Below are 72,089 nucleotides of genomic sequence, written 5' to 3'. Positions count from 1 at the left end.
GGTAGCTACCGGGTTTAAGACCCCCACCCAGAATGTTCACTAGACGGAAGGGCTAGTGGGTGTGGTGTTTAGTACTTCGAAGTTTATATGATTATTATACAGACGAGATGTTCTGTTTTGGGGATATTATTTTGCGCATTATATGTTAAGGTCGGTTACCAAGACAAGCTATGAAAGAAATGAAAAGTGAATGTTATGTATCGAGAGAATGATTTTATACACAAGTTATGTGTATGTTATTTTTGTGCAAAAGATATGTGTTCGGTTACTAAGATTTATGAAAGATGATTTCGTACACGAGAAAGGTGTACTGTATTTAAAAGATATTGCATGTACATTACAGGTGGGTATAGGATTCGGGCCCATTTGTACCATGCAGGATTTAAATCTTGTGGTCTATCAAAATGATAAATTTTTATTGTTTATGATAAACTTATGAACTCACCAACCTTTTGGTTGACACTTTAAAGCATGTTTATTCTCAGGTATAAAAGAAATCTTCCACTGTGCATTTGCTCATTTTAAAGATATTACTTGGAGTCATTCATGACATATTTCAAAAGACGTTGCATTCGAGTCATTGAGTTCATCAAGATTATTATTAAGTCAATTATAGTTGGATATATTATGAAGTGGTATGCATGCCGACAACTTTCGATATAAATGAAAGTTGTCTTTTAAAAACGAATGTAATGTTTGTAAAATGTATCATATAGAGGTCAAGAACCTCGCGATGTAATCATATGTTATTGTATTCGTTCTTATGGATTAGGACGGGTCTTTACATGTGGTATCAGAGCGGTGGTATTAGCGAACCAGGTCTTGCATTAGTGTGTCTAACTGATAGTTGTTTAGATTGATTAGTGAGTCTGGACTTCGACTGTGTCTGCATGTCAAAAGTTTTGCTGATCATTTCTAGTCGGAAATCATCTACTTATCATCCGTAGAAAATTACCTGCTTATCATTCTTAGTCTAGACACGTCTTACTGCCTCTATTTCATAGACCATGTATAGATAAATTCATATCTTAGTGTATCTGTTATTGTTACCTTTGCCTGATAGCTTCCGTAGATTCCTCTGTAACTTATGGGATTTTAGTATTATATATGCATATGTAAATTATGTATTGCAGGGTACTAATCTACATCCTATAATCTATTTCTTATCGAAAATCCTTTATTTGATCGTACGATATGAATCCCTCAACCAGTTCGAATTCCTCGGATTTCGACAGCTATTTCGATATGGAGTTTCACCTAAGCTCCGAAAGCAGTGTCACCAGAATGAATCAACCAATTATCCATCCCCAATTTATCTGATGGGTTCGTAGTCGACTAAATCAATGGAGACGAGAAGAAGGCGATCCTTTCCATCAACCTAATTCATCTCTTGGTGAAGAACCTGAAGCACTTACCGGTGAACTTATCTACAACACCATATTCACCCTCATTTCCAGGATACCACGCAATGATTATATGATATCAAAAATTCTAAAACTTTATTTATTCGCTCATTCCTACCGACAATCATTTCGGAGTAATAAGTCAACGAGCTTCGCCCCCGAGTTGTAGCCTTGGAAGATATGGTGCAAAATTTACCAGCTTCAACAACATCACTGTCATCAACAGCGACATTCGCATCCTATGTCTCAACATCTCATTCTGTACCTCGAGTATAATCATCGTTCTACGTGATGTTCTACATTATTTATCTTCGTTCGACATGATGATTATGTAATCTCTAATGTTTTAGAGATTATGTAATCTAATTCTAACCGAAAAGCAAATGAGTTTAATGTTATATTAACTTATTAAATCCATAATTACATCTGAAGAAAATATATATGTATATATGTTTTCATAAAGATTGTAATTAAAAATTCTTTTGTACAAACTGTTAATGGTGAAAATATTTTAACGGGTAGGTAATACCCGAGGAATATTTAGATTTCACATTAATAAATTACACTGTACATTATTCGAAGCTGATTCAACAGTCATTCACTATCCTACTTACAACCACCGATATATGTATCCGTTCATCGCGAAATAACCATTTTCATTCAATTTCATATTTAGATTTTGATCTATCAGAATCCAACAAGTGGCATAATGAAGAAAACATTGGACAAAATAAAATTTGTTAGAAACAAACAAATTAACTATGAGAAAAATTTTGTTAAGAATCCACGCTAACTGTTCCTAGCTAACTGTTCCTAGCTAACTGATTACATTTTATTTATCGCAATTTATTTATCGTAATTTAATTCTCGCAATTTTATTTATCGTCATTTAATTTCTGTTATTTATTTTACGCACTTTATTTATAGTCATTTAAATACTGTTATTTACGCATTTAAATATCGAGACACGTATACAAGGTTTTGACATATCATATCGACGCATCTATATATATTATTTGGAATAACCATAGACACTCTATATGTAGTAATGCTGGAGTTAGCTATACAGGGTTGAGGTTGATTCTACAATAATATATATACTTTGAGTTGTGATCGAGTCTGAGACATATACACGGGTCACGACACGTATTAATTAATTCGAATATTATATATTGCTAACTATGGACTATCAAATGAGGACTACCAATATTGGACAATTAAAATGAATTAAAATATTGATTATAACATATGAAACTAAACAATTCTTCAAGTTTGCCACTTGAGTTCATCTTAAACCTCAATTGTATCTTGACAATTATGATCTGCATTTAAACCTTTCATGATCCTTGAAAACACCTCAATCGAGAGGAGGAACCAACCGCACTTCATCTACGGAAGAAAAGATTGATGCATATTGTTATGCACCTGAAAAACAAAAACTCTTGGAACTCGAGAAAACGCTTAGCACGTATCTGTGCTAGCTCCTTTGGCATTGTTATTACCGAAAATAACTTTGCAATTTCTTTTTAAATTAGCCAATTTTGTCACAGCTCCAGCAAATCAACTTCGACTTTCATTCGAATTAGCCTTATTATAACCTCGATATATAAGTTTGCCTTTCGTCATCGTTACCGGGGAATTTTTTATATTCCACCACATTAGCAGTAAACTTACCAGCAATCTCATTGCTCCTTGGCTTAAACCTCTCCGATAAATCACTATATTTATCCATTGAAACCCTATCATATACTCATCCGCATCTTGTAACGAGAACAACCATACCAATTACCGGGAATCAGCAAATCTGTATTGTGAGTCTCGCAACATTTCCACATCAACAGTTATATGTATCCATATAACATTTCTCTCTTAGAACTATGATCTTCCATTCTGAAATTCTGAAAAGCACCCAGTCTGCGAATTAATGCTCTAAATTTTGAAAAGTTGAATGAAGCAACAAAAACTGTAAACGACCTCAACAGCCAAAAGTTGATGATAAAGAATTGTATGTTGGCAAAGCTCAGAAAAAGTTTGAAACTGAAAAATTGATTGAGCAAACTACGAAGGAGTCTCTGAACAAATCACAAGGACTAAACTTATACATTAAGAATCCTGATGATTCTGTTTCTGATGAAATCTTTAGCGAATACCTTACTTCTGACTCCAAACTCTTGCAGACAAATTTTCTTCACCATCCTTCGATATTAGAAATTCTAAGATATCATCGTATCTTTCATTATAAATATCCTCCATATTTCTGAAGATATTTCTATAACTATTCTTATCTGAAATCATTAATCTCTTCGTGCTATCAGTGTTACATCATATAGAAACTGTTAGTTTCTATATTCTGTAAACTTTCGAGCTTAAAATATGAATGTTATTGAAGTAATGTTAGGAATTGATGCATGAGTTAGTATAATATAATGACACTTGATCAACGTGATTATATTACAGTAAGTCATGCTGATTTTCTAAATGGAACATGATAATTCACAGATTATAACATCATCATGTGTCATGTTACATAACTCTTTCATTCTGTTTAACTTCTGAACATATCAAGAAAATATGTTCTTGATAGTTCTATTCTCAGTGATTCTGGTAAATTGACAAATCAAATCGTGCGATCACGTTCTTTCTTGCTTAGAACATGGAGTTTATTCGAAACTCCATATTTACGAATTCTGGACCATTATTCGCTTTATTAGAGGTCGAGAAGAGAATAAAAAGGCAAACAGCTCCAAAAATATAAAAGAAAATATAAAGCCCAATAACAACACAGAGATTACAAACCGTGGATATTAATACGGATAACAATATAAAGACACGGTATAATTAAGAATAGTATCACCCCATGGTAATAGTAGAAGTAAACAGATTCTTCTGGTGGAAGATTAAAAAGAAGGATGATAGAAATGATAATTAAGAAAATATCAAGGATTAGAACTGGATAAAGCATTTTTACAATCTTTTGGATGTACGAACTAAGAAAGAAAGGATAGGAATGGTGAGAATAATGGAACGGAAGAGCTTAATTTATAATGGAAATATCTGACAAAGCAATCAAGGCAGATGATCGCATTTAATTAAATAGATCCTAATTTCCTTATTCACCAAAGAATCAAATCTTATAGATTTCGAAGATTTTCTTTTAGATCCCCTGAATTCCGGAATTCAACCAAAAACAACGTCAAAAGATAAGACGCACCTTATTTTCTAAATTCAACCATGACTAATCAAAAGTTTGGTGAAACTTGTCTTTCTCATCTCACTATTTAGTGATAGCTTCATTCATACTCTTCGAGTAATCGAATTATCTTATTCATATTACTCAATGGTGATAAGACTTTATTTATCAACTCATATTCGTCATGAAAACATTTCTATTGTTAACCATGATGACCACCTTCAAATTTCGGGACGAAATTTCTTTAACGGGTAGGTACTGTGACGACCCGGGAATTTCCGACCAAATTTAAACTTAATCTTTATAGGTTTCCGACATGATAAGCAAAGTTGGTAATGTAGAAGTCTCATAAACTTTGAACTGTGTTCATGCATACATTTGACCTTTGAACTATTTATATTGATTCAATTAACCTTTGACTATTCCCGACGATTCACGAACAACTGTTTATAAATAAATATGTAAATAAAAGATATAGATATGGAATTTGACATATGTAACTTGTTACATATTAATTGTTACTTGTAATATCATTAGATATTATTATTACATTTATCCTTAATAACCATGATTATTATTATCATCTTCATAATTATTATTATTATTATTAATATCTTTGTATTATAAATTTTACTATTATTATTATGATTATTTATTATCAATATATGTATCAATATTATTAGTATTATTAAAAATAACATGAATATTAATATAGTTAATATTATTGGGTATTATTTCCAATATTATTAATAATTATTGATATTATTATCATTATTATAAATTGTATTATTATTATTATTATTATTATTATTTATACACTTATTAATAGTATTAATATTATCCCTAATACACATATACTTATAAATACAGAGTATTATCAGGTACATGTACATATACATGTATAAAATACTGTAAATACATATATAAATAGAGAATAATATGTATTCTGTTTCATGTTATTATCGTACTGCTTTTGATTTGATTTCTGTCTCATATATAGCACAAATCACGGTTCCACTCACAAGACAAATCTAAAAATGTGCTAGTCATCAATATCAGTGTTTTTATTTTCTTCTGCTTGTATCAACCGAATATCCATATCCAGAATGATTGAGGCAATCAACTAGTTGCTTTTTTAATTGAGAAAATAATTGAATGTGACTATCTATCTATATAATTTGTACATTTATCTGCATCTATGAGAGGAACAACCATAAACACATTAACACCCTTAGAAATGCCACAACCACCGAAGCAACCACTATGATTATCACCACCATGCATCACTCTCTTGAAACCCACGACTAAACCACCACATCACAACCACAAACTGCCACCCAACACGTTTGTCTACTACTTCCGTACACACCTGCAATCATTTTCTTTGTTTGAACGATACCACCATAAACCCATGAACCTGCTTGTTGACGAAACTCTACAACCACAATAACAACCATCATCACCATCTCTCTCTTCCTCTCTCTCACCTCCTTCTTCTTTTCTTTTTCGTGAACTCAACACCACACCACCTGCTATCTGTTTCTGTTTAAATCAAACACCAAATCAAATTGCTTCTGCTCGATTACCTGCTACTTTTGAAAGGCTATAACACAAATCCGATGGACTGCTATTTTTTTTTGTTTTCCATCGTGAACACACCACCACCACTCACCAACTCATGTTTCTATTTCAATTAGAACAACACTAAACCCTTACCCTTTTTCTTTCTTCTAAATTCAATCGTAACCAGCTCTTGTTAATGTCCCCGTATTTCTTTCTTGATCCAGCCTCCAGCTGCTCCCTTGTTTCTATTAATCAGATGAATGGCAATGAATATGAACATATGGTGATTATTATATAAAGAGAATGATGAGGATATTAGTGCGGTTAGGTGTAAAGTCGAATAATGTTAATTAAAAGAAACAGCACTGAACCTTTTGTCTTTAGGGTTGTCGACTTCTGGTCTGTCCATGATTTAACCAGGATACCGAATCAAACATAAAGACCTGGGCCAATTTAATCTATTGTTGGAATAGGTTTTGTTGTTGGGCTTTAAGCTGATGGGCCAAATTAATCATGGACTCCTTTAAACCTAATTAGGCTGAATTGGCTTACAGAATTCACGAATGGCTTTTGTAGTTGCTGCTCGATTTAGTCTGTTTCTGTATAGGATGCTGGACCGTAATGAACTGGTGTTGATACAGAAACAAATGAATCGTGATCATGATATAGATGATGATAATGGTTAGGGTTATGCAATGAAGATGAGTAAGTTTGATATGATTATGATTTAGGATTATGATTATGATTCGAAAAAGATGGTGAACGATTATGACAATAATGGTGTGTACAAAGAATTCGATTATGATATTAGGATAGGTAACGATTGTTATGATTTGTTGAGAAGTTATAATCATGGTTGATAATGATCATGAAAGGGGATTAATAAGGAAGAAGGTAGAAATATAATTGAGGGTTTAATAAAATCTGTTTGGGAGTTTAGTCAGGAAGAACAGAAATAGAGGGGAGGTCGTGGGTGTTTTTGGATAAACGTGAGGTTGCAAGTTCGAGCCTGGTTCGGGATATTGTTTTTTTTAGAAAGGCTTTATAAGGTAGTTTCTTTTCTTATAAATATTATTATTATTATTATTATTATTATTATTAGTATTAATATCATTTTGTGATTTACAAGTATTAGTATTGTCATTAATAGTATTATTATCATTGTAGTTATTAAGATAAGTATTAGCATTATTAATATTATTTATAAAATCATTATTTTTTTTATAATTATTATTATTAGTAGTATATTATCATTATAATCAAAAACAACTTTTATTACTATTATTGATATTATGTTACCAAATAAACATTTTGTATATAAAATATATTTTTAGTAATATTACATATAAGTATTTATTAATCATATTAACATTTTATATATAGATATTCATATATAATAAATTAAGTATTTTAATATAATACTAACCAAATATATATTAATATAACTATATAGATATTAATCATTTTGAATATATACACAAATTAAATATATAATATATAAATTAAGATATAATAAATAAATTTGTTCGATTACAAATATATGTGTTAATATACATTAATGATATAGGTTCGTGAATCTGAGGCCAACCCTATACTTGTTCAATGTCGTTCTATGTATTTTTACTACAAAATACATTAGGTGAGTTCATTTGCTCCCTTTTACTCTTTATATTTTTGGGCTGAGAATACATGCACTGTTTTAAAGACTGTTTTACAATATTTATATGCGTGAGTTCATTTGCTCCCTTTTACTCTTTATATTTTTGGGCTGAGAATACATGCACTGTTTTAAAGACTGTTTTACAATATTTATATGCGTGAGTTCATTTGCTCCCTTTTACTCTTTATATTTTTGAGCTGAGAATACATGCACTGTTTTAAAGACTGTTTTACAATATTTATATGCGTGAGTTCATTTGCTCCCTTTTACTCTTTATATTTTTGGGCTGAGAATACATGCACTGTTTTAAAGACTGTTTTACAATATTTATATGTGTGAGTTCATTTGATTCCCTTTTACTCTTTACATTTTTGGGACTGAGAATACATGCGCTACTTTTACAACTGCTTTATTAAATGCTTTTGAAACACATTTTGAACTGCAAATACATGAAATGCTTTTATAAATGTTTGACGAGATAGACACAAGCAAAACATTCCTCCAATGAATTATGTGCACGTGATAATTGCCACCATTAAATTATGTGGACGTGATAATTGCCACAATTGATATGAATATTTTTTCCCTGATTATTATTGCTTGGTAACCTAAGAATTAGGGAACATCACTAATTTTGAGAATTAGTGCACGCCTAATTGACGCGAATCCTAAAGGTAGCTACTGGGTTTAACACCCCCACCCAGAATGTTCACTAGACGGAAGGGCTAGTGGGCGTGGTGTTTAGTACTTCGAAGTTTATATGATTATTATACAGACGAGATGTTCAGTTTTGGGGATATTATTATGCGCATTATATGTTAAGGTCGGTTACCAAACCAGGCTATGAAAGAAATGAAATGTGAATGTTATGTATCGAGAGAATGATTTTATACACAAGTTATGTGTATGTTATTTTTGTGCACAAGATATGTGTTTGGTTACTAAGATTTATGAAAGATGATTTCATACACGAGAATGGTGTACTGTATTTAAAAGATATCGCATGTATATTACAGGTGGGTATAGGATTCGGGCCCATTTGTACCATGCAGGATTTAAATCTTGTGGTCTATCAAAATGATGAATTTTTATTGTTTATGATAAACTTATGAACTCACCAACCTTTTGGTTGACACTTTAAAGCATGTTTATTCTCAGGTATGAAAGAAATCTTCCGTTGTGCATTTGCTCATTTTAAAGATATTACTTGGAGTCATTCATGACATATTTCAAAAGACGTTGCATTCGAGTCTTTGAGTTCATCAAGATTATTATTAAGTCAATTATAGTTGGATATATTATGAAGTGGTATGCATGCCGACAACTTTCGATATAAATGAAAGTTGTCTTTTAATAACGAATGCAATGTTTGTAAAATGTATCATATAGAGGTCGAGAACCTTGCGATGTAATCATATGTTATTGTATTCGTTCTTATGGATTAGGACGGGTCTTTACAGGTTAAAGGTCAAATACTTGCAGATTACCTAGCAGAGTTACCCGCGGATGTTGAAGCATCGGCTGAATATCAGGATATGTCCGCACCAATTTTAACACCATGGGAGTTATACACAGATGGTGCTTGCAGCGCCGCTGGCGCGGGTGCAAGCATAATTTTAACTAGCCCGGATGGCAAAGAGCATACATACGCGCTGCGGTTTAATTTTGATGTTACAAATAATGAAGCAGAATACGAAGCTTTGTTAGCAGGTATGCGGATTGCGCATAAATTAAATGTTAAAGTGTTGCACGCTTATGTGGATTCAAAGTTAGTATGCAGCCAAGTTAGTGGAGATTTTGAAGCACATGACATAGCCATGCAGCAATATCTGTTGCTTGTTCATAACCTCGCTGACCAGTTTGAGGCTTTTCAAATTTCCCATGTAATGCGGGGCAAAACAAGAAGGCGGATGCGCTTAGCAAATTGGCTGCATTGGCCTTTGATCATTTGGGGAAAAGAGTTCTCATAGAAGAACTACACACTAAATCCATTGTTATGATGCCTTTAGTGGCACCTGTTGAGGAATACAGCTCAACGTGGATGACACCCATCATTGCTTTCCTGTGGGATGGCACATTGTAGTGACCCATCCTAATCCATCTGGACGAAGTCCATATCGATTACAAATGATTCACAATAGTTGATTACATCACGAGGTACTTGACCTCTATATGATACATTTTACAAAAATTGCATTCGTTTTTGAAAGACAACTTGCTTTACATCGAAAGTTGATGACAGGCATCCCATTTCATAATATATCTAACTATAATTGACTTAATAATAATCTTGATGAACTCAACGACTAGAATGCAACGTCTTTTGAAATATGCCATGAATGACTCCAAGTAATGTCTCTAATGTGAGTTAATGCACAGCGAAAGATTTCTTTCTTACCTGAGAATAAACATGCTTTCAAGTGTCAACCAAAAGGTTGGTGAGTTCATTAGTTTAACATAAATAATCATTTCCATCATTTTAATAGACCACAAGATTTTCATTCTTCATTTCTCATAAATATACGTCCCATGCATAGAGATAAAAATCATTCATATGGATTGAACACCTGGTAACTGACATTCACAATATGCATATAAGAATATCCCCATCATTCCGGGATCCTCCTTCGGACATGATATAAATTTCGAAGTACTAAAGCATCCGGTACTTTGGATGGGGCTTGTTGGGCCCGATAGATCTATCTTTAGAGTTCGCATCAATTAGGTTGTCTGTTCCCTAATTCTTAGATTACCAGACTAAAAAGGGGCATATTCGGTTTAATAATCCAACCATAGAATGTAGTTTCGATCACTTATGTCTATTTCGTAAAGCATTCATAAAAGCAGCGCATGTATTCTCAGTCCCAAAAATATAGATTTCAAAAGCATTTAAAAAGGGAGTAATGAAACTCACCTAATGTATTTTGTAGTAAAAATACATATGACTATACTGAACAATGCAGGGGTGGCCTTGGATTCACGAACCTATATATATATATATATATATATATATATATATATATATATATATATATATATATATATATATATATATATATATATATATATATATATATATATATATATATATATATATATATATATATATTAAAACAGATAATCGTAGTCAAACAAGTGTATACTTATTATTGTATGTATTAAGATTAATATTCATATATATATAATTTTTATTAATGCTTTCTTTACCTTATAATACTTATTTGATATTTAATTATTGTTTCTAATTAAAACGATATAGTATTGGTATACTTTAATTACTAAATGAATTTGTATTTATATCTAAATATATCCTTTGTTTTGTAAGATTATTATCAATTGTAGTAATACTAGTTTAAGGATAATAATAATACTGATAATAGTAATTTTTAATAAAATGGTAATTTTATTAATGATGATAAGTAAAAATAACAGTTTTAGTAAAAATATTATTTTCAATAATAATGATAAGTTTTATAATAATTATCGTCTTAATAGAAATTTTAATGTTCATAATTGATAATACTAAAATTTATGTTAAAAAGGGTACTCCTAGTGTACTAATATTAATGATAATAATACCTAATGATATTAACGCCAGTAATAACTATACATAAGATAAAAATGCTAATATTAATGATAAAAATAACAATTTATATAATGATACTTAATATTACATAATATTCATACTTAGTTCTAAATATAGTGATAATAATATTAATTGTATTGATGTTAGTGATAAATATAATAATAACACTATAATACTAACTAAAAACAATAATAATAATAATAATAATAATAATAATAATAATAATAATAATAATAATAATAATAATAATAAAAATAATAATAATAATAATAATAATAATAATAATAATAATAATAATAATAATAATAATAATAATAATAATAATAATAATAATAATAATAATAATAATCATAAAAAGAACTACCTTCAAGAAAAATCGCCCAAAAAAATATATGTTTCTGCCTCCCCAGAGTCTCGAACCCAAGACCTCCCGCTAACCCGAAACAACACCCTGCCATTCCTCCATTCTATTATTTCTGTTTTAGTTTCTAATTGTAAATATATAAACTGTAGCCACTCTTTCTTCTTTTTCCTAATATTCAAATCGACAAGAGACAAATCTAAATCCTATCCGAGAGTTTTGGGTTTGAATTAGGATGTTTAAATAAAACGGAAACAACTAGTAGTGATTGTTGGTATTGATTATTTAAACGAAAAGAAAAAAAAATTAAAACCTGCTGTACTCAGTTCACGAAGAACAAAAGAAAAAAAATTGATTTTCATTTTGGAACGTTTTGAGACCCAGGTATCTTCATGAAATATCTTACTTATGATTATTAGAATACACTAGTATCATTTATTGAACCTGAATCGCAACAGATTACACGAATTCGTTTGAAGAAATATGTTTAACTTTTGAAAACCAAAACTTTGACTTCGAAATTCTTACTCGATACTAAAAATTGGTAATTGAAACTTTACAGAAAGATTGAATGAACGATTCCTAACAACATTGCATTTTCAATTTTTGAATTTCGTTAAAAAATCGATTTGTTTGGAGAATGAGTAAGAACAGGGGATATCGAATTTTATTTTCAGTATATGTTGGTTTCCTTCCATTACAATTTACAGTGTATTATATGCAATGAATGATTTCAGCTTTTAGATGTGGTTGAGAATGACTTGTAACAAGAATTTGACAATTACAAAAATCGTATCCAGATATCTATCGATGGAATATATTTCAGTAATATAAAACAAGAAACAGATTTAAATAACAGATAGTGGTTACAATTTAGTCGTACCATATAAAGACTTTGATGTCCAATTTTGTTGTTACATAATTGATACATACGGCTGATGACAAGAATTGGGAATAGGAAACAAAATTGATAAAGTTGTTTATGATAAGAATTGGATCCGTAATAATATATCTGCACATATCTTATTTTATATATCTGAATATATACATATTAGTAACTGTTTTTCATATATTTAATTATATAATTATATATATATATATATATATATATATATATATATATATATATATATATATATATATATATATATACATATATATATATATATATATATATATATATATATATATATATATATATATATATATATAACTGTTATATTAATCTTTGTAATATTAATTAATAATATAAATTTATAAATTTGTGAATGTTATTATTAATTTTAATAAGAATACTAATAATACTACAATAATAATAATAATAAAATACTAATTTCAATAATGATAATGTCAATAATAATAACAATAATTATTTTAATAATAATAATAATACTTAACATTAATAATATATAATAAAAACTATACTGATAATTAATCAATGATAATAATAATCTTATTAATGATAATATTAATTATTTTTAATATTCACTATAATTTCTATATCCAATAATATCACTAATATTAATCATAATAGTTAAAATTGTAACTTTACTATTGGTTATAATAATAATAATGCTGTTAGTAATGGTAACAATAATATTAGTAATCATAATAACTCAAATGTATCAAATTTCATATAGTAAATTTTAATAATATTATTAATATTGAATGTAATAATATAAAACTATACTTGTATTTACATTTAATTATATATTATATGATAATATATGTTGAACATTTATTATTTATACACATTATATATATTACCATATAATCATAATTATTAATAATAATCATATATATATATATATATATATATATATATATATATATATATATATATTCATTTCAATAATACTTAATTATTATTTTTTTACATTTTTAATCCTGATTAATTGAAGTGTATTTTTTTATTTATGTAATGTATTATATACTCTCTTATATTTATAATTATGAATAAATATGTATATATATATATTTACAGATAATAGTTCGTGAATCGTCGCGAGTAGTCGAAGGGTAAATGTATACATGGAACAGTTCAAACTTTTTGAGACTCAACCTAACAGGTTTTGCTTATCGTGTCGAGATCATATAAGATTGAAGTTTAAATTTGGTCGGAAATTCCCGGGTCATCACAGTACCTACCCGTTAAAGAAATTTCGTCACGAAATTTGAGTGAGGTGGTCATGGCTAACAATAAAAATGTTTTCATGATGAATATGAGCTGATAAATAGAATTTTATCATTATTGAATAATACAGATAAAATAATTCGATTTTTCGAAAAGAACGAATGAAGCTATCACAAAAAATTGAAATGATGAAAATAAGATTCGCCTTAGCTTTTGACGTAGTCGGGGTTGAATTTAGAAAAATAAGGTGCGTCTTAGCTTTTGACGTTAACTTGGTTGAATTCCGGAATTCAAGGGATTTAAAGAAGATCTTCAAAATCTAAAAGATTTGATTCTTCGGCGAGTAAGGAAATTAAGATCTCTATAATTAATTACGGTGATCTGCCTCGATTACTCTGACTGATATTTCCATTATAAATTAACTCTTTCGTTCCATTATTCTCACCATTCATATACTTTCTTTCTTAATTTTTACATCCAAAAGATTGTGAAAATGCTTAATCCAGTTCAAATCCTTGATATTTTCTTAATTATTATTTCTGTCATTCTTCTTTTCCAACTTCCATCGGAGGAATATGTTTTCTTCTACTTCGCCCTTGGGTTATAGTGTTTTTAATTCTCCCGTGTCTTTATGTTGCGATAAACATTTATATACACGGTTTTTAATTTATGTATTGTTATTGAGTTTTATATCCCCTCTTATATCTCAATGTCCCTACTTCTGTCTTCTATAATCATTGTTATCCACAGTTAATATTCCCTCCTATTTGCTGCGATTTATACTCCAATTTCTATTTTGAAGCTTTGCCCCTTCGTTTCTTCTTCTTGCGATTAAGCACCGCTTGTAATGGTCCAGAATTCGCAGATATAAATTTTGGGATGAACACAGTTAATGTTCTAGGAAAAAGATGGTAATAGTACAATCTGACTTGTCGAATTACCAGAATTTAAGGGAAAGATAGGACTATCAAGAAAATATGTTCTTGATATGTTTGGAGATTAGATAGAATGTAAGAGTCGTGTAACATGGCACATGATGACGTTATGATCCGTGAATCATCATGTTCCATTAAAAACTCAGCATGACTTACTGTAATATAATCGCGTTGATCAAGTGTCATTATATTATACTAACTCATGCATCAATTTCCAACACTACTCCAGAAGTCATTCATAATTTAAACTTGAATTTTAAAGAAATTTAGAAACTAAGGTAGTTTCCTTTATGATGTAATATGGATAGCACAAAGAGATAAATAATTTCGGACGAGAATATTTATGAAAATATCTTCAGAAATATCGAAGATATTTATGATGATATTTTTGGAATCTCTAAGTTCGATGGTTGTTGAAGAAAGATTTTCAGCAAGATTTTAACATGACTTCGGATCAGGATATTCTCTAAAGATTTCATCGAATCTAGAACTACCTGGATTCTTTGAATATAGGATATGGTCCTTGTATTTGTCCTTGGTCTCCTTCATGGTTAGCTCAATCCGTTTTCTAGTTCTAACTTTTCTGAGTTTTTCCAACATAATATTCTTTATCATCACTTCCGATGATTAAGGTCGTTTACGGTTGTCTACGGTTTGTGCTGCTTCATTCAGCTTTTTCAACATTCAGAGTATTGATTTGTAGACTGAGTGCTTTTCATAATTTCAGAATGAAAGATCATAATTCTAAGAGATAAATGTTATACATATAACGGTTGATGTAGATATGCTGTGAGTTTTCAAGTACTGATTGCTGATTCCCGATAATTGGTATGGCAATTATTGTTACAAGATGTAGATGAGTACATGATAGAGTTTCAAAGAACAATAATGATTTTTCAGAAAATCAAAGATCAATGAAGTTGCTGGTAAGTTTACCGCTAATGTGGTGGAATATAAATGGTTCTCCGGTAACGATGACGAAAGGTAAACTTATATATCAAAGTTATAGTAGAGTTTACTCGAATGAAAAGTCGAAATTGATTTGTTGAAGCTGTGACAAATTTGGCTAATTTGAAAGGGAAATTGTAATGTTATTTTCGGTAATAACAATGCCAAAGGAGTTAGCACAGATACGTGTTAAACGTTTACTCAGGTTCCGAGTGTTTTCGGAGGCATAACTATATGTATCAATCTTTTCTTCCGTAGATGAAGTGTGGTTGGTTCATCCTCTTGATTGAGGTGTTTTCAAGAATTATGAAAGGTTTGAACGCATATTATAATCGTCAAGATACAAATGAGGTTTAAGATGAAACCAAGTGGCAAACTTGAAGAATTATTTAGTTTCATATGCTATAATCAATATTTTAATTCATTTTAATTGTCCAATGTTATTAGTTCACAGCTGATAGTCTACTGTTAGCAATTCAATAATTTATATATAGTTTAATATATAATATTCGAATTAATTAATACGTATCGTGACCCGTGTACATGTCTCAGACTCGATCACATCTCAAATTATATATATTATTGTAGAATCAACCTCAACCCTGTATAGAGAACTCGTTCATTACTGCATATAGAGTGTCTATGATTATTCCAAATAATATATATAAATGCGTCGATATGATATGTCAACTTTGTATACGTGTCCCAATATTTAAAGTGCGTAAAATAAATAACAGAAATTAAATAACAATAAATAAGGTGCATAAAGTAAATAACAGAAATTAAATGACGATAAATAAAAGTGCGAGAATGTAAATTGCGATAATTAAATTGCGATAAATAAAATGTAATCAGTTAGCTAGGAACAATTAGCTAGGAACAGTTAGCGTGGATTCTTAACAAGATATTTCATAGTTAATTTGTTTGTTTCTAACAAATTTTATTTTGTCCAATGTTTTCTTCATTATGCCACTTGTTGAATTCTGATAGGTCAAAATCCAAATATGAAATTGAATGAAAATGGTTATTCTGCGGTGAACGGATACGTATATCGGTGGTTGTAAGTATAATAGTAAATGACTGTTGAATCAGATTCGAAAAATGTATAGTATAACATGTTAATATGAAAGTTAAATATTTCCTCGGGTGTTACATACCCGTTAAAATATTTTCACCATTAACAGTTTGTACGAAAGAATTTTTCAATTACAATTATATATTTTCTTCAGATGTAATTATGAATTTAATGAGTCAATATGATATTAATCTCATTTGCTTTTCGGTTTGAGCCAGAATGAGTAATCTCTAAAGCTATTAGGAACCACATATTCTCCACAGAACATTAATGAAGTTATGGATCAATACATCATTGTTAATTGTTGTTGGTACTCCTTGGTATCTATGGTGGGTATGATATTGATGTTCGAGATAAAGATTGTGATGTTGAGGTGTGGGATACGGATGTTGATGGTAGTGGCGATGGTACTGTTGATGTTGTTGATGGTGGTACCGTTTATGCTGCTGGTGCGGCTTCTGGTGTTTGTAACCTTCGCATCATATTCTCTAAAGCCGTTACCCAAGCGAGAAGTTCGTTGACTTCTTCTATTACACCGGGATGGTTTTCGGTTCAGACTAGTGGATAGATATAATCTAGAATTTGGTATAGTATATATAATCGTGGCGAGATACTCTGGAGATGAGAGTAAAGATGGTGTTTCGGACATGTTCACCGGTAAGTGCTTCAGGTTCTTCGCCAAGAGGGCAATGTGGCGGATGGAAAGGATCACCTTCTTCTTGTCTCCAATGATCGAGGAGGCTACGAACCCAACCCCAATTCATCCAGAATAGATGATGGCTGATTGGTTGATCCATTCCGGTTACACTGCTTTCGGAGCTAGAATGGGATTCCATTTCGGAATCCGAGGATCTTGAACTAATGACAAATTCCATTTCGTACGATTGAATGAAGGACTTTAGATATGAAATGATTTTCTGGCTAACGGATGGTATTCTAATTGCATAGAATATCCATATATATAGTACAAAAGGTTTCGTAGATTACGGAGGTATTCACGGAATATGACAGGTAAAGTTTACAGTAATAGATACGATAAGATATGATTTAACAGATACGCTAAGATATGAATTTTTGTCTATACACTATTCATGCCTTAAATGCAGCAAGACGTGTCTAGACTAAGAATGATAAGCAGGTAATTTTCGACACAAATTGATAAGCAAAAATTTTTGACATGCAGACCAGGTTCAAGCCCAGACTTATTAATATCACCTAACAACTACTAGGTCGAAGTCCAGACTAACTAATGCATCCTAACGACTTATCAGTTAGACACACTAATGCAGACCCGGTTCGCTAAGACCACCGCTCTGATACCAACTGTAGTGACCCGTCCTAATCCATCTGGACGAAGTCCATATCGATTACAAACGATTCACAATAGTTGATTACATCGCGAGGTACTTGACCTCTATATGATACATTTTACAAACATTGCATTCGTTTTTGAAAGACAACTTGCTTTACATCGAAAGTTGACGACAGGCATCCCATTTCATAACATATCCAACTATAATTGACTTAATAATAATCTTGATGAACTCAACGACTCGAATGCAACGTCTTTTGAAATATGCCATGAATGACTCCAAGTAATGTCTCTAATGTGAGTTAATGCACAGCGGAAGATTTCTTTCGTACCTGAGAATAAACATGCTTTCAAGTGTCAACCAAAAGGTTGGTGAGTTCATTAGTTTAACATAAATAATCATTTCCATCATTTTAATAGACCACAAGATTTTCATTCTTCATTTCTCATAAATATACGTCCCATGCATAGAGACAAAAATCTTTCATATGGATTGAACACCTGGTAACCGACATTCACAATATGCATATAAGAATATCCCCATCATTCCGGGATCCTCCTTCGGACATGATATAAATTTCGAAGTACTAACGCATCCGGTACTTTGGATGGGGCTTGTTGGGCCCGATATATCTATCTTTAGAGTTCGCGTCAATTAGGGTGTCTGTTCCCTAATTCTTAGATTACCAAACTAAAAAGGGGCATATTCGATTTAATAATCCAACCATAGAATGTAGTTTCGATCACTTGTGTCTATTTCGTAAAGCATTTATAAAAGCAGCGCATGTATTCTCAGTCCCAAAAATATAGATTTCAAAAGCATTTAAAAAGGGAGTAATGAAACTCACCTAATGTATTTTGTAGTAAAAAATACATATGACTATACTGAACAATGCAGGGGTGGCCTCGGATTCACGAACCTAGATTATTTGTATATATATATATATATATATATATATATATATATATATATATATATATATATATATATATATATATATATATATATATATATTAAAACAGATAATCGTAGTCAAACAAGTGTATACTTATTATTGTATGTATTAAGATTAATATTCATATATATATAATTTTTATTAATGCTTTCTTTACCTTATAATACTTATTTGATATTTAATTATTATTTCTAATTAAAACGATATAGTATTGGTATACTTTAATTACTAAATAAATTTGTATTTATATCTATATATATCCTTTGTTTTGAAAGATTATTATCAATTGTAGTAATACTAGTTTAAGGATAATAATAATACCGATAATAGTAATTTTTAATAAAATGGTAATTTTATTAATGATGATAAGTAAAAATAATAGTTTTAGTAAATATATTATTTTCAATAATAATGATAAGTTTTATAATAATTATCGTCTTAATAGAAATTTTAATGATCATAATTGATAATACTAAAATTTATGTTAAAAAGGGTACTCCTAGTGTACTAATATTAATGATAATAATACCTAATGATATTAACGCCAGTAATAACTATACATAAGATAAAAATGCTAATATTAATGATAAAAATAACAATTTGCATAATGATACTTAATATTACATAATATTCATACTTAGTTCTAAATATAGTGATAATAATATTAATTGTATTGATGTTAGTGATAAATATGATAATAACACTATAATACTAACTAAAAACAATAATAATAATATTAATAATAATAATAATAATAATAATAATAATAATAATAATAATAATAATAATAATAATAACAATAATAATAATAATAATAATAATAATAATAATAATAATAATAATAATAATAATAATAATAATAATAAAAAGAACTACCTTCAAGAAAAATCACCCAAAAAAATATATTTTTCTGCCTCCCCAGAGTCTCGAACCCAAGACCTCCCTCTAACCCGAAACAACACCCTGCCATTCCTCCATTCTATTATTTCTATTTTAGTTTCTAATTGTAAATATATAAACTGTCGCCACTGTTTCTTCTTCTTCCCAATATTCAAATCGACCAGAGACAAATCTAAATCCTATCCGAGAGTTTTGGGTTTGAATTAGGATGTTTAAATAAAACGGAAACAACTAGTAGTGATTGTTGGTATTGATTATTTAAACAAAAAGAAAAAAAAATTAAAACCTACTGTACTCAGTTCACGAAGAACAAAAGAAAAAAAAATTGATTTTCATTTTGGAACGTTTTGAGACCCAGGTATCTTCATGAAATATCTTACTTATGATTATTAGAATACACTAGTATTATTTATTGAACCTGAATCGCAACAGATTACACGAATTCATTTGAAGAAATATGTTTGACTTTTGAAAATCAAAACTTTGACTTCGAAATTATTACTCGATACTAAAAATTGGTAATTGAAACTTTACAGAAAGATTGAATGAACGATTCCTAACAACATTGCATTTTCAATTTTTGAATTTCGTTAAAAAATCGATTTGTTTGGAGAATGAGTAAGAATAGGGGATATCGAATTTTATTTTCTGTATATGTTGGTTTCCTTTCATTACAATTTACAGTGTAATATATGCAATGAATGATTTCAGCTTTTAGATGTGATTGAGAATGACTTGTAACAAGAATTCGACAATTACAAAAATCGTATCCAGATATCTATCGATGGAATATATTTCAGTAATATAAAACAAGAAACAGATTTAAATAACAGATAGTGGTTACAATTTAGTCGTACCATATAAAGACTTTGTTGTCCAATTTTGTTGTTACATAATTGATACATACGGCTGATGACAAGAATTGGGAATAGGAAACAAAATTGATAAAGTTGTTTATGATAAGAATTGGATCCGTAATAATATATCTGCACTTATCTTATTTTATATATCTGAATATATACATATTAGTAACTGTTTTTCATATATTTAATTATATAATTATATTTATATATATATAACTGTATTAATATATATATATCTGTTATATTAATCTTTGTAATATTAATTAATAATATAAATTTATAAATTAGTGAATGTTATTATTAATTTTAATAAGAATACTAATAATACTACAATAATAATAATAAAATACTAATTTCAATAATGATAATGTCAATAATAATAACAATAATTATTTTAATAATAATAATACTTAACATTAATAATATATAATAAAAACTATACTGATAATTAATCAATGATAATAATAATCTTATTAATGATAATATTAATTATTTTTAATATTCACTATAATATCTATATCCAATAATATCACTAATATTAATCATAATAGTTAAAATTGTAACTTTACTATTGGTTATAATAATAATAATGATGTTAGTAATGGTAACAATAATATTAGTAATCATAATAACTCAAATGTATCAAATTTCATATAGTAAGTTTTAATAATATTATTAATATTGAATGTAATAATATAACAACTATACTTGTAATTACATTTAATTATATATTATATGATAATATATGTTGAGCATTTATTATTTATACACATTATATATATTACCATATAATCATAATTATTAATAATAATCATATATTATATATATATATATATATATATATATATATATATATATATATATATATATATATATATTTATATATATATATATACATACATTTCAATAATACTTAATTATTATTATTTTAAATTTTTAATCCTGATTAATTGAAGTGTATTTTTTTTATTTATGTAATGTATTATATACTCTCTTATATTTATAATTTTGAATAAATATGTATATATATATTTACAGATAATAGTTCGTGAATCGTCGCGAGTAGTCGAAGGGTAAATGTATACATGGAACAGTTCAAACTTTTTGAGACTCAACCTAACAGGTTTTGCTTATCGTGTCGAGATCATATAAGATTCAAGTTTAAATTTGGTCGGAAATTCCCGGGTCATCACACACATCACCCGCAGAATCTGTTGAAGCATAGAAAGTTCGTACCAAGGCACCAATGTATGCCCTTGAGGGTGACATCCTGTATCGAAAGAATTATTTAGGACCACATTTAAGGTGCATTGGTCCAAACGAAGCAGAGGAGGTTATACGCGAAGTGCATGAGGGTGCATGCGCTCTTCATTCAGGGCACATATTTATTGTGTCAAAGATTATGCGGTTGGGTTATTATTGGCCTACCATGTACGTAGATACCGTGCGCATAGTTAAACACTTCGAGTCCTGCCAAATACATGCACCTATCAGCAGAGCACCTGCGCATCCAATTATTACAGTCTCCTCACCATGGCCATTCTGCAAATGGGCAATTGACATAGTCGGACCATTTCCAAAAGGCCGAGGTAATATAATCATTTATTTTCTACCATATGCTACTTACATCAGGATCTTACACATACTCTGCACACGCAAGAAACATCAAGTTTTTTATTGTTGCAATTGACTATTTCACAAAGTAGGTGGAAGCAAGACCGCTGGCAACAATTTCAGGAAAAAGAGTGCGAAATTTTGTATGGGAATACATTGTCTGTCGATTCGGCATACCAAACGAAATTGTTAGCGATAATGGAACGCAGTTTGCAGGGGATCCATTTCGAAGTTGGTGAGCGGGGCTTAATATTAAGCAAACTTTCACGTCCGTCGCGCATCCGCAAGTGAATGGCCAATGCGAAGTCACCAACCAGGATATAGTAGCTGGAATTAAGGCTAGATTAGGCCACGGTCGCATCGGTTAGGTGGACGAACTACCAAAGGTATTATGGGCGCATAGAACAACACCTAAAGCAAGCACTGGTGAGACTCCATTTAGTTTGGTATATGGATCAGAAGCTGTGGTACCCGCAGAGATTGGGGTACCAACGTTCCGCATACAGAATTTTGGTGAGCAAAACAACTCAGAAGCTTTGCGGGAAAATCTTAATTTGCTGGAAGAATGCAGACTCTCTGCGGCGATTAACGAAGCTAATAATAAACCGAAAATCGTAAAGTATTATAATCAGCGTGTGCGTTCGCGCTCTTATAGATACGGGGACCTAGTTTGGCGTCAGAATGACACAAGTCATGCGGAAGATACTGGAAAATTGGGCCCCCGTTGGGAAGGTCCATACAAGGTAGTAGGAACAAGCAACGCCGGGGCATACCATCTGGGACGTTAGATGGCACACCTGTGAAACGCACTTGGCACGCGACGTTGTTGAAAAAATGTTACATGTAGCTGGTTGGACTTGATCACTCCAACACATTCTAGCACATTATTTTTTCTTTTTATCTCTATGTAATTTCCGTCCGTTTGGATGTGTCACGGTTGTAATCATGATTAATGCAAATTATAATATTTACTCACGCATACTTTTTCTGTACATATGTTTCTTTTTGTATGCGGTTTCTGCCTACTTAAGGGGTGTCCTCTAGCCTCCGCGTGGCAGAAGCCTGTTTGGTTACAAGGCTAGACATAAACGGCAGGTAAAGGCAATTGGTTTTCCCCTAACCAAGCGTCACGCAGTCTAGATGGCTGCCAAGTCGACTTAAAAATACAGGCATTGGTTTGCTTGTGCGTAATTACTCTCGCATTGGTTTGCTTGAGGAACTCAAGTATAAAAGCATTGGTTTGTTTTTAGTTGCGTTGCTTACCATACAGCTAAAGTGCACCTCTAGCACATGACAAAGCAAGAACGCGGTAGCTTTTGAGTCTAAAAATCTAAGGATAAATTTGCTAAAGTATTGGTTTATTTTATGTAGTACCCGCGTATGCGCATGAGTTTTGGTTAACTTATGCGCATAGGCATGCGGTTTACATTTTGTTTTGACTCGTGATATATAAACAATGCAATACATAACAACGCATACATAATACGAACATATATAGCAAAATAAGTTATTACACATACAAATTGTTTTCAGTGCCTGCCCAACAAGGGACTTAGGGCTCCAAAAAAAAAAATTACAATTGCCTGCCGAGGCATAGGACTTACAGCGCAAACGAGGGGATAATTACTCAAATTAAAATTCCTCCTTGAGGAAGCTATCAATCGACATATTCGGGTCCGTAGCAAAATCGGTCAGCTTGGGGATCGGGATGGACTGGATGGCATGTTCAGCTTCAAGGAGCACCGCAGTTGTACCCTCCTTCAAATACTTTTGTACAACTTCGGGGTACGGTGGCATAAGGTCGCATCCTTTAATCTCCTCCAGCATTACCTTATTGCGGTCATGCTCCTTCACCGCATCAACATAAGAGTTGAACTTCTCGGATACTGGATCCGAGTCCATCACCTTCTGCGCAATGGTAGGAAGAGAAGTGCGAAGCTTCAACAAGTCTGCCTCTGCAAGCTCGTGTCCAGTCACCACGTCATCCTTTTCCCTGTGCACCCGGTCAAGCTCTTCCCACAGACATTCAGTCTCACCCTTTGCTTGATCAACCGCCCACACTAGCTCGGGGTTTTTCTTCCTTTCATCAATCAATGCGGTTTTTTTCTCAGCCGCAGTCACCTCCGCAGCTTTATGCGCCTCTTCCGCGTCTTCCCTGTCTTTCTTTACCTGATCAACACACGCCTGTAGCAATCCTAGCTCCGTTTCTTTTGGCAAGGCCACTTGGTACAAATTGGTGGCACGGCGTGAGTGATCCGCAAATATGCCAAAGAACACAAGGCCGTTTTGGATAAAGGCATTATGCGCTTGGTGGAAGGGCAGTGCGGCTAGTTCCTCACGGCGGCATCTGATGAGTTTCCTCAATATGCTCTGCGAATTAGTGATTCGTTAGCACGCAGAAACTAATTGTGCGGTATTTACACAAACGAAAAAGAGACGCTTACCAGTAATGGGGGGAGGCAGATCTGCAGACGCTTGCTCCACGGGGACAAAATTGTCGTTCCGCATGTCCTCCATTTGTTTCGGAGTGAGCTTTTTCTTTTTTTCCTTCGTTTGGGGCATTTCGGTTGCCTTGCGCTTGTTGGCCGAGGTAGCAGGTGCGGACACCTCGTTCTCGCCGGTCCTCTCTTGCTCAAGCTGTTCGGCGAAATTTTACTTGCGGAAAGAGATACCAGCAATCTCCTCCGCGATGAGCACTTTCTTCATCTTCATCTCAGCAAACATATGCGCAAAGTTAGAGTATACATGTATTCAGCAGCGGTTATATATTCATATGCATTTATACTATTCCTACCCATTCCATTAGGCGCGATTATGGCTGGACGCATGTTCTCCCATGGCCAGTGCGCGGAAATCTTTCCTAACCGCAGCATAACATTCCCGTACGACCGGTGCACAAGCTGTGCGTTAGCGCACTCCGCTAACAGTTTCATCTCTTCATCATCAAGGACGGGGGTCTTGTTTACGCACCAAATTAGCGTTTGCGAAAAGTTGGCTCCAACAACTGATTGGTCAATGAAAAAGAAAGTTTCTTTCCAATGACCTGCATTCTATTTGGGGGTTTTGGTAAAGTTTTGCCGGGGGAAGAAATTGAACCAGGACTTATGGTGGGTGGCTAGGCGGTATAGATGACAGAACACCTTAACTAGTGGTACCTTGTTTAGCGTAGCGCACCACATCTCAAACAACACTATCTTTCCTATGGCATAAGGGTGTAATTGCCCCAATCCTACGTGAAAATGATCTAAAACGCCTAGAAAGAAGTCCGAAGGTGGAACCCTTAAATTGCCATTCTTAAACGCATGTTCGTATATGGCTACTTTCTTCTCCGGTGGTTCATTGGCACGTTGGTTAGAAAGGGGTGGCACCGGATTGTACTATTTTAACGGCGGGTATTGTTTAACTTGTTAGAAATATGTTCTCGGGTTGGCTACGGTTCGATCGTGGTTTGACTGTGGTACATATATTCCGAAGATATGCCGATGACATTAAATAATAAAAGTCCATTTATCCTATTCGGTCACACACAAAGGCCAATCGTAAATTGTTTGATATACCTTCTAATCGGAAATTAATTTATTAATCATTAGTTAATGGTTTAATAAATTAAGTAAGTTTTTTTTATGTGTGTACATATACTTACAAATCTAAATATATAAGATTTGATTTGATATAAATAAGATTTGATTTGATTTGTAAATCTTATTTTATATAAAGATTTGTACTATAATCATATTTTATATAATATATAAGATTTGATTTGATATAAATAAGATTTGATTTGATTTGTAAATCTTATTTTATATAAAGTTTAAAATCTTTCCAAATCTTTATATTTGTATTATATGTATCAATTTTATTCTATATAATACCAAGTCTTGGTATTGAAAATAGATATAGAAAACTTGAGATACAAAAACACACATACAAAATGATATTTCTCTTTCTCTTTTTCAAGTAACCAAAATACTTGAGATCTATAATTGGGTTCGGTTTTGGTGGAAATAAGGAAAAAGAAAAGATCCGTTAAGTAGAAGGTATAGATTGAAACAAGGTTGGAACTTTGGGTGTCTACCGTTTAGAGGAACTCTTCTTTGGGTTTTTCAGATTCGATCTTCAAAAGGCTACAAAGGTTGTATTCTAATCTTCTTTTGTGTAATTTCGTTAATTTTGTTTTGTTTGCTAAAGTTTTGTACAATGATCCGTGGAAGAGTATGATTTTGTAAAGTTTTAAAAATGCTTCCGCTCGCTTTGAATTTGTATCATACTCCAACAGTGGTATCCGAGCCATCTTGTACAAGTTTTAGCAAACTTTTCTTATGATATTTAGTTTTGATGGATGCGTTGTGCATGATTCTTGGAGATGATCATGCATAACAAAGATGCAAAACAAGTATCATGATTTATGTTTTATGTTTCCTAAATACTAATTTGAATCTTGGATTTTGGCAAAATGTAAAATGGGTTAAATTCATTTTTTTTCATTTAAGAAATTTTTTCCAGCCTGGACAGTCCGTATTTGATGGACTGTTTCGGGGCTTTAAACTCAATATTATTGTATGAGACCAATTGCATTTGAAAGCTAACTGAAAGAACTTAAATTTAAAAAAAAAAATTCATCGAAAACGGATTAGAAATGAGTAAGATATGACCATTTAAAGTTACATGTATGAATCTGCCAAAATCCGAAAATTTTAATGGTAACTTGCATGTTGACTATTAAAGATTCAATGTTTAGGAAAATAAAGTACATGAATTCTTTTCATGTTTTACATGAAATGAGAAAATTAAAATTATTAATTTTAGACTTTATGCTTTGGTAACGTGAATAAATCTCCAACATGTTTTGATTCACTTAATATGTTTATTTGGATGGTTTTGGCATGAAAACCATACTTACAAAATATGAAGTGGGTTTACATACATATGTTATGTAAACAAGGATTGAATATTATAAGTGCCATTAAGTGTTGTTTAAATCAATCCTTATTGAAACATGTTATATGAAAATGGACGGTTGGCACTCCATTTGTTATGTATGCGATTGTTGTATGAAATTGGTAGTATTTGCCTCAATAAGACCCTTGTGTGGATGTTTAGTTGTATGATTTAATTTATTATTTATTCGAGATGAATGTAATAATTTATTAAACGACTTGCATGTCGTCTTTCTATTTATATTGTATTTGTAATAGTATAGAAAATAGAATAGTTATTTTGTAAGATAATGCAACCAAGATTGAAATCAAGAAGACGATGTTCACAAGGCGGCCCATCCGAGCATATAATGGAGATGGCGGTTTTAGTGGGAGCCAATTCTCACACAAGGTTATGTCCCTAGTTGACCATGTTTTTCCGTGTGTTGGCTCACCGAAAAAACGCATAGGACTCGAGGCATACTACCGATAATTGCGTGTCATGATTATTATTGTTTTATTATTTGTCAATGCCATGCTAGCTAGAAAATGTTTTAAAAAAACAAAAGGGACAATAATCATATAAAACAGTTTGGTTAAAATTAGTTTAACAAATGTAACACGCAATACATAATTAGAAAATGTTTTAAAATGGTGTAAACTACTTTGGCTAAAAGAAAACAAAAACCCGTTTTAAATGTAAACTTTACGCTATCCATGAGTAGTACACACATCCGAACCTTCTACCTGTTAGAGTTCGCGATACCCGAGAGTCTTGGGCCGGACTTTAATTGGGTGTTGGGAAGGGTGAGGTGAATTATGCGATACCCGAGAGTCTTGGGCCGGATTTCACGTGTATCTATCACGGACGGTATACAATCTGAAACCGTGGTTTGCGGCAAACCCGCCACGAGGAAGGATTAGCGTAGAAGGGATTAAACATGCCAAGTGAAATAATTGATTATCACTAAATCCCGCAGAACCTAAGAATTTCATAATGGATGAAATTGGTAATATAGTTACCTACCTAAATAGCTTATGGTTGGCGATCCGCGGCAAACCCGTCGTTAACATAAGTGAAATATGGATCTTAGCCTTGTTAATTATAATTGTTTGAATATTAAACACACTTGGGTAATTATCTTAACAAGGTTTAAACATATCAAACTAACTAATACAACTTACTTTAAAAATAAAATATGACAGATGTCTGCAACAAACACAAATCCTACTCCGTCATCAATCACTAATTTCTGCCTTAAAGAGCTCCTCGAAAAGGACAAGCTTACGGGCTTGAACTACATGGACTGGCTTCGCAACCTAAGAATTTCTCTTAGGATGGAAGGAAAGATCAGGGCAATTGAGGAACCCTTACCGGCAGAACCCGGATCGAGAGCTACTCAAGCGGCTAGGGACGAGTTGGAAAAACAGCGTTCTGAGTCTAATGAGGTAGCACGCTTGATGTTGGCGACCATGTCTCCAGAGCTCCAAAAGGGCATGGAGAGCTTAGGGTCGTATGACATGCTTAACCAACTCAAGGACATGTTCCAACAACAAGCAAATCAAGAAAGGTTTGACACCGTGAAAGCTCTCGTATCTTGCAAAATGGCAACGGGAAGTAGTGTTAGTGTCCATGTACTACAAATGAAAGGGTACATAGACCGGTTGGAGCGCCTTGGTTTTTCCATAAGTCAGGAGCTTGCAACGGATTTTATCCTGAACTCGCTGACTAGTGCATATGAAGGAGTCATTATGAACTATAATATGAACAATATGGAGAAAACAATCATGGAGCTCCATGGCATGTTAAAAACCGCTGAGGCTAACATGGCCAAAGCTAAACCCGCAACTACCGTTCTAGCCATTCGTGAAGGTGGGATTAAGAAGAAGAAAAACAAAGCAAAGGGCAAGAACAAGGGTAAGGGTAAGGTTGGCACGTCCAACTTCAAACCTAAACCTAAGGGCATTGCTAACTCTTCTACTTCAAAGATCCCGCAAACCAAGTCTCCTAAAGAAGCAATATGCTTTCATTGTGGGGATAAAGGACATTGGAGGCGCAATTGTACTAAGTACTTGAAGGAACTTAATGAACTACGGGCTAAGGGAGTTACCGTACCTTCAGGTTTGTTCATGATTGAACTAAACAATACTACTATTTCTAATTCCTGGGTATTGGACACGGGATGTGGTACTCACATTTGTACAAATGTGCAGGGACTCACAAGAAGTAGGAAGCTGAAGACCGGGGAGCTTAATCTAATCATGAGGAATAAGAATGTTGCCTCTGTTGACATGATTGGAGAATACAAGCTTTCTTTTGATTCTGGTTTATGTATTGTTTTATCTAATGTTTGTTACAGTGCCGAAATGGCAAGAAACATTATATCTTTTGATGCTTTATTTAATGATGGTTTTAATTTTAGTTTTGATAATGGATCAATACTTGTTCACAAAAATGGGATGTTTTATTTCAAGGCTAGTCCTTGTAAAGGCATCTTAGAAACCACAGCAAAGCTAAATGATAGTTCAATCTACAATGTTGATTCATCCAAAGATGTTTTGGATAAAACGTATCTATGGCATTGTCGTTTAGGCCACATAAACAAGAAACGCATAGCCAAACTCCAGTCAGATGGAATTCTAGAATCATTTGATATAATATCGTATGATGAATGCGAATCTTGCTTATTAGGAAAAATGACAAAGGCACCTTTCACAGGAAACTGTGAACGGGCAAAGGATCTGTTGGGGTTGGTACACACTGATGTGTGCGGTCCGTTCAGATCGCCTACTAGATATAAGGAACGATACTTCATTACATTTACTGATGACTTCAGTAGATATGGCTTTGTTTATTTAATTAAACAAAAGTCTGAAACTTTTGGAGTGTTCAAGGCATACCAAAACGAAGTAGAAAATCAACTGAACAAAAGAATTAAGATTCTCCGATCTGATAGAGGTGGTGAATATCTTAATGATGAATTTCGTGATCATCTACGGGGTTGTAGGATAATCTCACAATTAGCTCCTCCTAGAACACCACAACATAATGGTGTGGCTGAAAGGAGGAATCGAACATTACTTGATGTGGTTCGATCCATGATGAGCCGCACAATGCTTCCAATCAGTTTTTGGGGTTACGCCCTACAAACTGCCGCAAGGATCCTTAACCACATCCCAACCAAGAAAGTTTCCAAAACACCTTATGAGATATGGCATGGTAAAACTGTGTCTCTCTCATATCTAAGAATCTTGGGTTGTGAGGCTTACGTTCGTCGTGAAGCTCAAGATAAACTTGAACCCAGATCTGAAAAGTGTTTATTTGTTGGTTACCTGACTGATTCTTTTGAATATTTGTTTTACAACCCTACTGAGAACAAAGTCTTTGTGTCTCGAAGGGGAGTCTTCCTTGAAAAGGATCTCATATCGAAAGGAACTAGTGGGAGCAAAATTGACCTTGAAGAAATTCAAGAATCAACCGACATGGAAACCGATATTAGAACCGATTCTCCTCAAGAGGTCGACGAGCCTGCAATTGAAAGAGAAACTGACCTACAGCCACCACCCATACGTAGATCTGATAGAGTGCGTCGAACACCAAAGAAATATAGTTTACACATATTTGAGGGTGATGATGAAAATATAGATTCTGATGAACCTATTACCTATCAGAAAACGATGACAGGCCCCGAGTCTGTCAAATGGAAGGAGGCTATGGACAACGAGATCCAATCCATGCATGATAATCAAGTCTGGATCTTGATTGATCATATACCAGGTATTAAAACTATTGGTTGTAAGTGGGTCTTCAAGAAGAAGACCGATATGGATGGAAATGTACACACATTCAAAGCCAGACTGGTGGCTAAGGGTTACACGCAACAATATGGTGTAGACTATGATGAAACTTTTTCACCAGTAGCTATGTTGAAATCCATTAGAATACTTCTTGCCATAGCTGCATTTTATGACTATGAGATATGGCAAATGGATGTAAAAACAGTTTTCCTTAATGGTAAACTAACAGAGGATGTGTTTATGACACAACCTGAGGGTTATGTACATCCTAAGTATCCTAATAGTGTGTGCAAGCTTCAAAGGTCCATTTATGGACTTAAACAAGCTTCTCGTACCTGGAATCTTTGCTTTAATGAGAAGATCAAAGAATTTGGTTTTATTAGAGGCGAAGATGAGCCATGTGTCTATGTTAGGTCTAGTGGGAGTGTTGTAGTCTTCCTTGTACTATATGTCGATGACATATTACTCATGGGAAACGATATCCCGACACTGAAAGATGTCAAAGCTTGGCTAGGGAAATGTTTCTCCATGAAAGACATAGGAGATGCATCATATATTTTGGGAATAAAGATCTATCGAGATAGGTCAAGGAGATTAATTGGGCTAAACCAAAGTGCATATATAGATAAGATACTGAAGAAATTCGGTATGCATAACTCTAAGAAAGGGTGCGTTCCTATGAACCCTGGAATGATATTGAGCAAGTCTCAATGTCCTAATTCTGACATGGAGTCAGCTACCATAAGTCGTACTCCATATGCTTCAGCTATAGGATCGATCATGTATGCGATGATATGCACTAGGCCTGACGTGTCGTATGCACTAAGCATGACTAGTCGTTATCAGGCCAATCCTGGTGAAGCTCATTGGATAGCAGTCAAGAACATTCTAAAGTATCTTAGGAGGACCAAAGAGATGTTCTTGGTCTATGGTGGGAATGACCAGCTGAGCGTCAAAGGATACTCAGGCGCTAGTTTCCAATCAGATAGAGATGATTGCTCTTCACAATCAGGATTTGTATTTATGTTGAACGGTGGAGCTGTCACATGGAGAAGTGGCAAGCAAAGTACTATTGCTGATTCTACGACATAAGCCGAGTATATAGCGGTAAATGAAGCTGCTAAAGAGGCCATGTGGATAAAGAAATTCATCAGGGATCTAGGAGTGGTTCCTACAATCCATGATCCTGTTGAGATTTTCTGCAACAATGTGAGTGCGGTTGTCTTGGCTCAAGAACCGAGGTCACAAAAGTGCACACGGCATATACTCAGAAAGTACCATTACATCCGTCAACTTGTAGCAAAAAATGACATATTATTAAGTAGAGTAGACACGATTAAGAACTTGGTTGATCCTTTCACCAAGCCTTTGCCACAGACTAAGCATGATGCTCATAGCATGTCTATTGGCATTCGTGTCATTGATGATAAAGTTTGATTGTATTTATTATGTTAAGTTTGAAACTTTAAACATTGGGCAATAATATATGTTGCAATTGATCTGATGATTAATATATTGAGATTATATTATACGCACGATGCGATCATTTCATTGTATATTTCCATGTTTCATTTTGCATGTTTTAACTTCCAATAAATACTATTTCATAAACTTCCACAGTCGGTCATTCTCTAAGGAAGAGAGAATTGAATTAAGGCTGCTATGAAGTGTAGTAATATAGGCTTATATGAAACTACATTCATGAGAAACTTGATAGTTGATTCAAGGTTCTGGAATGACCACACTTAGATGCTACTTCATGGTTTTAAGTCACAAGTAAGCTCTAAGATGGCAATATCATTTATCCTAGAGTGGATATGTATGAGGAATCCTGACACAAACTATATTCTACTTTGACCTGTATTTAACGCTGTGCGTAAATGCCAGTCATAAGGGTGCAGATCAGGTACAATATGGGATGTGGTGGATGTCTATACAGTTGAAGCAATTTGTTCCTTCTTCTCATAGCAAGTTGAAGCGATATCTCTGGGCCCCTCGTTGATTTGTGCTGCATTAAATGCATGGCCATGCTACGACTGAATTGATACAATAGCAGTCTATTTGATCACCACAAATCTCTATCGGGAAACATAATCTTGAATGATGATGATTGACACTTAACCATGTCACACGTTCATATAGATATCTTGAACAAAAGGATGACTGATATAAATCAAAATATAAGAGTGTAACGTAGCAGACTAGTTGTTACACACGGTGTGTCTTTTAAGACAGGCCAATATTATTAATGTCAGTGCAAGTGGGAGTCTGTTAGAAATATGTTCTCGGGTTGGCTATGGTTCGATCGTGGTTTGACCGTGGTACATATATTCCGAAGATATGCCCATGACATTAAATAATAAAAGTCCATTTATCCTATTCGGTCACACACAAAGGCCAATCGTAAATTGTTTGATATACCTTCTAATCGGAAATTAATTTATTAATCATTAGTTAATGGTTTAATAAATTAAGTAAGTTTTTTTTATGTGTGTACATATACTTACAAATCTAAATATATAAGATTTGATTTGATATGTAAATCTTATTTTATATAAAGATTTGTACTATAATCATATTTTATATAATATATAAGATTTGATTTGATATAAATAAGATTTGATTTGATTTGTAAATCTTATTTTATATAAAGATTTGATTTTGCAAATCTTTTAAAATCTTTCCAAATCTTTATATTTGTATTATATGTATCAATTTTATTCTATATAATACCAAGTCTTGGTATTGAAAATAGATATAGAAACTTGAGATACAAAAACACACATACAAAATGATATTTCTCTTTCTCTTTTTCAAGTAACCAAAATACTTGAGATCTATAATTGGGTTCGGTTTTGGTGGAAATAAGGAAAAAGAAAAGATCCGTTAAGTAGAAGGTATAGATTGAAACAAGGTTGGAACTTTGGGTGTCTACCGTTTAGAGGAACTCTTCTTTGGGTTTTTCAGATTCGATCTTCAAAAGGCTACAAAGGTTGTATTCTAATCTTCTCTTGTTTAATTTCGTTAATTTTGTTTTGTTTGCTAAAGTTTTGTACAATGATCCGTGGAAGAGTATGATTTTGTAAAGTTTTAAAAATGCTTCCGCTCGCTTTGAATTTGTATCATACTCCAACATAACTAACGAATCTATGTGGTTCTACTCTATTATTGATACTACGCTATCTACGAAAGTCTCATTTGCATTTGTCATTTTCTAAGAGTAATCGAAGAGTAACTAACCTTTTGTAGTTTGCCGGAATATATGGAATTTGATCGGAGTTGATTTAGCAGCGTATCGGAGAAGCTTTGGGCAGAAAAATAGAAATGAGGGTGACTCACGTCTATTTATAGTGAGGTATGAGTATAGTGGGGTGAAACGGTTTCATCGTGGACGTACACGTGTACAAAATCTGACGGTGGACATTTTTTGCTCGCGCGTGGGTTTTTGTTTGCTGTACCCAATGTTGAGCGCGTGGCCCACACGCGCCTGCTCACTGTCACTTTATGTCTTGTCAGTCGAATTGGCTTCTGCGACAGTGACAGACATTTAATGACCTCGAGCCGCGTGCGAAAAATTAAATGCTAGACGATTTTCATTTTCCTTTCCTTTTTTGCTTAATAGTTTGATATCATATGTCTTGCGTCACATAACATCAAACTGGGGGGACATAATGATACCGCAACCCGTATGCGCATGCTATACGTATGCGGACAAGCACTAGTATGGGTATGCGGTAGGACATTGAATACTTTGTCCCCATTTATGCGGTATGGCGGTTACTTGGTGACCAAGTCTGAATATCTTTTCCATAATTACATCCGGGATTCGGGGGAGTTAGTTATGGAAAGGATTATCACGACGATTCTAGGATTAGGGTTTGCCTATATATACTAACCCTAATTGTTATTCCAACATATACCACATTACGTAATCATCCCATACCACATATCATACATAGTAGTTGTCATCTCTTGTCTCCAAGGGTTAACAGATTAGTTCTCTTACGACTGTTGCCTACGACCCTGCTTAGGGCCTTCCGATCGACGGCCGTCATCGAAGGTGGACTTAATCACTTAGCCACCCCGCCGACATCATCATGTCAGCCAGGGTTATTCACGGTAGCCGGACCGGAGAGCTAAGTTCTAAGATCCTTAAACCTCTTTAAACGTATTGAACATGCAAATTAACCTCTTGGAAAATATATGCACGATCAATGATCAAAACATAAACCAAAATAATTTGTTTAAAAATCAAACGATTAACCAAAAATAATGAATAAGATTACGATAACCAAGATTATTCACACACAATTACTCTAAACTGTTGCAACAAACACAAATCATTTAAATCATCACCTTTTGACATTACCAAATAACGATGCAAATCTTTGTAAGATTGTAAATGAGAAATAACTTGAACTCACGATATGGATTTATGTCAATAAGACAAAACTTTGAAGATTAATAAACAAATGGTTGGTATTATTTGAGTATCAACAACTTGTATCCTATCAACCAAACAAATATTGAAACGCGCTTCCAAGCTAGCCTTTCCAAGCATAATATTGACTATATTCAATCCTAATCCTCTTTCATATTATATCACCATCTTTAATTCAATTTATCCACGTACTATAAATGTGTCAACCATCTTTCCTTAAAATCATATCCTATGTTCATAACAATAAAAATTCCATTTGATACTTTAGAAAACATTTATCAAGTATGACTAATTCTTTCTTAAACACCTCCTCCCTCTTTCTATTAGCCATCATAACAATCCACCTTTCCACCACCTCCTCCGCCGTCCCACCACCATCTTCCGCCACGACCGTCTGCCAATACACTCGCTACCCGTCCTTCTGTCGCTCATCACTACCAATCAACAACTCGTCAGCCAATGTCTATGACTACGGCCGTTTCTCTGTCCGCAAATCCATCTCTGCGGCCCACAAGTTCGCTACGTTGATCGATAAATACCTCGCTGGATCATCAACTTTAACAACGGGCGCAATAAGCGCTCTTCAAGATTGTAAGTATCTAGCTCAAGTCAGCATCGATTTCCTTACCGATGCTTTCCAAACCGTCGGTAAAACACAAACGACACTTTCCACGATGAAATCCGAAGATATACAAACTATGCTTAGTGCCATTTTAACCAATACACAAACGTGTATAGACGGAATACAAGCAACGGCTTCTTCTTGGAGCTCCAAAAACGGCGTTTTAGCACCACTTACCAACGACAACAAACTGTATAGCGTCTCGTTGTCGCTATTTAACCGCAGTTGGGGTGTTAAGAACAAGAATAAAAATGTTTCCGGGTCACATAAGAAACATATTGGTTTTAAAAATGGACGATTGCCTTTAAAAATGTCGGAAAAAAGTAAAGCGATTTTTGAGACTGTGGGGCAACGAAAGCTTCTTCAGAGCGAAGATAATGGCGACGAAGTGGTTGTTAGTGATATTGTTGTGGTTAGTCAAGATGGTTCTGGAAATTTTACCACCATTAGTGACGCAATTAACATTGCTCCGAATAAATCTGATGTTGCTGATGGGTATTTCTTGATTTATGTAACTGCTGGTGTTTATGAGGAATACGTTAACATCCCGAAAAACAAGTATTATTTAATGATCATCGGAGATGGTATTAATCAGACGGTAATCACTGGGAATCATAGCATTGTTGATGGATGGACTACTTTTAACTCTGCTACATTCAGTAAGCTTTCAATTTATCTTGCCTTGTACTTACGTTTTAAAACAATAGTAAAAACAGTTTTCATTGACCGGTCAACGTTTTCTATTCTCCAAAAATATTACTCTTAATTCTTACAGTATTTTTTTTTTTTTTTTTTTTAAATAGATTGTCAAACTCAAAATGATAGGTATTTGTTAAAAATATCTTTAATTCATCAAAAATATATTAAAGAAATTTAAACTAAACATTTATTTCAGAGAAAATCAATATATTTTATTTATAAATCAATCGAATATACTCCGTATTTTATTGGATTTAATTTTTTACGAGTACTAACCATTTAAAATCCCACTCCAATTCAACGTTACTCATAAACTGAGATTCGCATTTTTTTTTTTTTTGGAGAGCATATTTACACATTTCAACAATATTTTAAATGTATTATATATAATATTACTAGTACTAGTATTGTTCAAAACTTAAAATTAATTAAATAAACTTTTGCAGTTGTGACTGCTCCAAATTTTGTGGCCGTCAACATAACAATCCGTAACACGGCCGGATCAATAAAGCACCAAGCTGTAGCGTTGCGAAACGGGGCTGACTTATCGACATTCTACAGCTGTAGTTTTGAAGGTTACCAAGACACATTATACACACATTCCCTCCGTCAATTTTACCGTGAATGCGACATTTACGGCACTGTAGATTTCATATTTGGTAACGCAGCCGTTGTTTTCCAAAACTGTAACCTTTACCCTCGATTACCAATGTCGGGTCAATTCAACGCCATCACAGCACAAGGCCGAACCGACCCGGGCCAAAACACAGGCACCTCAATCCAAAATTGTAATATTCGGGCCGCTGAGGATTTGGGCTCCACCAAGACTTATTTAGGGCGGCCGTGGAAAGAGTATTCGCGAACAGTCTATATGAAAACGTACATGGATACGTTGATCGATGGGGCGGGTTGGCGTGAATGGTCTGGTGATTTTGCGTTGAATACTTCGTATTATGCGGAGTTTAATAATTCAGGTCCGGGTTCGGATACAACCCGTAGAGTTACTTGGTCGGGTTTTCATATTATAAATGCGACGGATGCTGTTAATTTTACGACGGCTAGTTTTGTGATGGGTGATGAATTTTTACCCCAAACGGGAGTGCCTTACACTAGTGGCTTGTGATTCTTTTGTACAATATGTGTACTCCATTTGAGACATTGTAAAAACTTAATTGTACCGAGTATTCATTTCTTTCTTTAATTAAATTTAATTTATAATAATAATATTTTTTCAACGGCTTTAATTTAATGTTGTAGTGAGATTTATGATTATTAACACCACATTCACAAAAGGAACCCAATTGGAAATTTTTTTCTCTCTCTAAAAAGCTTCTCTCTGACTTGGGAAAAGTGCTACCTTCTTTTTGTTCGGAATCCACCCTTAACCTCCTTTAATCTATTCTAAAACATCTCTATAACGAACCTGGAATTTCCAACGTTTATTTATTAATAATTATTATTATTAATACGTGTGATTAAACGAATGTATGTTATTACATTTACATGTTACCATGATTGCCCGTACTTGACTTTTAAGTGCCCGAAACGTCTTTGTGACACCCGAAACTTGCACGAATAATATTTCTAGATATTATTTGCATTCATGATTAGTTTTATTAATCATTTTAATTAACAAAGGTTACTTGTTAGTTACTTGGGCTTTAATTGGTTTAACTTGTGATTTATTTGAACTTGGGCTTTGATTAGTTAATGGACTCATGAATTAAGACTTGTAAGCCCACCCTACCTTTAAGTGGGCTTAGTTAGCCCACTCTTTCCAAGTGTAAGTATTACTTGAAACATTAACTAGTTAGTTTTAACAATTAAAATCTAGTTAGTTGTTCTTCCCATGCATGCACCCATTTTAACCACCTTTAAGGACAACTACATGCTTGTAACCATCAAACAATTGCCTCCCTCCCTTCATTTTTGCTGCAGCCGTGAGTTTCAATGGGTTAGAAGGGATTCAAATATTTTTTTTACTTACTACTTGTTCACTTGTAACCTTCATTCATTACACACACACACTTTACTTGCAAAAATCCTCTCAACTTTTCTTTCATTTCTTTCTCTCTTTTGCTCCCTTTCTTGTAAGTAACTAGAGCAATTTTTCTCTTCTTCTTTTCTTGTAAAAACCGATTTCTACATGAACATAATCATCATCATCTTTTGTTTATTGTTACTAGTCTTTGATTAGTTAATTACTTGTTGTTATTTACTTACATGTTTCAAGAATCTAACTTTCTAGTTTGATTCATCCTTTATCTTGTTTTAACAAGAACAATCAAGAACTAAACTCTCTAGTTTAGGTTCTACATATAATGTTTCAAAGATTATAAAGTTCTTGTGTTGATTAAAGACATACTTGTAAGTCATGGAAGTAAACTTAAAGTTTACTTTACTTAAAGATCAACTTTGGTTGAATCTTTAAAAGTATGAACAACCATGAATCTTTTCTTGTTTATTTAAGTTTACTTCTTCAATTTATACACTTTAATTGCATGTAGTTAGTTTACATGGTCAAGTACTACAAGTTAGTCTTGATCTCATATCTCTTGAACAAATTAAGTTAACTTTGAAAGTTCAAGAACACACAAATAAGTTTTCCTTAAATATAACTTTGGATCTAGACTTTTGAGTCTTGGATCTTCAAGATCAAACTAAGAACTATGTTCTACTACTTATGATCTTGATTACTTAGTTTACTTTCAAGTTTGTAACTTGTTATTAGCTTTAAAGTCCATGTATGTGTTAGATCTAAGACCTTGATGCAACTTTGGTTCATCAAACTTCATACAACTCTTAAGTGAGTTGTGCTTCATGTCTTAGACTTGCACATGGGTTATGATGGTCAAGACTTGGTTAAGATGATGTAGATACATCAATGAGTTGTACACTTGAAGCTATATGCATCAAGGATGAGAACCATGATGAACATCAAGCACCAAGACCACCGGAACCCTTTTAAACTCACTGTTCTGTCCAAAACCTACTGACCTGATGCTTCTGGAACAGACCAGTAGACCTGGGCTGTTCTAACCTTGATTTTTAGATAGAACTTTTCGAGTAGATAACTTTTCATATAGGACTCGTCTTAATCCGAGTTACGGTTTAGGATTTATGGCCCTCCGATCGTTACTATGTCCTTTAACGTTGTGCAGAAATTTCTGACCTACTCGCACTTAGACCGCCACCACGGTCAATCCAAGACGAGTTTGCTTCTGTAAATTTTACCACACTTAAGGGACTCATAGACGGAGCCATGGCCACTGGTCTTACCTTAATTCAGTAAGGGTAGAGGCCGTGGTGACTGACTGAAGTCAGACTTTGTTGAAAACTACTTTCATAAACGAAACTTACTTTACGCCTTTTGTTTGATGATGAATGATGATGACCCTTAAGACCTTAATTACATACTTTTAAACCTATTAAGACGATTTACTGACTTAGTACTATTTGACTTAGGTTGAGGACTTCGGACCATTTACTTGCACACCTTTCCTGACTACTACTTTACCGCTACATATCATTGTGAGTTATAGCATTCCCTTTTTACTTTAACTTATTTTAGGAACTGAGAATACATGCGGATTTTATGTTTTACATACTAGGCACGAGTACTTAAACTATATATGTGTGGGTTATACAACGGCATAAACATTCCCTTTAGCTCGGTAACGTTTAATCATTGGTTTTTGAACCATGAACGCGAATCTTAGATATGGATCCATAGGGTTTGACATCCCCACTCGGGCTAGTAGCGCTAGCATTTAACGAGTGTTTAATACTTCGTATACATACGCACTTGCCAAGTGTACTTTCAGGGGGTATAAACGTTAAGTTAGTTACCAAGTGCCCACGGTTAACATATACTTTATCATACTGTTTTGAAACGCTCTTTGTAGCACTGAAATCTCGTGGCCTACCTTACATACTGTTATACTTAAACTATAGCTCACCAACCTTTGTGTTGACGTTTTTAAGCATGTATTTCTCAGGTGCTTGAGGTTGCTTCCGCTGTGTACTAGTCGTGCTGTAGAACCCGCTGCCTAGAGTTGTTATCGCATGACTACTTATCTTGCATTCAAACTTATTTACTTTTGAAACTATGTTATGTAACGACCTTTGGGGTCACGTACACTTATTTATTTGCTTCTACTTAGTGAAGCATGCTTTTGAAATGTAAAACATTTGATGTCGGTTATGACATCACCTTTTTATCGTGAATGCAACTTCTTTAATTATAGCATATAGTACTTAACCTTGTAATGATCCTGTTGTTGATGATTCGTACACGATGGTTTTGTACGAGGCATCACATTTGGTATCAGAGCATTGGTTGTAGGGAATTAGGTTGCATTAGTGAGTCTAAGACCGACCCGAGTAGGATTCACTAATAGGACTAATCTACAACTTGCTAGTTTACTTGTTTCCGCTGAACTTACTGCATGCTGCTGCTTACTTTTTCCACTATATGCCGTATGCTACTACATGATTTCACTACTGCATGATGCTACTTGCTTTCGATTGCATGCTACTTTCATACGAATTACTGTTATTGCCATGCTAGTTACCGTTATACATGATTTAAACTGTTGGCCTATTATTTGCTTGCTTTATGACATACTAACATGGAAAATTTATTTTTCCTTGTTCAGATGTCGGATGTTCCACCTGCTGGCATTTCGGGAAGTACAGACTCAGACCCCGTCGCCCTACCTACTGCTACACCTGCTGCTGCTACTGCCGATACACCGGCCCCGACACCCACTAGTGATCCCGGCGCTTCTACTTCCGGAGCTGGTACTAGTGCACCTGCCCCAGTTTCTGCTCCCGGACCCTCGAGGTCACAGCCCCGCATTGGTGGTATTGAAATCCCCGCAGAGTTCGGGGAAGGGCCTTTTCGTAACCACATGCGCACGCCTTGCCGACGCACTCCCGATGGACGTTTAGTCGTGATTCCTCCAGGCAGACACAGACAGATGTTGGCCGCCTTCGGACGCTTCGGATTACCAGCTCAGCCACCAGTGTCACCACCACACGATTCGGATGACTCATCATCCGTCGATTCTTCATCATCAGACGACTCCAGCGATGATGAGGATCCTGCTGATAGACCTATTCAGGCACCCTCCACCCCGCCGAAGAAGCGGTACCGTTTCGACGGCACCGTAATTCCAGGGGTGAATGGAGGTCGTGCTTTTACTGACGCTTTTGGCCATCGTCGTAGGGTTACTGCTCGTAAATGAGTTGTGCCATACCCTGCCGACCTACAGATACGTAAGGTTCCCCGTTACGTATTGACTATTCCTGGAACCGTACCACCTAGATTTAGATACGGACCACTTACATCTAGGGACGTACCGTCTACATCCGGAGCCGGACCATCTACATCAGCACCACCGGCACCACCCGCCCCACCTGCACCGCCTGCCCCACCATCTCCCTCTAACGAGGAACTGATGAGGGAGACTGAGACTCTCCGAGCTCGAGTCACTGAGCTCGAGGAGCAGTTCACCCGCCTTCACCGTAGGACCTTGTATTTAGATTTCATGATGTAATCTAGATATAGTTTCATGTATTTCATATGTATTGTAGGAACTTATTCAGATGTATGAAACTTATTATTATTAATGAATGGAACTTTGCATTATTTAATTCTTGCACGATATTCTATTTACATTGCTGTACGATGATTCTGTGGTATTTGTACCTAGATGCAATTATTTAATAACATGTGATGTTTTGATTCTATGTTGGTCACTATATACTGTATTACTACTACTTGCATACTGGATTTTGACTTGAGTTAAAAATTTTGTTTAGAATACCATGGCTAACGGAAGATCCACACCTACCGCCACCCAGATTGAGGACATGATCAACGAACGGGTCGCTGCAGCCCTAGCAGAAAGAAATCTCGAAGCTCCACCGCCACCACCACCGTTTATTCCACCCGTTCGAAATAGGTGTACATACAAGGAATTCCAGAGCTGCAAACCGCATAACTTCAGCGGCACCGAGGGACCAGTTGGTCTCACCAGATGGTTCGAGAAACTTGAATCAGTATTCCGAGTTAGCAGCTGTTCGGAGGATAATAAGACCAAGTTTGCATCTTGCACGCCATCTGACGGCGCTAACGTGGTGGAACACGTTAGCTCAAGCGAAAGGTATCGATGAGGCGTATACTACGCCATGGGAGGAATTCAAGGCAGCTATGATTGATGAGTATTGTCCGAGAATCGAAATTCAGAAGATGGAAATCGAATTTATGCAGTTAAAGGCCGTAGGGAACGACCTTAACAGTTACAACCGTAGGTTTTTGGAGTTGGCTCTTATGTGTCCGACCATGGTCACCCCCGAATTCAAGCGCATGGAGAAATACTTCTCGGGACTCCCTAAGTCCATCAAAGGAAATGTCACCTCATCCAAGCCACCGAATGTTCCCGAAGCAATGCGCATGGTGCATACTCACCTGAATCAAATCATCCTTGACGAGCCGGAGAAGGCTAAGTTTGAAGCCGGTAGTAGTGAAAAGAGGAAATGGGACAACAACCATAACAACCACAACAACCACAACAACAACAACAACAACAACAACAACAACAGGGGGAGAAACTACGATCAAACCCCCGCCAAGAGGCACAACAACGGTGGAAACCCTAATCCCAACAACAACACCAAAACCAACCCGAACTACAAAGGAACCCTACCACAATGCAAACGGTGCTACAAACACCACACTGGGTATTGCAATGTTGTCTGTGAGAAGTGCCAACGGGCTGGGCATATCGGGAAGGACTGCAAGGTCACTACTTTGAATGGGAAGCCGAACACCAATGGACCTAAGAAGTGCTACGAATGTGGACAGACGGGCCATTTCAGAAACGCGTGCCCAAACAAGCGAAAAGATGGAGGACCACCCCGAGGTAGAGCCTTCAATGTTAATGCAAGGGATGCACGCGATAACCCCGACTTGGTGACAGGTATATTCAAAATCAACAATCTTTTAGCTTCTGTCTTGTTTGATACTGGTGCAGATAGAAGTTATGTATGTAGACATTTTTGCGATAAGATTAATTGGTCATTAGTCCCGTTAAAAGAAAGTATGCTTGTCGAGGTCACAAATGGAAAACTTGAAAAAGTTGACCACATTAGTCGAGGAGCTATTATCAACATAGCTGGTGCAGAGTTCGAAATTGATTTGATACCCATCAAACTGGGAAGTTTTGACGTGATCGTTGGTATGGATTGGTTGAGCAAGATAAAGGCCGATATTATCTGTGGAGATAAAGCACTTCGCATACCACAAGGAGATGGCAAACCACTGGTTATCTATGGAGAGAGATGTACCTCGAAGTTGAACCTCATTAGTTGCGTGAAAGCGCAAAAGATTATGAAGAAGGGACGTTTTGCTGTCCTAGCACATGTGAAAGCGGTAGAAACTGAGGAGAAGAGCGTGAATGACGTTCGAATTGTGAACGAATTCTCTGATATCTTCCCAGAAGAATTGCCTGGATTGCCGCCGCAGAGAGCCGTAGAGTTTCAGATTGATTTAGTGCCAGGAGCAGCACCTGTAGCTCACGCACCTTATAGACTCGCACCTTCCGAGATGCAAGAATTACAGAGTCAACTACAAGAGCTGTTAGACCGAGGATTTATTCAACCAAGCTTCTCGCCTTGGGGTGCACCTGTGTTGTTTGTGAAGAAGAAGGATGGATCCTTCTGTATGTGTATCGACTACCGTGAACTCAACAAATTGACTATCAAGAATCGGTATCCTCTTCCACGAATTGACGATCTTTTTGACCAACTACAAGGATCGAGTGTCTACTCAAAGATCGATTTGCGATCCGGTTATCACCAGTTGAGGGTGAAGGAAAGTGCCGTGATGAAAACTGCATTCAGAACCCGCTATGGTCATTATGAGTTTCTTGTGATGCCATTCGATTTGACAAATGCACCTGCCGTGTTCATGGACCTCATGAATCGTGTATGCAAGCCTTACTTGGACAAGTTTGTTATCGTCTTCATAGATGATATCCTCATCTACTCTAAGAACGAAGAAGAACATGAGCAACACCTCCGATTAGTGCTTGAACTCTTAAGACAAGAGCAACTTTACGCCAAATTCTCCAAGTGTGAATTTTGGTTGAAGGAAGTACAATTTTTGGGTCATGTTGTAAGCGACCAGGGTATCAAAGTTGATCCAGCCAAGATTGAAGCCATCAGCAAGTGGGAGACCCCCACTACTCCGACGCATATTTTCCAATTCCTAGGTCTCGCCGGTTACTATCGAAGATTCATCGAAGAATTTTCTCTGATTGCGCGTCCTTTGACCGCACTGACTCACAAGGGCAAGAAGTTCATTTGGGAACCCGCACACGAATCAGCATTTCAAACTTTGAAGAAGAAGTTAACCTCCGCACCTATCCTATCGCTTCCCGAAGGCAGTGACGATTTCGTTGTTTATTGTGATGCATCGAAGAGTGGTTTTGGTTGTGTACTGATGCAACGATCAAAGGTTATTGCCTATGCCTCCTGCCAATTGAAGATTCACGAGCGGAACTATACTACACATGATCTTGAACTTGGAGCCGTTGTCTTTGCACTCAAATTGTGGAGACACTATTTGTATGGAACTAAGAGCACTATCTTCACCGATCACAAGAGTCTCCAGCACATCTTTGATCAGAAGCAACTAAATATGAGACAACGCCGATGGATTGAGATGCTCAACGACTACGACTGTGAACTCCGTTATCACCCTGGCAAGGCCAATGTTGTAGCTGACGCTTTAAGCCGAAAGGAGAGGACGACACCTCTTCGTGTTAGGGCTCTGAACATCACCATTCATTCGAACCTCAACAACCAGATCAGAGTAGCCCAAGATGAGGCTCTCAAGGAGGAGAATATATCTCATGAACATTTGAACATACTTGTCTCTCGATTCGAGGTTAGGGAGTCTGGACTCCGATGTTATGCCGGAAGAATTTGGGTACCTCTTTACGGAGATCTACGAAACCTGATACTTGATGAAGCACACAAGTCGAGATATTCGATTCATCCTGGAGCGGGTAAAATGTACCACGACCTTAAAGAACAGTATTGGTGGCCGAATCTTAAGAAGGACGTTGCAACTTATGTTGGGAAGTGTTTGACTTGTTCGAAAGTTAAGGCCGAACATCAGAGACCTTCTGGGTTACTTCAACAGCCGGAAATCCCACAATGGAAGTGGGAACGTATCACAATGGATTTCATTACTAAGCTGCCGAAGACGGTGGGCGGATGCGATACTATTTGGGTTATTGTTGACCGCCTTACCAAATCTGCACACTTTCTAGCGATGAAGGAAACTGATACAATGGAAAGACTTGCTCAATTATATATTAAGGAGGTTGTATCACGACACGGTGTACCTTTATCGATCATCTCCGATCGCAATCCCCGATTTGCTTCTAGATTTTGGCGTTCTTTGTAAGAATCCATGGGAACTCGTCTCGACATGAGCACTGCTTATCATCCTCAGACTGACGGGTAAAGCGAACGAACGATTCAGACCTTGGAGGACATGTTGCGTGCATGTGTCATTGATTTTGGAAAGGCCTGGGAAAGGCATTTGCCACTTGCCGAATTCTCGTACAACAACAGTTATCACTCGAGCATTAATGCCGCACCTTTCGAAGCATTGTATGACCGTAAGTGCCGATCTCCTATTTGTTGGGCCGAAGTAGGCGAAAAGCAAATCACCGGACCCGAGGTAGTCCATGAAATCACAGAGAAGATTGCTCAGATTCAAGCTAGACTTAAGACTGCCCGTGATCGCCAAAAGAGTTATGCCGATCTTAAACGTAAGGACTTTGAATTCAACGTTGGTGATCATGTAATGTTAAAGGTTGCACCTTGGAAAGGTGTGATCCGTTTTGGAAAACGTGGGAAGTTGAACCCACGATACATTGGTCCTTTTGAGATCTTGGAACATGTTGGACCCGTTGCTTACCGATTAGATCTACCAGCACAATTGAGCTCAGTTCATCCTACCTTCCATGTGTCAAACTTGAAGAAGTGTCTTGCTGCACCCGAACTTATCATACCACTGGAAGAACTTACAATTGACGACAAACTCCACTTTGTGGAAGAACCTGTTGAAATTATGGATCGTGAGATCAAAACTTTGAAACGCAACAAGATTCCGATTGTACGAGTATGATGGAATGCCAAACGAGGACCTGAGTTTACTTGGGAGCGAGAGGATCAAATGATGCGAAAGTATCCTCACCTTTTCCCGACTCCTCCATCTACCTCAGCTTAAATTTCGGGACGAAATTTTCTTTAACAGGTGGGTAATGTAACGACCCTGGAATTTCCAACGTTTATTTATTAATAATAATTATTATTAATACGTGTGATTAAACGAATGTATGTTATTACATTTACATGTTACCATGATTGCCCGTACTTGACTTTTAAGTGCCCGAAACATCTTTGTGACACCCGGAACTTGCACGAATAATATTTCTAGATATTATTTTCATTCATGATTAGTTTTATTAATCATTTTAATTAACAAAGGTTACTTGTTAGTTACTTGGGCTTTAATTGGTTTAACTTGTGATTTATTTGAACTTGGGCTTTGATTAGTTAATGGACTCATGAATTAAGACTTGTAAGCCCACCCTACCTTTAAATGGGCTTAGTTAGCCCACTCTTTCCAAGTGTAAGTATTACTTGAAACATTAACTAGTTAGTTTTAACAATTAGAATCTAGTTAGTTGTTCTTCCCATGCATGCACCCATTTTAACCACCTTTAAGGACAACTACATGCTTGTAACCATCAAACAATTGCCTCCCTCCCTTCATTTTTGCTGCAGCCGTGAGTTTCAATGTGTTAGAAGGGATTCAAATATTTTTTTTACTTACTACTTGTTCACTTGTAACCTTCATTCATTACACACACACACTTTACTTGCAAAAATCCTCTCAACTTTTCTTTCATTTCTTTCTCTCTTTTGCTCCCTTTCTTGTAAGTAACTAGAGCAATTTTTCTCTTCTTCTTTTCTTGTAAAAACCGATTTCTACATGAACATAATCATCATCATCTTTTGTTTATTGTTACTAGTCTTTGATTAGTTAATTACTTGTTGTTATTTACTTACATGTTTCAAGAATCTAACTTTCTAGTTTGATTCATCCTTTATCTTGTTTTAACAAGAACAATCAAGAACTAAACTCTCTAGTTTAGGTTCTACATATAATGTTTCAAAGATTATAAAGTTCTTGTGTTGATTAAAGACATACTTGTAAGTCATGGAAGTAAACTTAAAGTTTACTTTACTTAAAGATCAACTTTGGTTGAATCTTTAAAAGTATGAACAACCATGAATCTTTTCTTGTTTATTTAAGTTTACTTCTTCAATTTATACACTTTAATTGCATGTAGTTAGTTTACATGGTCAAGTACTACAAGTTAGTCTTGATCTTATATCTCTTGAACAAATTAAGTTAACTTTGAAAGTTCAAGAACACACAAATAAGTTTTCCTTAAATATAACTTTGGATCTAGACTTTTGAGTCTTGGATCTTCAAGATCAAACTAAGAACTATGTTCTACTACTTATGATCTTGATTAGTTAGTTTACTTTCAAGTTTGTAACTTGTTATTAGCTTTAAAGTCCATGTATGTGTTAGATCTAAGACCTTGATGCAACTTTGGTTCATCAAACTTCATACAACTCTTAAGTGAGTTGTGCTTCATGTCTTAGACTTGCACATGGGTTATGATGGTCAAGACTTGGTTAAGATGATGTAGATACATCAATGAGTTGTACACTTGAAGCTATATGTGTAGTGACCCGAACTTTTCCATGTTTATATATATTAACTGAGATTGATATTTATATGATTAAATGTTTCCAACATGTTAAGCAATCAAACTTGTTAAGACTTGATTAATTGAAATATGTTTCATATAGACAATTGACCACCCAAGTTGACCGGTGATTCACGAACGTTAAAACTTGTAAAAACTATATGATGACATATATATGGATATATATATAGTTAACATGATACTATGATAAGTAAACATATCATTAAGTATATTAACAATGAACTACATATGTAAAAACAAGACTACTAACTTAATGATTTTTAAACGAGACATATATGTAACGATTATCGTTGTAAAGACATTTAATGTATATATATATCATATTAAGAGATATTCATACATGATAATATCATGATAATATAATAATTTAAAATCTCATTTAATATTATAAACATTGGGTTAACAACATTTAACAAGATCGTTAACCTAAAGGTTTCAAAACAACACTTACATGTAACGACTAACGATGACTTAACGACTCAGTTAAAATGTATATACATGTAGTGTTTTAATATGTATTTATACACTTTTGAAAGACTTCAATACACTTATCAAAATACTTCTACTTAACAAAAATGCTTACAATTACATCCTCGTTCAGTTTCATCAACAATTCTACTCGTATGCACCCGTATTCGTACTCGTACAATACACAGCTTTTAGATGTATGTACTATTGGTATATACACTCCAATGATCAGCTCTTAGCAGCCCATGTGAGTCACCTAACACATGTGGGAACCATCATTTGGCAACTAGCATGAAATATCTCATAAAATTACAAAAATATGAGTAATCATTCATGACTTATTTACATGAAAACAAAATTACATATCCTTTATATCTAATCCATACACCAACGACCAAAAACACCTACAAACACTTTCATTCTTCAATTTTCTTCATCTAATTGATCTCTCTCAAGTTCTATCTTCAAGTTCTAAGTGTTCTTCATAAATTCCAAAAGTTCTAGTTTCATAAAATCAAGAATACTTTCAAGTTTGCTAGCTCACTTCCAATCTTGTAAGGTGATCATCCAACCTCAAGAAATCTTTGTTTCTTACAGTAGGTTATCATTCTAATACAAGGTAATAATCATATTCAAACTTTGGTTCAATTTCTATAACTATAACAATCTTATTTCAAGTGATGATCTTACTTGAACTTGTTTTCGTGTCATGATTCTGCTTCAAGAACTTCGAGCCATCCAAGGATCCATTGAAGCTAGATCCATTTTTCTCTTTTCCAGTAGGTTTATCCAAGGAACTTAAGGTAGTAATGATGTTCATAACATCATTCAATTCATACATATAAAGCTATCTTATTCGAAGGTTTAAACTTGTAATCACTAGAACATAGTTTAGTTAATTCTAAACTTGTTCGCAAACAAAAATTAATCCTTCTAACTTGACTTTTAAAATCAACTAAACACATGTTCTATATCTATATGATATGCTAACTTAATGATTTAAAACCTGGAAACACGAAAAACACCGTAAAACCGGATTTACGCCGTCGTAGTAACATCGCGGGCTGTTTTGGGTTAGTTAATTAAAAACTATGATAAACTTTGATTTAAAAGTTGTTATTCTGAGAAAATTATTTTTATTATGAACATGAAACTATATCCAAAAATTATGGTTAAACTCAAAGTGGAAGTATGTTTTCTAAAATGGTCATCTAGACGTCGTTCTTTCGACTGAAATGACTACCTTTACAAAAATGACTTGTAACTTATTTTTCCGACTATAAACCTATACTTTTTCTGTTTAGATTCATAAAATAGAGTTCAATATGAAACTATAGCAATTTGATTCACTCAAAACGGATTTAAAATGAAGAAGTTATGGGTAAAACAAGATTGGATAATTTTTCTCATTTTTGCTACGTGAAAATTGGTAACAAATCTATTCCAACCATAACTTAATCAACTTGTATTGTATATTATGTAATCTTGAGATACCATAGACACGTATACAATGTTTCGACCTATCATGTCGACACATCTATATATATTTCGGAACAACCATAGACACTCTATATGTGAATGTTGGAGTTAGCTATACAGGGTTGAGGTTGATTCCAAAATATATTTAGTTTGAGTTGTGATCAATACTGAGATACGTATACACTGGGTCGTGGATTGATTCAAGATAATATTTATCGATTTATTTCTGTACATCTAACTGTGGACAACTAGTTGTAGGTTACTAACGAGGACAGCTGACTTAATAAACTTAAAACATCAAAATATATTAAAAGTGTTGTAAATATATTTTGAACATACTTTGATATATATGTATATATTGTTATAGGTTCGTGAATCAACCAGTGGCCAAGTCTTACTTCCCGACGAAGTAAAAATCTGTGAAAGTGAGTTATAGTCCCACTTTTAAAATCTAATATTTTTGGGATGAGAATACATGCAGGTTTTATAAATGATTTACAAAATAGACACAAGTACGTGAAACTACATTCTATGGTTGAATTATTGAAATCGAATATGCCCCTTTTTATTAAGTCTGGTAATCTAAGAATTAGGGAACAGACACCCTAATTGACGCGAATCCTAAAGATAGATCTATCGGGCCCAACAAGCCCCATCCAAAGTACCGGATGCTTTAGTACTTCGAAATTTATATCATATCCGAAGGGTGTCCCGGAATGATGGGGATATTCTTATATATGCATCTTGTTAATGTCGGTTACCAGGTGTTCACCATATGAATGATTTTTATCTCTATGTATGGGATGTGTATTGAAATATGAAATCTTGTGGTCTATTATTATGATTTGATATATATAGGTTAAACCTATAACTCACCAACATTTTTGTTGACGTTTTAAGCATGTTTATTCTCAGGTGATTATTAAAAGCTTCCGTTGTCGCATACTTAAATAAGGACGAGATTTGGAGTCCATGCTTGTATGATATTGTGTAAAAACTGCATTTAAGAAACTTATTTTGTTGTAACATATTTGTATTGTAAACCATTATGTAATGGTCGTGTGTAAACAGGATATTTTAGATTATCATTATTTGATAATCTACGTAAAGCTTTTTAAACCTTTATTGATGAAATAAAGGTTATGGTTTGTTTTAAAATGAATGCAGTCATTGAAAAACGTCTCATATAGAGGTCAAAACCTCGCAACGAAATCAATTAATATGGAACGTTTTTAATCAATAAGAACGGGACATTTCAGTTGGTATCAGAGCGTTGGTCTTAGAGAACCAGAATTTTGCATTAGTGTGTCTTATCGAGTTTGTTAGGATGCATTAGTGAGTCTGGACTTCGACCGTGTTTACTTGAAAAATGATTGCTTAACAAATTTTGTTGGAAACTATATATTTTTAACATGTGAATATTATGTGATATATTAATCTCTTAACGCGTTTGATATTATTTGATAGATGTCTACCTCTAGAACAAGTCCCATTGACTCACCTAATAATAATGAAGAGTCAAATGTAAATTGGAATGATTCGTGGACTGATTCACAAGTTCCCGAAGAGGAACCGGAAGAAGAGTCGGAACCGGAAGAAGAATCGGAACCGGAAGAAGAATCAGAACCGGATGAAGAAATAGAACCGGTGGGGGAAATAATAAAACAGTTAAGTAAAAGAAAATACTCAACCAACCGACCAAGGTTAATTATGGTCAATGGTGTTTCCGCCAACGAAGCAAAATATTGGGAGGATTACCAATTCTCCGATGAATCGGATTCCGACGAGAATTCCGATGATGTTATAGAAATTACCCCAACTGAATTTAAAAAGGCAAAAGAAAATAATAAGGGAAAGGGCATAAAAATAGAGAAATCTAATTCCAACCCCGATGAACTTTATATGTATCGTCAACCCCCGAAGTTCTTAAGTTGTAACAATGACCCGGGAACCTCTAAACCACCAGGTTTTTCTAAACCAATGTGGACAACGACGGCTCGTATTAGGGGAACATCATATATCCCTAGAAACTTGGCAAAACGAACCAAAACCGATGAAGAAGAAACAAGCGAGTCGGAATAAGATAGTTGTATTCGTGTGGTGTAATATATGTAATATAGTGTGCTTATGCTTTATGATATATGTAAAAATTGCTTGTATTAATAAGTATTTTTTTTATGAATCTAACTCTTGTCTATTTTACAGTATAAAAACACAAAATGGATAGACAACCCAATATTTTAAGAGACCTACCCGGAGACATGATTGATGAAATCTTGTCTAGAGTCGGTCAGAATTCTTCGGCACAACTATTTAAGGCGAGATCAGTTTGTAAGACATTCGAAGAACGTTCCAAGAATGCCTTGGTTTATAAAAGGCTTTCGTTCGGAAGATGGGGGATATCACATTGGGAAATCCATAAGTTACGATGTGTTTACTTTGACGCATATATTGCGGGGAACCCAAATGCTATTTTACGCAATGGGTTAAGAAATTATTTTGACTCAATATATCCGAATATTGGACTTCGTGATTTAGAAAAAGCGGCAAACATGCAACATAAAGAAGCATGTTATGCTTACGGATTAGTAATGTTCGCTTCTCACCAAAGTGAGAACAAGAACATCGGGCTACAACTATTAAACAAAACGTTCCCACAAGTGACGGAGTCGGTAATTGGGGTAAGAAATGAGGTTTTTAGATTGTTACGGGACTGTTGGACATTACGTAACCCTCGTCCCTTTGACGACGTTACAACACGCTGTCTTATCAACGGCCATAACGGTTATGTTCCACAAGACCAAGGATGGGAAGTAGTCCTAGTAAAACCAGAATGCATGACTTGTTTCTGGACGTATGAATTACGTGTCTTTATTGCCTTTGCTGAACGACTTGTGTACTAGCTAGAATTATCTTCACAACCATCTTGTATCAAATTTATTGTGTGCTATATTTCATGCTATATGTAAAATAAGCGGTATTGTAAGTTTGTAAAATATTGTATAAAAGTTTGAACGCGAAATATTATTATAATCAGTTTTTCATATAGAATTGTAGTAGTTGAATTGTATATTAGCTACTAAGTATGAACTTAACGGGTAGGTACTACCCGAATTTAAACTTATAAAACGCTAATATGAAGAAAAAGCTTTTATAAATGAGTTCATATTATGCTACGAAATTCTATTAACTACTCTTAATATTCTGTATGATTAACTTGTTCCATTTAACTATTTTGAAGGAAATGGCACCGACTACTCGACACACCGTGAATATGAATGAAGAGGAATTCCGTAATTTTCTAGCTTCAAACATAGCCGCAGTACAGGCTGCGCTACATACCAACAATAACCTTGGATCTAGCAGTACAGGAAATCGTGTAGGATGTACCTACAAAGAATTCACTGCCTGCAAACCTTTGGAATTTGATGGAACCGAAGGACCGATCGGATTGAAACGGTGGACCGAGAAGGTCGAATCGGTGTTTGCCATAAGTAAGTGTACTGAAGAGGACAAAGTGAAGTACGCTACGCATACCTTCACAGGTTCTGCGTTAACATGGTGGAATACCTATCTAGAGCAAGTGGGACAAGACGATGCGTACGCACTACCGTGGTCAGCATTCAAGCACTTGATGAAAGAGAAGTACCGTCCCAGAACCGAGGTCAATAAGCTCAAGACAGAACTTAGAGGGTTACGAACCCAAGGATTTGATATTACCACGTACGAAAGACGATTCACAGAATTGTGCCTATTGTGTCCGGGAGCATTCGAAGATGAGGAAGAGAAGATCGACGCATTTGTGAAAGGATTACCGGAAAGAATCCAAGAAGATATAAGTTCACACGAGCCCGCCTCTATACAACAGGCATGTAGAATGGCTCACAAACTCGTGAACCAAATTGAAGAAAGAATTAAAGAACAGACTGCTGAAGAGGCCAATGTGAAGCAAGTCAAAAGAAAGTGGGAGGAAAACGGTGATAAGAATCACCAATATAACAGCAACAGCAATTACAACAATAATCGCAATAATTATCCCAACAATCGCAACATCAATCGCAACTACAACAAACGGCCCAACAACAACAACAACAACAACAGCAACTACAACAATCATCCCAACAACAATAATAACCGGAACAACAACAACAATCAGAAGCAGCTATGCCAAAGGTGTGAAAAGTATCACTCGGGGTTCTGCACCAAATTTTGCAACAAGTGTAAAAGAAATGGTCATAGCGCGGCGAAGTGTGAGGTCTACGGACCAGGGGTTAATAGAACGAAAGGAACAAATGGTGTCGGAACGAGTAATGGCGGAGCAAGTAGTGTCGGAGCAAGTTATGCCAATGTAGTTTGTTATAAATGTGGAAAACCGGGCCACATTATTAGAAATTGCCCGAACCAGGAGAACACGAATGGACAAGGCCGTGGAAGAGTTTTCAATATTAATGCGGCAGAGGCACAGGAAGACCCGGAGCTTGTTACGGGTACGTTTCTTATTGACAATAAATCTGCTTACGTTTTATTTGATTCGGGTGCGGATAGAAGCTATATGAGTAGAGATTTTTGTGCTAAATTAAGTTGTCCATTGACGCCTTTGGATAGTAAATTTTTACTCGAATTAGCAAATGGTAAATTAATTTCAGCAGATAATATATGTCGGAATCGAGAAATTAAACTGGTTAGCGAAACATTTAAGATTGATTTGATACCAGTAGAGTTAGGGAGTTTTGATGTGATAATCGGTATGGACTGGTTGAAAGAAGTGAAAGCGGAGATCGTTTGTTACAAAAATGCAATTCGCATTATACGAGAAAAAGGAAAACCCTTAATGGTGTACGGAGAAAAGGGCAACACGAAGCTACATCTTGTTAGTAATTTGAAGGCACAAAAACTAATAAGAAAAGGTTGCTATGCTGTTCTAGCACACGTCGAGAAAGTACAAACTGAAGAAAAGAGCATCAATGATGTTCCCATTGCAAAAGAATTTCCCGATGTATTTCCGAAAGAATTACCGGGATTACCCCCACATCGATCCGTTGAATTTCAAATAGATCTTGTACCAGGAGCTGCACCAATAGCTCGTGCTCCTTACAGACTCGCACCCAGCGAGATGAAAGAACTGCAAAGCCAATTACAAGAACTTTTAGAGCGTGGTTTCATTCGACCAAGCACATCACCGTGGGGAGCTCCTGTTTTGTTTGTCAAGAAGAAAGATGGTACATTCAGGTTGTGTATCGACTACCGAGAGTTGAACAAACTTACCATCAAGAACCGCTACCCACTACCGAGAATCGACGACTTATTTGATCAACTACAAGGCTCGTCTCTTTATTCAAAGATTGACTTACGTTCCGGGTATCATCAAATGCGGGTGAAAGAAGATGATATTCCAAAGACTGCTTTCAGAACACGTTACGGTCATTACGAGTTTATGGTCATGCCGTTTGGTTTAACTAATGCACCAGCTGTGTTCATGGACCTTATGAACCGAGTGTGTGGACCATACCTTGACAAGTTTGTCATTGTTTTCATTGATGACATACTTATTTACTCAAAGAATGACCAAGAACACGGTGAACATTTGAGAAAGGTGTTAGAAGTATTGAGGAAGGAAGAATTGTACGCTAAGTTTTCAAAGTGTGCATTTTGGTTGGAAGAAGTTCAATTCCTCGGTCACATAGTGAACAAAGAAGGTATTAAGGTGGATCCGGCAAAGATAGAAACTGTTGAAAAGTGGGAAACCCCGAAAACTCCGAAACACATACGCCAGTTTTTAGGACTAGCTGGTTACTACAGAAGGTTCATCCAAGACTTTTCCAGAATAGCAAAACCCTTGACTGCATTAACGCATAAAGGGAAGAAATTTGAATGGAATGATGAACAAGAGAAAGCGTTTCAGTTATTGAAGAAAAAGCTAACTACGGCACCTATATTGTCATTGCCAGAAGGGAATGATGATTTTGTGATTTATTGTGATGCATCAAAGCAAGGTCTCGGTTGTGTATTAATGCAACGAACGAAGGTGATTGCTTATGCGTCTAGACAATTGAAGATTCACGAGCAAAATTATACGACGCATGATTTGGAATTAGGCGCGGTTGTTTTTGCATTAAAGACTTGGAGGCACTACTTATATGGGGTCAAAAGTATTATATATACCGACCACAAAAGTCTTCAACACATATTTAATCAGAAACAACTGAATATGAGGCAGCGTAGGTGGATTGAATTATTGAATGATTACGACTTTGAGATTCGTTACCACCCGGGGAAGGCAAATGTGGTAGCCGATGCCTTGAGCAGGAAGGACAGAGAACCCATTCGAGTAAAATCTATGAATATAATGATTCATAATAACCTTACTACTCAAATAAAGGAGGCGCAACAAGGAGTTTTAAAAGAGGGAAATTTAAAGGATGAAATACCCAAAGGATCGGAGAAGCATCTTAATATTCGGGAAGACGGAACCCGGTATAGGGCTGAAAGGATTTGGGTACCAAAATTTGGAGATATGAGAGAAATGGTACTTAGAGAAGCTCATAAAACTAGATACTCAATACATCCTGGAACGGGGAAGATGTACAAGGATCTCAAGAAACATTTTTGGTGGCCGGGTATGAAAGCCGATGTTGCTAAATACGTAGGAGAATGTTTGACGTGTTCTAAGGTCAAAGCTGAGCATCAGAAACCATCAGGTCTACTTCAACAACCCGAAATCCCGGAATGGAAATGGGAAAACATTACCATGGATTTCATCACTAAATTGCCAAGGACTGCAAGTGGTTTTGATACTATATGGGTAATAGTTGATCGTCTCACCAAATCAGCACACTTCCTACCAATAAGAGAAGATGACAAGATGGAGAAGTTAGCACGACTGTATTTGAAGGAAGTCGTCTCCAGACATGGAATACCAATCTCTATTATCTCTGATAGGGATGGCAGATTTATTTCAAGATTCTGGCAGACATTACAGCAAGCATTAGGAACTCGTCTAGACATGAGTACTGCCTATCATCCACAAACTGATGGGCAGAGCGAAAGGACGATACAAACGCTTGAAGACATGCTACGAGCATGTGTTATTGATTTCGGAAACAGTTGGGATCGACATCTACCGTTAGCAGAATTTTCCTACAACAACAGCTACCATTCAAGCATTGAGATGGCGCCGTTTGAAGCACTTTATGGTAGAAAGTGCAGGTCTCCGATTTGTTGGAGTGAAGTGGGGGATAGACAGATAACAGGTCCTGAGATTATACAAGAAACTACCGAGAAGATCATCCAAATTCAACAACGGTTGAAAACCGCCCAAAGTCGACAAAAGAGCTACGCTGACATTAAAAGAAAAGATATAGAATTTGAAATTGGAGAGATGGTCATGCTTAAAGTTGCACCTTGGAAAGGCGTTGTTCGATTTGGTAAACGAGGGAAATTAAATCCAAGGTATATTGGACCATTCAAGATTATTGATCGTGTCGGACCAGTAGCTTACCGACTTGAGTTACCTCAACAACTCGCGGCTGTACATAACACTTTCCACGTCTCGAATTTGAAGAAATGTTTTGCTAAAGAAGATGTCACTATTCCGTTAGATGAGATCCAAATCAACGAAAAACTTCAATTCATCGAAGAACCCGTCGAAATAATGGATCGTGAGGTTAAAAGACTTAAGCAAAACAAGATACCAATTGTTAAGGTTCAATGGAATGCTCGTAGAGGACCTGAGTTCACCTGGGAGCATGAAGATAAGATGAAGAAGAAATACCCGCATCTATTTCCAGAAGATTCGTCAACACCTTCAACAGCTTAAAATTTCGGGACGAAATTTATTTAACGGGTAGGTACTGTAGTGACCCGAACTTTTCCATGTTTATATATATTAACTGAGATTGATATTTATATGATTAAATGTTTCCAACATGTTAAGCAATCAAACTTGTTAAGACTTGATTAATTGAAATATGTTTCATATAGACAATTGACCACCCAAGTTGACCGGTGATTCACGAACGTTAAAACTTGTAAAAACTATATGATGACATATATATGGATATATATATAGTTAACATGATACTATGATAAGTAAACATATCATTAAGTATATTAACAATGAACTACATATGTAAAAACAAGACTACTAACTTAATGATTTTTAAACGAGACATATATGTAACGATTATCGTTGTAAAGACATTTAATGTATATATATCATATTAAGAGATATTCATACATGATAATATCATGATAATATAATAATTTAAAATCTCATTTAATATTATAAACATTGGGTTAACAACATTTAACAAGATCGTTAACCTAAAGGTTTCAAAACAACACTTACATGTAACGACTAACGATGACTTAACGACTCAGTTAAAATGTATATACATGTAGTGTTTTAATATGTATTTATACACTTTTGAAAGACTTCAATACACTTATCAAAATACTTCTACTTAACAAAAATGCTTACAATTACATCCTCGTTCAGTTTCATCAACAATTCTACTCGTATGCACCCGTATTCGTACTCGTACAATACACAGCTTTTAGATGTATGTACTATTGGTATATACACTCCAATGATCAGCTCTTAGCAGCCCATGTGAGTCACCTAACACATGTGGGAACCATCATTTGGCAACTAGCATGAAATATCTCATAAAATTACAAAAATATGAGTAATCATTCATGACTTATTTACATGAAAACAAAATTACATATCCTTTATATCTAATCCATACACCAACGACCAAAAACACCTACAAACACTTTCATTCTTCAATTTTCTTCATCTAATTGATCTCTCTCAAGTTCTATCTTCAAGTTCTAAGTGTTCTTCATAAATTCCAAAAGTTCTAGTTTCATAAAATCAAGAATACTTTCAAGTTTGCTAGCTCACTTCCAATCTTGTAAGGTGATCATCCAACCTCAAGAAATCTTTGTTTCTTACAGTAGGTTATCATTCTAATACAAGGTAATAATCATATTCAAACTTTGGTTCAATTTCTATAACTATAACAATCTTATTTCAAGTGATGATCTTACTTGAACTTGTTTTCGTGTCATGATTCTGCTTCAAGAACTTCGAGCCATCCAAGGATCCATTGAAGCTAGATCCATTTTTCTCTTTTCCAGTAGGTTTATCCAAGGAACTTAAGATAGTAATGATGTTCATAACATCATTCAATTCATACATATAAAGCTATCTTATTCGAAGGTTTAAACTTGTAATCACTAGAACATAGTTTAGTTAATTCTAAACTTGTTCGCAAACAAAAATTAATCCTTCTAACTTGACTTTTAAAATCAACTAAACACATGTTCTATATCTATATGATATGCTAACTTAATGATTTAAAACCTGGAAACACGAAAAACACCGTAAAACCGGATTTACGCCGTCGTAGTAACATCGCGGGCTGTTTTGGGTTAGTTAATTAAAAACTATGATAAACTTTGATTTAAAAGTTGTTATTCTGAGAAAATTATTTTTATTATGAACATGAAACTATATCCAAAAATTATGGTTAAACTCAAAGTGGAAGTATGTTTTCTAAAATGGTCATCTAGACGTCGTTCTTTCGACTGAAATGACTACCTTTACAAAAATGACTTGTAACTTATTTTTCCGACTATAAACCTATACTTTTTCTATTTAGATTCATAAAATAGAGTTCAATATGAAACTATAGCAATTTGATTCACTCAAAACGGATTTAAAATGAAGAAGTTATGGGTAAAACAAGATTGGATAATTTTTCTCATTTTTGCTACGTGAAAATTGGTAACAAATCTATTCCAACCATAACTTAATCAACTTGTATTGTATATTATGTAATCTTGAGATACCATAGACACGTATACAATGTTTCGACCTATCATGTCGACACATCTATATATATTTCGGAACAACCATAGACACTCTATATGTGAATGTTGGAGTTAGCTATACAGGGTTGAGGTTGATTCCAAAATATATTTAGTTTGAGTTGTGATCAATACTGAGATACGTATACACTGGGTCGTGGATTGATTCAAGATAATATTTATCGATTTATTTCTGTACATCTAACTGTGGACAACTAGTTGTAGGTTACTAACGAGGACAGCTGACTTAATAAACTTAAAACATCAAAATATATTAAAAGTGTTGTAAATATATTTTGAACATACTTTGATATATATGTATATATTGTTATAGGTTCGTGAATCAACCAGTGGCCAAGTCTTACTTCCCGACGAAGTAAAAATCTGTGAAAGTGAGTTATAGTCCCACTTTTAAAATCTAATATTTTTGGGATGAGAATACATGCAGGTTTTATAAATGATTTACAAAATAGACACAAGTACGTGAAACTACATTCTATGGTTGAATTATCGAAATCGAATATGCCCCTTTTTATTAAGTCTGGTAATCTAAGAATTAGGGAACAGACACCCTAATTGACGCGAATCCTAAAGATAGATCTATCGGGCCCAACAAGCCCCATCCAAAGTACCGGATGCTTTAGTACTTCGAAATTTATATCATATCCGAAGGGTGTCCCGGAATGATGGGGATATTCTTATATATGCATCTTGTTAATGTCGGTTACCAGGTGTTCACCATATGAATGATTTTTATCTCTATGTATGGGATGTGTATTGAAATATGAAATCTTGTGGTCTATTATTATGATTTGATATATATAGGTTAAACCTATAACTCACCAACATTTTTGTTGACGTTTTAAGCATGTTTATTCTCAGGTGATTATTAAAAGCTTCCGTTGTCGCATACTTAAATAAGGACTAGATTTGGAGTCCATGCTTGTATGATATTGTGTAAAAACTGCATTTAAGAAACTTATTTTGTTGTAACATATTTGTATTGTAAACCATTATGTAATGGTCGTGTGTAAACAGGATATTTTAGATTATCATTATTTGATAATCTACGTAAAGCTTTTTAAACCTTTATTGATGAAATAAAGGTTATGGTTTGTTTTAAAATGAATGCAGTCATTGAAAAACGTCTCATATAGAGGTCAAAACCTCGCAACGAAATCAATTAATATGGAACGTTTTTAATCAATAAGAACGGGACATTTCAATATGCATCAAGGATGAGAACCATGATGAACATCAAGCACCAAGACCACCGGAACCCTTTTAAACTCACTGTTCTGTCCAAAACCTACTGACCTGATGCTTCTGGAACATACCAGTAGACCTGGGCTGTTCTAACCTTGATTTTTAGATAGAACTTTTCGAGTAGATAACTTTTCATATAGGACTCATCTTAATCCGAGTTACGGTTTAGGATTTATGGCCCTCCGATCGTTACTATGTCCTTTAACGTTGTGCAGAAATTTCTGACCTACTCGCACTTAGACCGCCGCCACGGTCTAACCAAGACGAGTTTGCTTCTGTAAATTTTACCACACTTAAGGGACTCATAGACGGAGCCATGGCTACTGGTCTCACCTTAATTCAGTAAGGGTAGAGGCCGTGGTGACTGACTGAAGTCAGACTTTGTTGAAAACTACTTTCATAAACGAAACTTACTTTACGCCTTTTGTTTGATGATGAATGATGATGACCATTAAGACCTTAATTACATACTTTTAAACCTATTAAGACGATTTACTGACTTAGTACTATTTGACTTAGGTTGAGGACTTCGGACCATTTACTTGCACACATTTCCCGACTACTACTTTACCGCTACATATCATTGTGAGTTATAGCATTCCCTTTTTACTTTAACTTATTTTGGGAACTAAGAATACATGCGGATTTTATGTTTTACATACTAGGCACGAGTACTTAAACTATATATGTGTGGGTTATACAACGGCATAAACATTCCCTTTAGCTCGGTAACGTTTAATCATTGGTTTTTGAACCATGAACGCGAATCTTAGATATGGATCCATAGGGTTTGACATCCCCACTCGGGCTAGTAGCGCTAGCATTTAACAAGTGTTTAATACTTCGTATACATACGTACTTGCCAAGTGTACTTTCAGGGGGTATAAACGTTAAGTTAGTTACCAAGTGCCCACGGTTAACATATACTTTATCATACTGTTTTGAAACGCTCTTTGTAGCACTGAAATCTCGTGGCCTACCTTACATACTGTTATACTTAAACTATAGCACACCAACCTTTGTGTTGACGTTTTTAAGCATGTATTTCTCAGGTGCTTGAGGTTGCTTCCGCTGTGTACTAGTCGTGCTGTAGAACCCGCTGCCTAGAGTTGTTATCGCATGACTACTTATCTTGCATTCAAACTTATTTACTTTTGAAACTATGTTATGTAACGACCTTTGGGGTCACGTACACTTATTTATTTGCTTCTACTTAGTGAAGCATGCATTTGAAATGTAAAACATTTGATGTCGGTTATGACATCACCTTTTTATCGTGAATGCAACTTCTTTAATTACAGCATATAGTACTTAACCTTGTAATGATCCTGTTGTTGATGATTCGTACATGATGGTTTTGTACGGGGCATCACAATCTCTGTATCCCTCCTCTTGTTGCCGTTACTGCATCTCTTCCACCGGCCTTCGGCACCTCGTCGGAGGTACGGCTAGTTTCTTTTCCGCTTATTTTTTGTTTCTTCACTCGGATCTACTCCTTTGGCCCTTGTCCGGTGGTTCGAGATTTTCGTCGAGCTTTTCTTCTCTATTCCGGCGGCAGGCGGCGAGTATACGGAGGTGACTTCACGTACTCTGCTTTCCGGAGGTAGTTTAAGGTTTGTTCTCTGGTTGTTTCGTTTCTATCATGATGTGGGTTGTTGGTCGCCACTTGTTTCACGTGCCAGGCGACTCTTGCCGGCCTCTTTTCTTTTTCTTCGCAGGCAGCGAGTCCTCGTGAGGGCTCTGTGTTAGTTCTAGATTTGACGACCGATTTTTTTGGTGAGTTGCTTTATTTTCCGGCGAGTGGTCTGAGAGTCGGAGTTTTACTCCGGCGTTTTTGCCGGTCTAGTACCGGTTTTCTTTTTCCTTTTTGTTCCTAGGTCTGTTTAGGTGATTGGGTTGTGGCGTGCTTTTCTCCTTTCCCGTTTTCTGGTCAGATCTAGGCGTCAGAGTTTTCTGGCGTGTTTCTTCCTTTCCGGCACTTGCTGGGTCTTATATTTTCCAAAATGGCGAGCTTTTTCGCTTTCATCGTCCGGTTCCTCTGTTTTGGTTGGAAATGGTAGTCCGACGACTTTTCTTTTCTTTCCGTCTTCTCCTCGGATCTCTACAGCTCCCTTGTCTGCTTCGGCTGTTGTCCTTTTAGGTGGTGGTTTCTGTCCGCCTGAGTTTTGATCGGTACAGTCGCCCAACTCTTTAAGGCTGTTAACTGTTGTTGTCTCTTCCTCGGTTTCGTTTTCTTGTTTCCTTTTTCGTCTGTTCCATCTTCCTCATCGTCGGGTTTGGTGCGGACCATTCAGGCGTTGTTGCCGCCTTAGCGGTTTTACCACTAAGCGCCAATAAATTGGTTCTCTATGGAGTTTCTTTCTGTTGTTTCTCGATTTTCTGCGGATTGGGTTTCGGCTGGCTAGGGTTTCTGAGTGGATCTTCAGGTTTTCTCAGTTATGCTGGTTATCGAGAGTTCTCTTTGGTTTTCTGGTTGCGGTCTCGAGGCGGGTGTTCTTGGGTTGCCCGGCGGGCGGTTTTGGGGCAGGTTCACATGTCGTGGAAGGAGTCGTTGATTGAGGGGCGTGTAGAACGTGGTTGGTGCTTGCTGATTGCGGTTCGGGAGTAGTCGTTTGTTAGGTTTGATTATCTAGTTGGTGGTTACGTCACGGGTAATGTTAGATGCGTCTGGGGTTGGTTTCCGAGCATCTATGGTTGTTATTCAATTGTATTTCTCAATGTAATTTGTATCAATGTAGTGTAATAGATAGATGGTACTCAATTGCGGTTCTTGTTGAACGCGCGTATTATGTAACACTACTGGATTGTCAGATGTTTTCTTTATATATATATATATATATATATATATATATATATATATATATATATATAATATGTATTTCGCCAAAAAAAAATATATAACATATAAAAATATTAATGATGATTCTTAATTATACACTTTGTGTTTCAACCAATGAGAAGAGTTTATTCTGATAAGAGAAGATTTCTGATTGGTGAAACTGTGTGTAAAAAGTAAGTGGACACTTATAATGAGACTTATAATGGGATGGACGGTGTATATTTTTTATTATTTATTTATTATTATAATTTATAATGATACAAAAATATATGCAATATATGTCTAGTAGTCCTCAGAGTTTGTGCCCTCAAATACACTGAAAATATTGTTGAAGGAAGAGTGGATGAAAATTAAAATATATATACTAAAAGTAATAAAATTAATAAAAAAAATAAAATAATAAATTATTTAACAGAAAGTTATATAAAAATTTAAAAAAGAAAAAAAAAACAAAATAAAAATATCATTCAAATTTTTTTTTTTTAAATAGATCTTGACCCGACCCAATTCATTTGAACCGACTCGTAAACTTTGTTGTGAACGTTGTTGAATGTCATGTCACACGGTGGACAAAAATAACACCCTATAGGATATATAATCTTATATATAACTCATATATATAATGGTCTAAAAATAAGTATTTTAAGTGTAATTTGTAATCTTGTAATTTGTTCTTGTAAACGAAATGTTTAAAGTGAGCCTCATGGGCTCATGGCTGATAGCTCATGTCACCCCATTAACAAGGTTGAAATGTGCCTTAAAAAAGTAGTAGTTCTTCAACGATTTGATGATAGGTTAGTATTATTTTTCTATCAATTTAATTTTCACATCATTTATTCATATTTATATCCATATTCATTAAATTGATCGAGCCAATGAATATTCATAATCCATTGAATATTCAGAAAAGAAAAATTTAGAAATTTTTTTCTGTTTGGATTAATTATGAGGGTAAGTATTCCCACTTCATAGGCCCATACTCTAATTTATACAGACCGACAAGTTTACCCTCTGCCTGATTCTAACCCTTTACTGAACACCACAATATCCAACCTAAGTGAAATTCGAACCCGAGACCTCTTGATCGAGTCAATGAATATTCATAATCCATTGAATATTCAGAAAAGAGAAAGTTAGAAGGTTTTATTCAGTTTGGGTTAATCAAGAGGGTAAGTATCCCGACCTCATTGGCCCATACTCTAATTTATACAGCCCGACAAATTTACTTTGTGGCTGATTCTAACCCTTTACTGACCACCACAATATCCAACCTAAGTAGAATTCGAACCCAAAACCTTGATATCGGCTAAAAAGTCACGTTTTCACCCCGGTATTGAGGCCCAAAAACAATAAAGTTCCAACCTTTATTGCCAAAATACTCGCTTTGTCGGTTAAAATTGAAGATCAAGAAATTACAAAGACTGTACAAAAAGAATCAATAGAATCGGAGCTAAAATCAAGATTCTAGAGTGAAAACGGTGAAAGACAACTTACGACCCCGAAAACCAAGTTACGATCCCGAAAACGAGCAAAACGATCCAAGCAAATCGCAAGACTAGGGGCAAAACCGGCTTGCCAAGCCGGCCTGCCACACCGGCCTGCATATGGGAGCTGGCTTGCTAATGGGATTGGCCATCGGCAACAGGAAATGGGCCTAGGAAACGGGCTGCCTGGCACCGGCCTATGGCACCAGTTGTGAAAACCCGGAAATTTCTGACCAAATTTAAACTTTAATCTTTATATGTTTCTGACATGATAAGCAAAGTCTGTAATGTTGAATCTCAAGAATTTTAAACTATGTTCATACATTCATTTAACCTCGACCAAATTCCGACGATTCACGAACCATTATATAATTGGATATGAATATGTATATATATGTATATGTATATATTATAACTTGAGAATATTAACAAAGTATTAAACGTATAATTCTTTACATGAACGTATTTATTTCAATATGTTTATCGATGGAATTAGAAGATGATATCAAATGAATGAATTATCAGATACATTGTGATTAAGATTACGGGTCTCTGTTATGAGGTCCACTAAGATTTGAGAAATCTATTTTTTTAACAATATGCGAAATAAATGGTCTACAAGTATAAACATATTATAAAACTTTAAGATTATTAAAGTTATTACTATTATCTTTATTGTTATAAATTTTAGAAATTATATAAAATGATTTGAGTGTCACGTCTTCTTCTATAAAACGGATCTAATGAACCACTTTTGAAAATGTGTTATTGATGATAAGGATAAAGGTTTTTACAGTATTCTAAACTTTAGAATCTTTCTAGAAACCTTTTGACAAAGTATAGATGATAATGGTTTGTGATTCAATAAAATATAAATAAATATAACGAAGATTAAAAACGTGTTTTAAAACTTATTGATTAGTAAAAATATTTTTTTATATATATATAAGTATATATATAGGAAATTCCAAATCATTCTTGTAAACAATAGTGGTACTCGTTCAATTGATATTTCAATAAGTTGATTGAACTTGTGAAAGCTAAGTTTTTAAAGTGTAAACATTATTTGATATTATATTTTCTATTATTTAAAAGATTTAGAATTTATATTTTTATAAACTTTAAATATAATTAGTTTTGAAAAACTATAAATTATATCGTTAGATAAAGATTTCAAATACATATATATTTGTTATAAAAATTTCTAAATGATAATATGTATATTTTATAAATGACAAAATATAATATTTAGTTATATAACTAATTGATTATATTTATATTTCTTATAATAAATATTATTTAATATATTTTAACAAATATCGAGTAGTCAATTTAAAGAAGTAAATGACCAAAACACTTGAACGTTTAAGTTACACTTTGAGTGGGATAGTTTTTCATTGATTTAAGTCTAGTTATTGAAAAAGGTACATGTCGCGTAAGGTAAAGTGCTAGTTTTCTAAGCGTACGAAACTTCGTTTGAAAAACTGGAACCATGACATTAGTCGAGTGACAACGTCCAAGTCAATGGAACTAATTTTACACGTTAACTATATAAGTAAATATAATATAATATTTATATAATTATATAAATTAAATATATTATATATATGATAATATTATAAAGTGTCGGTAGCCTTGATCGAATGCAACATGAGCTGGAGAAGGACCCCATGCGATCGCATGGGAATCCCTCTACCAAGCCATGCAATTGCATGGCACATGGATTCAGCAAAAGTCTATAAAACGCATCGGATTCGGTTCATTCAACACACACACATATCAATCTATATCTCTCTGTATTTATTTATATCATCATTATTATTATTATTATTATTATTATTATTATTATTATTATTATTATTATTATTATTATTATTATTATTATTATTAATCATATGATTATTATTAGCAGTATTAGGAGTAACTATTAATAGTATCATACATAAAATACTACGACGAGGTTCTGCTCGCATGTTTTCAAATGAGTTTTTGAGAGGGATAGAGCTAAGGAAATTATGGGTTATAGCTATGGAGGTTATGGGTAATATTCGGGGTTATGCTCGTGAGATCAATCTAGTGTTTATCATCTCCGTTTCGTCTACGTACTTTCCTACAATATTGAATCACAATATTGATACGTGAGCACTCATAACTTAACTTTAATATATTATTAGTGTATCCCTGACTAGTGGTCGAGTATATTTGATTATGCATGCTTGTACGTTTAATATTATCGTTAGATAGGTTATGATGAATCCTGAATTTAATACATATGCTACTAGGATAAGGTATATAATATGCATGTCGTTGGAAAGCTGACGAAAAATTAATAACTTTTCATTTAGAAAGCGTATGATTTCGATGAACGGTTTAAAAGATATCGTCAATTGAATTATCTATAATTTTAAGTATTTATTGTTTAAATGATTATTATTATCGTTATCGTTATCGTTATCGTTATCGTCGTTATTATCGTCATTATTATTAGTATCTAATAATCAATATTATTATCATTGTTATTATTATTATTATTATTAAAATAATTAATATTTTTATTAAAACTATCATTTTAATATTTTTATCGTTATTATTATTAAAAGTATCATTAATATTAAAACTATCATTTTTTATTAAAATTATAATTTTAATAGAAATATCATTGTTATTATTAAATATCATTATTATTATTATTATCATTTTAGTATTATTATTATTAAAAATTATCATTTTGAATAGAATTATTATTTTTAAAATATTATAAATAATAAAAAATATCGTAATTATTAAAATTATCATGATTAGAATAATCATTTTATTATTATTATTAGAATAATAATAGTTATTATTATTATTATAAAATAATACAACTTTTATTCATTATTATTATTATCAACATTATTTTTATCAAATAAATATGAGATACAAAGATATTTTTACCACACGTAATATAATTACATTAATAATACATACCACTATATTTTTATGATATTAAGTGAACTTAATAAATTTTATTACTTGAGATATATAAAAATATATTTTTATCATATATAAATTTTAATATAAATTTTATTAATAAATGACTTGTATTAATTACTCTAATAAAATCTGATAAATGTATGTAAATACATATAACGACTATATTTAAATTATAATAAACATGTATAGATTTTGGAAGCTATTTTGGGTCAAGTTGACTTTTGCATGATAATCTCGAGCATTAGGATTGTGATACACTATGACTTGACCTAAATTGTTAGACAGATATTGACCAACATATAAATATATATTCTTAATAGAGGTTCGTGAATCCAAGGCCAACATTGCATTGTTTAGTGCCGTCATTTGCATTATTGCTACGAAATACAGTATCGTGAGTTTCATTACTCCCTTTTTATATATATTCTTGGGACTGAGAATATGTAACATCCCGTCTTTTTTCGTTTACTTTTCGTTATACTAATTTAAATTCCGTTATATAATTATAACATCCTCCGTTAATACGCGTTTTAATTTATCTCGTTTAGGTAATTCACGCACCCGATTCAAACTTGAGGGACTAAACTTGGCAAGATGCCAAACATTTGACTAGGTCAAATGGTCAAGCCTCTCTCATCCATTCATTCTTCACCTCCCTCCCTAATACTTCCATTCTTTTTCTCTCAAACAACCAAACAAAGAATCATCATCTATTTTGAATCGAGCAAGCACCAACTCAAACAAATTACATATTCGGAATCCTTGCATCTTCCTCTTCAAATCCATACTAATCTCATTGCATTTGGGTAACTTTCTAAAAACACTAGATTTTGTGTTCTTGATGTTTTTAACTTATAAAAGTGTTAATTAGTGTCTATGGCTCAAGTCTAATATGAATATATGATTTGTATGCTCGATCTTGTTATTTTAAGTAACTAGCAAGAACTTGAAAGTTGGTGTGTTTGATTTTGTGATTTGGTTGCTTAAATGTTGTTAAATGTTAAAAGTTCATGTATTAAATGTGTTACTAGCATCACTAGCTTCATTTTGATGTGTAGGTCGATTAAGGAAACTTCATTAACATGATTATTGTTTTGGTGATTTGGGTTAGGGTTTGATAGGCTTGATTATGAACTTTGATGCATTAAATGCTATGAAATGTTGTTGATAAGTGTTAAGTTGCAATGTGTGTTTAATTACCTTCGAAACGACATATCATACATGTAAATTGGTTGCCCGAATCATGAAATGCATTTAGTGGACTTGAATGTAATAAATGGTGAACATTTAATGCGATTTTGGTTGATGTAAATGTTAAATTGATTGATGAAATGTGCTTAGTTGCGTTCCTCGTCAAAATACCTTTCCGATGATATAAGATACATGTTTTGATTGTTTGCGGATCATAAAATGTGATTGTTTGAAGTTTAGTTCGTGCACTTGTGTGTTTTCAGCAAAGCAGGTCTGTGCACTAATCTAGACGCCGTCCAGATTCTTGGACGCCGTTCAGCCAATCTGGACGCCGTCTAGATGAACTGCCAGGTTCTGATTTGGTTGGTCGTTTACCGTTAAATTCTAACTATGCTACGCACCTCCGATTCACATGTATCTTATTCTAACATGCTTATATATGATTAAAAACCTCATAAAAATAGTTCGGGACCCGACCCGAACATGTTGACTTTTTCATTGACTTTGACTTGACCAAAGTTGACTTTTGTTTAAACTTAATCAAATACTTATGCAATCATCCTAACATGCTTTTACACTTGAATCATGCATGAAACTTGGCAATGTGATTCACATGTTATATGTAATCGAGTCGTAACGAGCCATAGGACTAATTGAACAACTTTGACCCATCGTGTTTACCGTTATTGATACAATCTACTTGTTTAGGTCAAGACTAGCATTCGTTCTTGCACACGTTACTTTGTGAAGTACCTTATTTACTCGTGCACTCAAGGTGAGATCATAGTCCCACCTTTTCAACAACTTTTACTTTTAAACTATGGGATGAGAAACATATACGTATCATACTTTTATGCTTTGAACACAAGTACGAAAACAAACATTCCTCAGCGAGTTAGAACAAAAAGCCTCAATTCAATTATCATTAATTACACTTGCAGGGTGTAAACGTGAACTTATATTATGTGATCACATTAGGCTTGACGAGCCCTCATTCGGACGGTTCGCTACCGTTAGCGGATGAAATATATTTTCGAGTATAGTGTATGTTTTAACACTACGTAACAGGGTACAAAACAGTTAAGTCTTGATAATTGGGTGCTCGCGAACATACTTTTGGAATACAAACGATTTGGATAATCAACTATATTAAATCTCGTGGTTCAAAAACAACGTTACTATTACACCTATGATTTCACCAATGTTTTTAGTTGACAGTTTTCTATATGTTTTCTCAGGTCCTTGAACGCTAGGTGATACATGCTTCCGCACTTTATTTTTGATACTTGCTTGGATGTCGAGTATACATGCATACGTGGAGCGTCTTTTGACTTAACTTAATTTGTGTCGCATATGTTTCAATTGTACTTAAAACGTTGTAACATGTTTAGACATCGAACTACTTTGTAAATGTCATACCTCCAAATAGGACTGGGGAAATATGACTTCACAATATCACAACACAAGTATGTAAAAATGAGAACGACTCTATATGAGACGTTTTATTTGATAACCAATGTACTAAAGCAGCGGAATGTACTAAGTCATTACAATTGTATACATTAATGTTCGAATGCAATAGTATAAATGTATAAATGCGGACTCCAAAAGCAGCAAAGTCCAAATAGCAAATAATCTTTAGC

At 34.4% G+C, this 72,089-nt stretch overlaps 1 protein-coding gene across 1 annotated transcript; it reads left to right on the top strand.

Moving 5' to 3' along the window:
• Positions 1 to 35,830: 35,830 nt before the first annotated feature.
• On the top strand, positions 35,831 to 38,387 carry LOC139843644 (probable pectinesterase/pectinesterase inhibitor 7). Its single transcript, XM_071833755.1, has 2 exons — positions 35,831 to 36,936; positions 37,423 to 38,387. The coding sequence occupies exons 1-2, from the start codon at positions 35,940 to 35,942 to the stop codon at positions 38,097 to 38,099; spliced, it is 1,674 nt and encodes a 557-aa protein (XP_071689856.1). The 5' UTR covers positions 35,831 to 35,939; the 3' UTR covers positions 38,100 to 38,387.
• Positions 38,388 to 72,089: the final 33,702 nt, after the last annotated feature.

This window comes from Rutidosis leptorrhynchoides, chromosome 4 (assembly GCF_046630445.1).
Source record: "Rutidosis leptorrhynchoides isolate AG116_Rl617_1_P2 chromosome 4, CSIRO_AGI_Rlap_v1, whole genome shotgun sequence".
NCBI lineage: Eukaryota > Viridiplantae > Streptophyta > Magnoliopsida > Asterales > Asteraceae > Rutidosis > Rutidosis leptorrhynchoides.
Note: the sequence above shows the minus strand (reverse complement) of the source record. Positions and strands in the feature narration are given on the sequence as shown.

What these genes read in the sequence shown, in the direction of transcription:
- LOC139843644 (XM_071833755.1), top strand. Translation starts at nt 35,940, where the DNA reads ATGACTAATTCTTTCTTAAACACCTCCTCCCTCTTTCTATTAGCCATC. An exon ending in TTTTAACTCTGCTACATTCA is followed by an intron (nt 36,937 to 37,422) that starts GTAAGCTTTCAA and finishes AAACTTTTGCAG; the next exon opens with TTGTGACTGCTCCAAATTTT.